The sequence below is a fragment of the Syngnathus scovelli genome, chromosome 19, assembly GCF_024217435.2.
Source record: "Syngnathus scovelli strain Florida chromosome 19, RoL_Ssco_1.2, whole genome shotgun sequence".
NCBI classification, from domain to species: Eukaryota; Metazoa; Chordata; class Actinopteri; order Syngnathiformes; family Syngnathidae; genus Syngnathus; species Syngnathus scovelli.
In genome coordinates, this window is record NC_090865.1 from 7,117,960 (window position 1) to 7,185,547 (window position 67,588).

The window sequence follows — 67,588 nt, forward strand, 5'->3', positions numbered from 1 at the left end:
GCCTTGGGATCTTTCCCTGGTATGGGGTGACATTTTTGGCAGATCACATTGATAATATTACGTATACCCTCCAGGGATTTGCGAATGAGACGATCAAGGGCTTCCGACAGTTGTCACTTACCCAAAAGAGCCATCGGTTAACCCTGCTTAAACATGACATGGCTTTGGATTATATCTTGGCGAGGCAAGGGGGGTTGTACATAGCCCTAAACTTGACAGATGACGCTTGCTACACTTTGATCCCTGATAACACCGACAACATTACCAGTATCATCAACGCGCTTAAAGTCATTCGAGATTCTTTTGGGCCGTCTGAGGGCGCTGGTTGGTCAGCAACCAGCTGGATACAGGATAGACTGGGACCTATAGGGACGATAGTGGCGCAGGTGTTGGGGGCGCTCAGGATATCACTATGTGTGATGCTTTGTTTTTGCACTGTGATAATGACTTGCGCAAAGGCCATGATATTACGGTGGATAGGCGTGGTAATACCAAGGGACCAGACCCAGATGCCGCTGGTCCCGATCGACTGTAAGACTGATCTGACTTACTCTGGTGAAATGATAGTGACTGACAGGTACTCGGATTAAACATAATAAAATGATAAGGGGAGTGCATGGGAGAGGAGAATTAATATCAGAAAAATACAAAAAATAGAGCTATACACGAAAATGAAAACCCAAAGTTAGGGGATGAAGGAGTGGGAACATCGGCGTAGCACCACTTCCTTGGGTTTTCATTTTCCTTTTTGTGTGACGTGTTGCATGATTCCACTGGAATGTGATCCACCGTATGTTGTTGCCCAGCCCGCGACCAGTTTACCATCGTTATTGTGTCAAAGTTGCATGTGTTTTGCGTTGAGTGCCATTGTCATCACACGATACTGGCAGGAGTTCTTATTCGTTCCAGAACCTCTGAATGCTGACCGGGGCCGTGCAAGGAACTCTATGGACAGTGACCTGGGCATAAGGACTTTGTATGGACAGCAGGCCCTGGGCAGTGATACCCAGCACGTTCTATCGCTGAAGATTCGGGGAATGGACTCTGTCTCGGCACGCACTTACACATGAAGAAGGGGGGCGACATTTCGTGGGCTTGTTTTGATAGCATGTTTTGATACCTCATTACTATATACCTCATTGTTTATTCCAATATTTTTACCTCATTTTGTTACCTGCTGGCATGCTGATCATGTGACGGTACAATTTCACTGTTTGGTGTTAGGTGGACATGTCATTCCATTTCCATACTGTTTGGTGAGCTCATACTGTTTTGTGGATTGTAATGTGCCAGGGCTCCTTACACCTGGGTGACACCAGGTGAGGGGAACCACTGGGGTTAGTAGAAGGGGCCTTCCTCTTTTTCCTTGTCATTAGACGGGCGAGGTTTTTTCTAGAGGTAGGGCCGGCAGCTTTTTGGGGCTTCTAACGGGCCACACCAAATTTATTACTTTGCTATTTGTCACCGTTGTAAGGGTATTACCTAAGGGGGGTGGTATCGTCGTTTGAATAATGTGGACTTCAATTTTCTTTGCTTGTGGTTCCTGAGATGCCTCAGATTGTTGTCAAGGAGCAATGGGCTAACTAAACAGGTTGAGCTTTCCTAGTTAAAATAACCTTACGTAGCATGCCTTGAGCGTGATTTAGGCTGAAGATTTTTGGGCCAAATTGTAGACGTGAGCATATATAAAATTTGGTTGGGGGAAGATGTTTGGACCTTTACCGATGTCATCTTTTGTTAGACCGTTTCCGGGACTATTACTTTGTCCCGGAAGGGGGGAATGAAGTGTAATTTGGAATTCCCTCTCTATTCCTGTAGGTGGCCTTAGAATGTCCACCTGGCGTCAGTGACACGGTTCTATTCTATATTTGCTGGTCAGGGAGAATTCAGTTTCAGCAATGTGTGCAATCCTATAATAAGGTAAAGTGGCTGTTGTCGTCCATCACCAACAGCGCTGGTCAAGATCTCCTTTTTAGGACTGAAGTAAACTAGTAGATTGAAAACCGCAGCTGGTGCACAGAGCCATGACATCAGCTCCTTGCCAGGTATAAAAGATACGGGCCTGACAGGGGTTGGGGGGCTTTTTTACATCCATGCCTTGGGCCACTCAACTTTTTGGAAAGACTTCACTCTGACATCGGTTGAATAAAATATTTTCCCAATCAGCCGTGGTTATTGTTAGGGCCCTGAACTCGCTACCCCCTTCTGCGTAGCGTGCGGCACTGTTGCGCTATTTTCGGGAATGTCTGCTGTACGCGCACTTGCTCCTTTTTTTTTCTGCTCCTCTTATTTATTTATTTATTGTTGTGTTATTTATTCATTATTTATTCAGCACACTTTTGTTATACTTGTTTACTTGTTTGTCTGTTGTGAGCCATGTCTTGTCACCGTGGGATAGGGGGGAACGAAATTTCGGTTTCTTTGTGTGTCTTTGGCATGTGGAGAAATTGACAATAAAGCTGACTTTGACTTTTGACTTTGACTTTCCCTGAAGTGCTCATTCGTCGGGAAACAGCCACCGATCACCGAGTGTTTTTTGAAGACCAGCGAAGCAGCAAAAACCATATACCACAACCTGCTGTTCTTTAATATTGCCCTCCGTCTCTCTCTTGCTGAAGTGTGGATCATCTTCTGTGATTTTGTTCACCAAGTCATGTTTCACTTTCGTTTCCCTGTGGTTGCTGTCAAACTGCTGAATCTGAACACCGTCAACATACGCCACCTCCAAGTACTCTGGTAGCTTTGCAACTTGAGAGCTGGTCAGGAAATAATTTAACGTGTGAATGACTGAAAGACAAACACAAAAGTGACACACAATATCTTGCTTTGTTTTTACACTAAGCAATCGTGCAATTCATATTTTCATTGATTCTGTCTGCAGTTGGAACATTGCAGCACTTGACATGTTGGAGTTCATGTTTATCCAAGTGCATTCTTTCGCTCAGTGAATTGACAATTGTTTGTTTTCTGCTGGTTGTCGATAAATATGTTAGATTCCAGCAGGATGCCCCTCATCAGCGATTTAAATCCACTTATGAAAGAAATATAATGACATAACCTTTGCCATTCTCTTTAATTTGCCCCCAAAAACTTTTCCAATAATGTAATTGATCATATATTGTCTTTTCAGGTGGCTATACAGTGTTTTTTTTCTGAAAGATTAGATACAACTTTATTGCCGTTACCGTGAAAAGTTAATCATTAATTGCAAAGACCCTACTGTCGAACATTTCATTACTGTACATTAGCTTTACCATAATTAATCAAATGGATATTCATGCTGGTATGCATTACCTTGATTTGTCTCACTATGAGAAAACGAAAGCTCAGGTGAAAGAATTTTCCGCTCATGAAATGTTGACGCAGCAGACGTGAAGAAAATTTAACCAAAAATAAATAAACAAATGCGTCAGTTCAAAATCAAGAGCGTCAATCTTGAGGATAATGAACCGAGTTGTAAGCAAAGTACAATTTACCAGGCGCCACGCTGTATATTTGCACGGACGCAACAAAGAATACAAGTAAATTCATTGCAAGCATCAAGTTTGTCTGTGATTTTGGTCAAGCGGGTTATTTGGTCAAGTTGCCCCAAGTTACCAATCAGAAAACCGCAGAGGCAGTCTTAAACCAATCAATGTTTGAATAAAAAAAAAAAAATACATTTAAACCAATTGGAGTTCAGTCTGGTGATGACACTGGGTGTCATAAGTGTGTTAATAAAACGTGTCGTGGAACAACGCCGACTCCTGGTAGCGGTGCGTAACTAAGACGTAAACTCGAGTTTGGCGTTTTCTGAAATCACGTGACCCTCATTTACTGTTATCATTGCAAATACGTATGTGTAAACCACGCTTGTTTGCCAAATGTACGATAGCTCGCCGCCATATTGGAATGTGGAATAGCGGAGTGCTGGGTGAATTCTAAATCGTTTAATCTAGGCATGTCCAAAATCCGGCCCGCGGGCCAAATCCGGCCCCCGATCACATTTCATATGGCCCGCAGCTTCGGTCTTATCATGTATTATTTATGGACCGCCTGCACTGTCAAACTGAATATAAAAAATAAAAATAAAAAAATAAAAATGAAACTTGGACCTGTAATTCCTCCTATTACCAAAGGGCAGCAGCACCACCCCTCGCCGCTCATTTCTGCCATGGCGACTGCAAAGAAAACGAGGACAGTTGACATTGAGGGCCGTCGCTTTCAAGTGAAATGGGAATTACAATACTTCTTCGCTGAAAATCAAGGCAATTGTGTATGTCCAATTTCTAAAGAGGATTTCAACCTAAAGAGACACTAGTAGACTAAACATGCTGACACATACGACAAGCTAACAGGGAGTAACCGCGCTGATAAAGTGGAGCAGCTCCAAGCCGAAATGGCATCACAACAGCGATTCTTCACGTGGGGCTTTGAGTTAAAATTCAATAAAAATTAAATATTACTTAATATTAAATATTACGAAGTGGCCATGTTAATACTGTTGATGTTGTAAACCTGTAGACATGACACAAACTATTACTTTCTGAAAGATATTGTAAATGACAAGAGCAAAACTCACTTGTTCTAAGTTTTAATAATAACAGACAAATTTGCATTACTTATAACTCCTGCTGAAAATGTTCATGAGCAAAAATAATTTTAAACTCATGTAAATGTAAGGTATTTCAAACAGTTTGTTCAATTTTATCTGACTCTTGAGATATGAATGAAAGGCAGAATTTGTGTTTTTAGAGTTGTTCACGTCTGCCTGAATGGCTTATATTTGGTTATTTTGTCATTTTGAAAAATAAAGACTATTGTGACAATGCTTATTTGTTTACTAACTGTGTGTATCTGCATGAAATTTTTGTAGTTAAAAAATGTCTGAAAAAACTATTGGCCCCCGGGCCCCTTCACTTTATTAAATCTGGCCCTCCTTGCAAATAGTTTGGACACCCCTGGTTTAATCCTAACAGCAGCCCTAAAACTAAGTCAAATCTTGAGAATAAGCAGCCCTCTCCCATTTTAAAACTTTTGACCTCAATCTCCCTCCATAGATCTGATTCTCTAATTTCATCACTGTTACTATTTCTATTCTCTTTTCTGAATTAGTTTCACTCAAATCGCCCCTTTTTGAAATAAAAACGTAGAGAACACGACCTTATGTAAAAATAAAAACATTTTTATAAATCTAAAATGGAAAATAAAAATAATAAGTTGGTGTCAAATGTTCAATTCATTTAAACTTATCTACAATGTATGTAGTTTTTAATTCATGTAATGTTGTGTTGTGGTTATGCATTTTAAATATTTTGAAGACATATCTAAATTGGAAAATAAAACAATAAATACAAAGTTAGGGGCAAACATTTGCACAGTCCAACAGCAACAATAAAATGACATATTGTTTAGTACCACCAATGTAACATTTTGACATCTGACATTCTTTATAAACTATTTGCTCGGTATTTAGTAGTTTTGGTTAGTGTGTGCATCCTTATGCATCAGCACTTCTATCCATCCATCCATCCATCCATCCATCCATCCATCCATCCATCCATCCATCCATCCATCCATCCATCCATCCATCCATCCATCCATCTTCTTCCGCTTATCCGGCGTCGTGTCGCGGGGGCAGCAGCTTCAGGAGGGACTCCCAGACTTCCCTCTCCCCAGCCACTTCATCCAGCTCATCCCGGGGGACCCCAAGGCGTTCCCAGGCCAGCTGAGAGACATAGTCTCTCCAGCGCGTCCTGGGTCGTCCCCAGGGTCTCCTACCAGTGGGACATGCCTGGAACACCTCCCCAGGGAGGCGTCCAGGAGGCATCCGGATGAGATGCCCGAGCCACCTCATCTGGCTCCTCTCAACGCGGAGGAGTAGCGACTCTACTCCGAGTCTCTCCCGGATGACCGAGCTTCTCACCCTATTTCTAAGGGAGAGCCCGGACATCCTGCGGAGAAAACTCATTTTGGCCGCTTGTATCCGGGATCTCATTCTTTCGGTCACGACCCATAGATCGTGACCATAGGTAAGGGTAGGAGCATAAACCGACCGGTAAATTGAGAGCTTTGCCTTTTGGCTCAGCTCTCTCTTTACCACAACGGACCGGTACAGAGTCCGCATTACTGCCGACGCTGCACCAATCCGCCTGTCGATCTCGCGCTCCATCCTCCCCTCACTTGTGAACAAGACCCCAAGATACTTAAACTCCTCCACTTGGGGCAGGATCTCATCCCCGATCCGGAGAGGGCATTCCACCCTTTTCCGATCGAGGACCATGGACTCGGATTTGGGGGTGCTGACCCTCATCCCGACCGCTTCACACTCGGCTGCGAACCGCTGAGAGCTGGAGATCACGGCCTGAAGAAGCCAACAGCACTACGTCGTCTGCAAAAAACAGAGACGCGATGCTGAGGTCCCCAAACCGGACCCCCTCAACGCTTCGTCTGCGTCTAGAAATTCTGTCCATAAAAGTTATGAACAGAATCGGTGACAAATCGGTGACACGGAGGGGTCAGCACTTCTACTTGTAATTTTAATGCCCACCATCTTTTCTCTTTTGTAGTAGACTTATGGTGACAAACACTCGGAACAATCATAGGCTTCATAGGATTTCCAGAGGTCTGCGTTGCGTCGATACACCGTGAGCTCATCAAAAAAGACCCAATGCTGCTACCTGCTGGCCTTATTTTTTTTTTTTACACAAATACACTTTCCCAGAAAAATGACTGAGCCAAAGTTGGCCACCAAACAAACTCTCTTTTTTTCAGGTTCAACTCAGATTCAAATCTTTTTCTTTTTTTTCCAGGTTCAAATAATTTTTGGGAGTTGCCCAATTTGACCCGACTCTGGCGTGGTACTAGATGAGCGGGGCGCGCGATCACGACTGACAGCTGAATAAGAACGCTGGGAACCACCCCGAGAGACAGCGCCTTAAGGGAGCACAGAAACTAAAACAAATGAAACTCAACACTTACATACGCCATATTCATGACATTGGCAACTTTAGATTTAATGCCCGAGACAAACTTATATTTTAAACGTATTATATTTTAAGTTAAAGTTAAAAGTTAAAGTCCCAGTGATCGTCACACACACATCTGGGTGTGGTGAAATTTGTCCTCTGCATTTAACCCATCCCCATGTGATTTTTGAGCCATCCCCTGGGGGAGAGGGGAGCAGTGAGCAGCAGCGGTGCCGCGCTCGGGAATCATTTGTTGATCTAACGACCCAATTCCAACCCTTAATGCTGAGTGCCAAGCAGGGAGGCAATGAGTCCCATTTTTATAGTCTTTGGTACGACCCGGCCAGGGTTTGAACCCACGACCTTCCAGTCTCAGGGCGGACACTCTCCCACCACTGAGCTGGTAAAGCGTGTGCTTCAAACATTCACCATGAGAGGGCGACAGAGCAATACAAGACATCCGCCCACCATCCATTTACATGGTTACGCAGCCAATTGTATTAGGTGTTTGTGTATTTTTGCCTCGCAGAGAACTCTAGGCTGCCTGATCCCAGAACCCCCTATAATTCGGCCCTGATTGCACAACTTTCCTGAAAAACAAGATTAATTCAACTCTGACAGTTGGTTAAGAGAGTTGTTTCTTCCTGTACATTTCTTCCCCAAACTATGAAGCATAAAGTGGCTCGGGGGGAGAAATGCAGTTTTCCTCCATCGCATAAACTTGAATTAGATTTAATTCGATATGACGCCTACTCAAGGAAAATCCCGCAAAATGCAACGTAAGTTCAAGTAGAGGTGCGCAATAGAAATAAATACGAATAAACTCAGTGTCGTGAAATGACTAGATGAATAATGGACAGGGGCAAGTGAAGTGCGATATGCACGAGATTAAAATTCAATGTGGGGGGGGGCTATTTTTAAAAATCTTTCGCCTGTGTGTGTGTGTGCATGCGTGTGTGTGTGTGCGTGTGTGCGCGCATGGATTCGGCGAACCCGCACGGTTGCTAGGCGACCACGAAATAATTTTCGTGACGTAGTAGATGGTGCGTTTCACACACCTGACCTGGAAGCAGTAGGGGGCGGCTTTATGAAAAGGCGCGCACCCGCCCCTCCAACAATCAAAAGTGCATCACACCCAGCCCCTCCAGGACTTGAACGTGAATTGTGCGCTCGGCAAACCCGACTCGACAAAAGCGGAGGCCGGTCCGCTCCGACTCAGGTGTGTAGCCGCCCCTCTCTAAGAAAAAGCGGAAGAGCTCCACTTCCGCTGCGGGTACCCGCTCGAGCTGCAGGGGGCAATCCTATTCCGCGGAACCCCCACTCCCCCCAATCCTCCCCCTCCTGCCAACCCCCTCCTCCAGCCAGACTCGCGGTTCCAGGCGGCGTCTACATACGGAACATCCTGCCTTCTTAGCGGCGAGGGGGGAGGAGGAGACAGCCAGTGAGTGAGCGAGCTCGAGAGAGAGAAAGAGAGCCGGAGGGAGGCGAGACGAGCCAGTAAATCTATCAGGAGCGAGCAGAGAGGCGGCCTGCAACCCGAGAAGAGGAGGGGGACCTTCTTCTTCTTGGTCTGGCTTTTTTATTTTGCGTGTGGATTTTAAAACACAAGCCGGCGGCGCGCTCTGAAAGTTGGACCCCAGACGATTTGGACGAGCCCCCACCCCCACCCCCCTTGAAGGAGGCAGCGGCGGCTACCACCAACCGGAAGGCTGTGGCCGCGTACCCCTCAAGCGAGCATGAGGCTGCTGCCTGGGTTGCTGCTGCTGGCGCTGGCCGCTGCGCCTCGGGTTCACGTCGCCGCGGTAAGTCCAGCAATCTCCACACCTTCCTTCAATCCCACCTACCTACCTAACGCCACCATGTTGGATCCTTTGCGTGCACGCGCACGTCCCCATCCACTTAAAGACGCGTGTGCGCATGCGTTATTAATGAGAGTGAGTGATGATCTCAAGGAGGAAATCCTGCACTCGAACAACATGTCAGACCTTTTTCGGGCCCCGGTAACACACCCATACCTCCACTTCACGCGCCTTAGTCTTTGTGTCCTGTATGTAAAGCGTAAATTCGCGTGTGCGCGTACGTGCCCGAGTGAGTAATTAGTGGGTCATCTCTAATTGATCTTGATTACCGGCTCTGCGGTTTGTGGCGTCTGTCACCGGCTTCGCAGCTCGGCGTTAATTCGGCAGAAAGGGGGTGGGTAGTTTGGTGGGTGGGGTAGCCGGCACATTTTATTACAAGCGTGGAAGTGGATGGATGATGTCATCGGGACCCCGACATCTCTTCCTCGCCCCCTCCCGGAAAAACGGGACCACCGTCATAACACGCCCACGTCTTCCGTTGCCGATGGAGCCATGTTTATTTGAGGGGTACGTAGGAGGAGAAACACGCGGCGCAAAGACAGAATTGTGCAGAGCAAGGCAGGCAAAGGGTAAAAATAAGCGAAATTTGAATGGAGTTTTGTTTGTGACGTCACGGGCAGCTACAGAAGTGGATATACCTCATTGATGGACTGAAATGAGACCACTCACAAGGATCATCTCCTGGTCCAGGCCACAGCTCTTAAAGGCACGCAAATCCCAACAGTAAAACGGTCCATGAGAACAAATGACAAAGCCAATGATGTCATGACCCTTCCCTGCCAAAAGCCAAAGTAAAAGCATGAATATTTTGACACTTTGTGACTTTTCAATACTGTCATCACAACTTTACAGTGGCAGTTAGGACATGACGTTATTTAAATCTGAGGCAGCAGACAGTGTAATCTCAAGGGATTTTTTTTGTGTCTTTTTTTAAAAGTGCTAAAAGGTTTTGACGCGGCTCTTCAACAGTCACTCATACACCCGTCAGGATTATTTCTGGGTCAGTCGGTTAGCGTAGCAAAGAGCGCAATGGCCTGCACTTGAACTAATCAGCCGACCGGAGACAGGTGCGGATGTCCAAGCGTGTATGTCAGTAGAAGTCGTGCGTGTGCTTATGTGTGTGCATGTGATGTATTTTTGGCTATTTCCTGTTATCGCAACTTGTGCTACGTTGTCCGTGCGGCTGTGTTTTGCAAGATTTTCCCACAGACATCTGTTGTGTCCCAAGGATGCCTGTCCATGCGTGTGCATGCTCACGTCTCCGTTTGTGTGTCCTTCATGAGAGACTCGATTGTCCATCTGTCAGCGTGTGGGCCTTGTGGAAAAAAGTCGGGACTCTCTCGATGCCAACAACTTGTCCTGGCCGGCTCCTCTGAGGCGTCGTGTCCCTCCGTCCGTGGCGATGAAACTGCACGCCCCCGCCTGACCCCCCCCTTCTCCGTGTTAGCAGACAAAGCCCCCCATAGTGCGGGTACGAAAGCAAGAAGGGGCGGCAAAGATCGCAAGCAGCTTGAGCGAGGCGAGATGGAGGCCGGGTGTGGAATGCGGGAGGCAATTTGACGCAGGAAGCCGGGCCGGCGGGCAAGGGTGGGGGGGTCGGCAGAGTACACACACACAGGTAGAAAAGACCCCCGAAGGTGGGGCTCCAAAGGTATTTCAGGTGTGTGTGTGAAGGTGGGTGTGGGGGCGGAGGAAATGAAAGAGATCACAGTTCATATCCGGGCCTCTCGACGGCCTGAGGTCAGCAAGGGTGAAGAAAGACCCCCCCCACACACACACACACACACACACACACACACACACACACACACACACACACACGCGCGCGCGCACACTAACACTCAAGTCATTTTGTCTCGTGAGAATATTTTGTTCAGAGGGAAATTCCCATTCATCATCAAAGCTGACATTAGTCAGTATTCCCATACCGTCTTGGCGGCCATTTTGCTAATGGTTTTCCTTCAGCTTGTTTGTTAGCAGCTCTGGGAGTGTTTGGAATGTTGTTGTTGGCAACCAACCAGTGCGGGCACGCTTGCGCCGACGTTGTCACGCACATCAAAGTCAGTCATTACCTTATTATTTTGTACACATGGCCATATAGCATGCCGTCTTTAATACTCGCCGTGAGTCACACGGGCAGACCGTTGAACTCTGGAGTTGCTGTTTTTTTTACCTTTCATTTAGGCTGCTCAAATCGAGCCGAGAAATGCCGCTTGTGCAGATACTAAACACACACACACGTCTCCCCTGCAGTAATTGGGAAGTGCAACACACACGCACAGACACACACATATTCTCCGGAGAGGGGCTGAGATGAAAATGGAGGCAGCGGAAGGGAGGAGGGGGAGTGGAAAAAGGGAAAGAGTGAGATAATGAGGGGAGTGGAAGGAAGGATGGAATTAAGTCAACGGCAAGCATGGAGACGAGAGGGCGTGCTTCCCCCAAATGCTCCCACGAAAACAAGTAGAGGATGCAAAAATTGGTGGGTGAGGGTGTCGGTGGGGGGGACGAAGCGGCTTCCACCGCTTGTTCCTGGGGGACAAGCGAGGGCGCGAGCCGGCGGTACCTGCTCGCCGTCACTATGGCAACCACCTCTGTCACGGCACTTGCGCTCCAATTCTCTGCGCTCCGGATGGCCCCGCTTTGCCGTTTATTAAAAAAATAATAAAAACTTCACACAACAAATCACCCCAACATAGGCCCCATCGATTAAATGCAACTTTTAGGTGGTTATCTGCGACTTGAGCTACGCATTTGCCACCAAATATCTTTTAAAATTTCCCAATTGCGGAACTCAGAAAGGCTTCTTTTGTGTTGGAGACGTCATGCGTGTGTTGCACCGGGCTCAAGGGAATTTTTCTTGAGATGCTACACTGTTTATTTCGTGTGTGTGTGTGTGTGTGCGTGTGTGTGTGTGTGTGTGCGTGTGCGTGTGCGTGTGCGTGTGCGTGTGTGTGTGTGTGTGTGTGTGCGCGTGTGTGTGTGTGTGTGTGTGTGTGTGTGTGTGTGTGTGTGTGTCTTTTCGGTCACCAGGTTACACAACACACACAGGAATTTGAGTGTGTACTTTCTCAGTGGCGCTTTTATCCAGATGCGTGTGTTTGTTTGCCAGGAAATGCGCACACAGACAAGGCGGCGTGCGTGCGTGTGTGTGTCTGTGTGTGTGTGTGTGTGTGTGTGTGTGTGTGTGTGTGTGTGTGTGTGTGTGTGTGTGTGTGTGTGTGTGTGTGTGTCTGTATGCGCATGACATGTGACAATGTGTGTGTGTGTGTGCGTGTGTGTTTGCGCGCGCATGACATGTGACTGCATGTGCGTTTGAATTATTCAGCAGACGGAGGAGTGAACCAGGTCACAAGCTCATTGCGGAAACGTCTCCCCTGCATCTGTCTTTTTCTTTCCATCTATCTGTCCTTCCGTCCTTCCATCCATCCATCCGTCCGTCCATCCATCCATCCATCCATCCATCCATCCATCCATCCATCCATCCATCCATCCGTCCTCCTTTTGCATCCATGCATTCTTCCTCCCCCCTTTTTCCTAAACAGGAAGTTGGCAACGGCAGGCTTGTTACTCACGTCCTCTCCATTACTGGCCGGCCATGAGCATTGATCCAATTAAACGTAGGCGTTGACGCACGAGCCATCCTCTGTGTGTGTGCGTGTGTGTGTGTCTGTGCGTGCGCGCACGCGTGTGTATGTGTATATGCGTCCGTGACCTTTGACCCCGGACGCTTAAAAAGCCTTTTCAAAGGCATCCGCGGTGTGAACAAGGTAATGAGCTGCCTGAGTTTGCCGATGTTTGTCGATGCTTGCAGCATGTTGTCTTTCCCAACACACACACACACACACACCACCAACACACACACTCACACACAGACCTGCCAGAGCAGCAGGTGATTCATTCCCTAATCTTTCATTCCAACAGTTGTGGCTTAGCTGTAATCTGAAGCCCGCAGAGATGTTGACTGACACTGGGCGAGCATGCTTGTGCTCCTGCATATTGTTCAAGTCGCCGCCGTGTTTGTGTGAGAGCGCGAGTGTGTGTGAGAGCAAAAGTGAGTGTATGTGACTGAGAGCATCAGATTGACAGTTCAGTCAAGAGGCGAGCATGACGGCCGCTGTCAGGAGGAAGCGTGGCAACGGCGGCGTTCGCTACCGTCAATGACACGCCGGCAGGGGTGTGTGTGTGTGTGTGTGTGTGTGTGGGGGGGGGGGGGGGGGGGGGGGATCGTTGATTTCAAAATCGGCACAAATTAATGAGCGTCATTAACAAATGGCAATTGTCGGGGACGATTATTTGCATGGCTTGTCTTCATGATTGCGTTGTCACAGCTGCTTGGAGAAGCCAAATGACTCCTTTTGTTGTGGTTTAGCCACGTTAGCTTTGCTGGCACAGTCCGGATTTGCTCAGTTTCTCTTCTGGCCGTCAAAGCAGGTTCGCCGATGGAATCGGTCGGCCGGGTTTCCCGCGGAAGCGATTAGCCATCACGGCGGCTGCTCAAGGTGCGAGCCGTGCGATTAGATCCACGGCCGAGATGGATGAAAGAGTATTGAGGTCAGACGCAATCGTGGAGCCGAGCCGCGTGATAGGAGGACGAGCTTGCGGCGTGAGATGGAAAGATTTGTACACCCGCCGGCGAAGATGACAAACTTTGGCTTTGTCCTTGTCAGCTCGCTTTGTTTGTCTTTGTCCTCGTCTCGGTCTTCCTCGGCTTCTCATCTTCTGTTGTCTTCTTCTCTACCTTTGTCTTGTGTGTTGCGACAAGCTGACGCATTTTCTCTGCGTGTCGAAAGAAAAGGTAGCCTGGCGCCACGCAATTTGTTTTAGCCAATTGAAGAAAGTCAAAGCTGGAAAAGGCACAAACGTGTCTCACAAGGAACATGCTGAAAGTCGGTGTCGGCCTGTGGGCCCTGGTTGCTCCTTTTTCCCCCCCAGCCTCTTTCTTGTCTTCTTCTTCATCCTGCTTCATCCTCTCCCCGCAAAGGCGCATGACAGTCATGAGCCTAATTACACAATCTGTAATTACACCAGCGCTAGCACTTGGCGAGCACGAGCGCGCGCGCAGGCCGCCTTGTGACTCACACGCCGACTCAACGCCATTCAGCTTCCTCCTTCACATTTTCGATTGGGAGAATGCATCGATTAACCTGCCCCGGACTGCCTCAGGCACCTCCCTCTCCCTCTCCCCAGCAACACAAAGGCACGAAGGCTTTGTAGGGGGAGCAGACACATTTTTGAGCCCCCTTTGAAAAGTTCCTTAGAAACGGGAGAAAAGTTGCGGCCACAGGCGCCACGCCCTCCCGCTGCTCCTGGCAGCAAGCACACCATTCAGCCAACACGCACACGCACACACACGTACAGGCATAAATCTGCCTTGGGCTTTGCCAATGACCCACAAGCTGGCTAGCAGCAACGCTAACTGCAGCAATCCCACCTTTATACACACACACAAAGTGGCACTGCTAAGCACAAAACGGCACATGATGCAGTGCGCGAGCGCCGACCGTGTGGGAATCTCAAAGCGGCTGCACAAACACACAAACAAGCACGCTAACTCAATTCCAGCTAAGGAATGCCGAAGCTTCCGTTGAGTGTCTCATGCGCTTGTCTGCGCTCGAGTTGCATGTTTCATAAGGCCATCCATAATGGAAGATGAGGCCGTGCTGGGTGTGCCGCTGTCTCCAGATGAGGACAAGCCAGTTGGGGAGATTTTTATTTTTTTTACCGTTTTATTGTAAGGCCCTAGGTCATGTAAAAACATGCCGATACACCCGCACCCGATATTCTTAACTCTACTATTCCAGCCTCCGTGAACGTACGCTTGTGCACGTTATGACAGTGTGTGTGTGTGTGTGTGTGTGCGTGTGCGTGTGCGTGTGTGTGTGTGTGTGTGTGTGCGTGTGTGTGCGCGTGTGTGTGCGCGTGTGTGTGCGCGTGTGTGTGCGCGTGTGTGCGTGCGTGCGTGCGTGCGTGCGTGCGTGCGTGCGCTTAATCCCGTTGGATTGTCAGATTAGTGTAACAGCTGGCTGCTACGAGCATCTGCACGACCCCCAACAATCACAACTTCATGTCGGACCAGAGCACACCAGTGTGTCTATGAATGCGTGTGGTGTCCTCGCAGCTCGTCTCCGTTACGCGCTTCCCAGCCAGCTGACGTGCCTCTCGCCAGTCACGTGCCCCCCCCCCCAGATCCCCTCACTCCTCCCCTCGCCCCACCCAACCTAGTCTGCATGCGGCTTCATTATGCAGCTGCTTGCTCAAACATGCTATGAGCTAACACGCTAACATCCTTTAGGGCTGAACAGCGGATTGCGTTTTGGACCGTGAACATGTTCAAGGTGCCATGTTTGTGTAGTGTGTTACGGTTGGAGTTTATGCCAGCAGTATGGCTTTTTTGAAATGCAGATCAAAGCTGACGGCACGTTTTTTTTTTTTCAATTTGAACATTTGGGAGTGAAACAAGTCGCTCCTTGAAGTTAGTGTCAGCGTAACGGGCCTTTTCATTAACGGATGGAAGATAAGCCGTGTCAGGAAAGTTGACGCTTGTTTGATGACGTCATTTTCAAGGTGACTGCGTGCAGCTTCTCCCGCTCCCCGTTTCCAGATAATTTTGCAAGTCGTCTGAGCGGAACTTGGTTCTGCCGACTTTGATTGACAGGAAACGTGTTGCGTTCATTTTCTGGCTCACGCACATGAGCTTGTTTACAAACACTCAAGCGTGGAAAGCTGAAAACAAACACACAATGTATTAGTCTCCATCATGAATGCCGTGTCATGCCAGATAGATATATGGCCATATAGCCTCATTCCAGTCAGGTTCTCCAAAGGCATTTCTTAAAGCGCTAATGAGTGTAAAACTGCACAGCGGGTTCTCTCTTCCGATCTCACACTCACGAACCCCCCCCGCCGCCGCCGCTTCCACCGCCGGCTTCTAGCTCGCTCGCGTTTCCTTCACAGCTCGGAGTTTGGACAGCGAATCTAAATTTGCGAGCTGCAGTGAAAGTGCAAGTCTTCCACATGTGCACTTTAATGGGCTCCCACTCGCCACACAAAGTCGTCAGCAACGGAACAGAACCAAGATGGAGTTGCTGTCTCCATTTGGGGAGCTGTAGGTGTCCTTTACGTTAGCGGTGTGTTAGCGGCGCCATGTGTGCTAATCTCTGCTCAAGATGTTAACAAGGCCGTCACCCGCTAACCTACTCGTGCACTCGCAAGCGCTCTCGGGCCCGCCGCCGTCCAGTTAGCAAGCGGTGAGACACAGCGTGGAGATGGAGGCAGAGTGGAGGTCACCGCTGATTGGATCAGGGATTTACTGCAGGGGGGAAAAAAACGCAAGATGGGAGCTCTAGCGACAATTAACAGGCGGCGTTTTCTCGGGAGGCTCCGCCGGCCCTTCACAACGCGGGCGCTCGCGCGTTTTGTGAAGAAGAGCCGACGCAGCAGCCGACGTGAATCAGCAAGCTCTTTACGAGGCGTGGGTGGGCAGTCGTATTAGAAATGCGCCGTCTCAACTCCATGTGAACTTTTGATTAGTCGCTCGTTTCAGGGTCATCATAATTTTGTTCTCGGACCCCCCAAAAATGACACGTCGAGAGCTTTCCCAGACCGCCAAAAGGTTATGGGTTGTCAAAGCTGAGAACGTTATTTATTCTTGTTGCTCATGTGACAGTGTCATTAAGATGTGTGCTTTGACGCTTGCAGCATCTTTGAATGACAATCGAGCCTTTCACCTTGATTTTCATCACGTGTCCACGAGGGATGTGTTTGGAGACGCACACGAGGTGTCTCAGTTCCAAGAAAAATGCTCGTCAAATTCGACGCTATACAACACTTCTTGCGTAACACAAACAAACTGGCAATTGTCAGGCAGGCAGCTTTGCTTTGCTTGAGCGTTTTGGCTTTTTTTCCCGCTCAGAAGGTGAATCAAATGAGTCACGAGTGGGATGGCTGCCTTTTCGCCAAATGCCGTCGCCGCCGAGGTGTAAAATGTTTGTGTAAAAAGAGTGGTGGAGGTCGTGGCGCTCCAGATGGCTTTACCGACGCCTCGGCAGACGCACCTGTGCTTTGCCTGCTGCGCAAGCTGGGCCAGCCCAGGCTTCAACAAAAGCTTGCTCATTGCGTGTCAATAATGTCAAGTCATGCATCGTCATGCAGAAGTCATTTTGATGTGCCTAATAAAGTGTTTGTTTTTTTTTTTTTGTTTCAATTGACCTTGGGGAAAAAGTGCCTTTCAGATGGCAAGGCTTTCACGCAGGCTGGCCAGGCTGAAATCTTTTTTTTTGCGAGGGGTGGCGTCGGTAGCAAAATCGAGGGCAGCGCAGATGACGGCAACCCCCTGCCCCCCTCCCCCCACTGGGTTTTATCGGTGCGGTGTGAGAGAGCCAGTGGCGTCTCGTAGCGGTCGGTTAGCTATGCGGTGTGGGGCTGTTTATAGCTCGCCAAAATGCAGCGCTGCTTGGTCCCACTCAGCTCGATCACGTTGAGGAAAAAAAAGCCACACATATAGCCTCGCTGCACACACACACACACACACCCCACAATGAAAAGCTGTCATTAGAGCCAGTGTAACACTGTAATTAGATGCAGTGACGCATTGCTTTGTGGCACACTGTGAATTTACACCACAATATCAACTCATAAATTGAACATGCTGGGACACAGTGTGATGACATCGTGCTTTTAAGCGGGTGTGTGTAAGGGGGCGGATGGGGCGTGGGGGCATGCTCACGTTTAAACACAGTCTGGATCCAACTCTGAAAATAGACTGGAGAGACTCTCAGCCGCCATATGGCCTGGATTTAGATGTGTGTGTGTGTTAAATGTGTATTAAAAAAGGGGGCCCCAGGGGGGTGACTTCTGGACCTGCCTGGAAGGGGGAGGGGGGGTGCTCGCTCGGGTTAATTTTAGTGTGTATTTTTAAAGCCACGCTGAGTCCAGATGAAAGGAAAGTGGGGCAAGTATGGGGGATGCACTGTGTCTTGGGGGGGGGGGGGGGGCGGTAGCGTCAAGCAGATTCTGAGCTTGTTTTGATGTTATGCAACACCTTTTGCCTTGTGTGTGCAAGGGGGTTGTCTTTGTGTATGTGTGTGGTTTCCCCAGCATCTCACCCTCAAAAATGACGGGATTCTCTGTGGAAGGCAAAGGTTGCCCATAGCAACGGCTCTCATTGTCAAATCTTTGGATGGCACACACACACGAGGTAAAGGGGGGGGGGGGGGGATTAGGCAGGGCACCGGGTTAAAAATATAAAATCAGAAGTCTCTCACAGACTCACACCCACATGCACAAAGCGAGCGCACCTCTTCCGAAAAGGTGCACCAGGCCCAGACATGCTGGAGGGGAGGGCGGGGGCGCTCGAGTTTCCAGCGTCCATTATAGCTTTATTGGCTTTTAAAGGCATCGGGTTTCCTGTGTCCTGAACCGTTTTCATCTTTGCACAATTAGCATTACACAAGCTAGCCTCCACCCCCCTCCTCCAACCACCAGCAGCAGCAATCCCGCCCTCTACCCCAGGAAGAGATTTAGATTTGCTGGGAAGATAAAAAAAATGCGCTTTGGTCACATTCGATTGAGTTTTCTAGCACCTCCGGCTAAACGCAGCAGCGCCTCTTCTGTTTTTTTGCCACTTTTTCAGCTCATTAGCAGATAAATGATCAGGAAGGTTTGTGTGTAAAGAGGCCAATTCAAGTGACAACACTGCACAGCATCATCACCCCGCCTTGCTGTCAAGGCAGGTTGCGCAGTGATGTCGGGTTGCGTTGATGCTCTGCCGTCACCAAGCGGCAGCCATATTGCGACCGCCATCTTGCCTCCAATCACATTCTCTGCTTTTCTCTCACGCAGGGACAGACGTGGTCGTTGGTCGATGATGAAGGCTCGACGGCGGACGACTTTTTTGATGACGAGGACCTCTACTCGGGATCCGGCTCTGGATGTGAGTGTGTGTGTGCGTGTGTGTGTGTGTGTGTGTGTGTGTGTGTGTGTGTGTGTGTGTGTGTGTGTGTGTACATGTATGTACGTGTGTGTTTGTATGTTTTTGTGTGTGTTCGTGTGTGTGTGTCACTCTGCTGACCCACCACGCACCCACATTCACGCAAAGTTGACCTCTTCCCCGAGATCTTGTTTGCGCTAATCAGATTAAAGTCCACACAGATGAGGGCGTCACGCACCGACCTGGCCCGGACCAGCCCGGTGCGTGTTGTCTGGCGTGCTTCACAGTTAGCCGCTTAGTCCAAAGCGCATTGCTGTAATTGGGCCTGATGTTCTGGTCAGCACAAACGAGCAGACCACGCTGGCCGCCAACCAACCGAAATTTAAATTTGGATCTGATCCAGATTGCATTTGGAAACAATGTAAACAACAGCCGTGTGAAAATTACTTCATGCATGCACTCTGTTTTGTGTTTTTAAGTCCCTGCTGGAAGTTTGCACTCTTGTTCTTTTTCTAGCGTTCCGTCATCTTTGAAATTTGACTTTGCACAATGATGACAAAAAAGCTTGACGGGCATAATCGGCTTAGCCGTTTTGTGGCGTCTTGTTGGAGCACCAACCAACGGAAACACACTCGACTCGATGCAGGTAATGAGAGCCCAAACCGCTGGCTGGAAAATTGCTGGAAGTCCACCGACGTTGATACGGATCAGTCGGCGGCGGCGGCGGCTCGTCTCGCTTTTGGACAGGGGCTCCATTGTGGGACGCCGTTTTGTAATATCCTCTCCTGCCCACATGTCTTTGAGAGCCCACATTCAATTTGCTCCTCTTTCAAGCGCTGTTCAAACGCAATGAAAGCTACGCCGGGAAAATGAATCTCCTCTCCGCACTTGTTTCATCGTCACACTTGTGCTTCACGCTGCAGTCATCGTGGGAAACTGCCAGAGTGGATTAGAACAAAGCTGCGGACAGTTTAGTTTCTCCTCACAACTGGGGTTGGAAATGAGCAAAACGCTGGCCTCGACAAAAAGTTGCATTCAAATCTTCCGCTCTCTGTTTGTTCCAGTTCCCGACATCAGCGTGAGGCCGACGTCCGTGTTGCTATCTTCCACCACGGAGGATCCTGTTCCCCAGTCCACCACTCAGGCCACAAGCCCTGCCCCCTCAGCCGCACCCGCGGCTGAGCCCAGCGCCGACCCCACCGTCACCGCTACGACTGGCGTCCCTACGACCGGCGCTCCCACCACCATCATCGCCACTTCTTCCGCCGCCTCCACCGTCCTGCCGACCGAAGCGGACGGTGAGAGCGGCGCCTTCTGGGAACTGGAGTTGGAGAAGGAGAAGCAGCTGGAGAGGGAGCGCGAGCGGGAACGGGAGCGCGAGCGGGTTCGAGAGATGGAGCGCCAGCGGGAGCGGGAGAGAGAGCGAGAGCGTGAACGGGAACGAGAGCGCCAGCGGGAGCGGGAGAGAGAGCTGGAACGCATACGGGCCGCCGCTGCCGCCCAGACCACCGCCGCCCCTAAATCCTCAGCTCCCGTCGCCACGGTGACAACGCCCAAAGAAGAAGAAGAGGAGGACGTGTACCTGTCGCCGGAACCCACGTCAGACGTGGATGTCACCACAAAGGAGAACGTGCTGACCACGGAGGAGCCCACCGCCGCCGCCACCACCACCACCACCACCACCACTGCTGCCCCGCCCAGCAGCACCCTCAAGACCCGGTTCTCCTTCAGGCCCAAGGTCCCCGCGGCGACCACCACGCTGAGAACGCCCACCACGGTGAGAACGCCCACGGAGAGAAGCACGCGCCCACCGCAGCCGACAGCCAGCACACAGGTAAGACATTTCAAATAATTACCTCCAGAAAATTCTGGGTTGCGTGTTTTTTATTTTATGTGCAAGTTACAAGCAAGTTTTTTTCCATCCCCTCAGGATTCAGTTATTTTTGGTTCATTTATATAAATATAAAAATAATTTTTAGTGAGAATATTTCATGTCGTCCAAAATCATCCAGATGCAAAAATGTTTCTATTTATGGACAAAAAAAGAAACGTCACCCAAAAGCAAAAATAAAAATAAAAATTCCTTTGGGCGTCCGAGGAAGTTGAGCACATTCGGGCCTGGGCAGCTCCCGGAACACCTCAAATTTCTACTTGTATGTATTTCAGGATAGAGTTTCATGTCGACGCGCCTCTGTCATTACACAAATCCGCCAGCTGTGCGCGGTCGGCCTCCTGACCCAAAAGCGAGCATGCACACACACACACACACGCACACACACACGTGCGCACACACGCACACATAGTGGCACCTCAACAGCAGCAGCAGCCACGTTTCAAAAGTGACTTTGGTGGTTGCGATGGCATTCTCAACGCCACAACGGCTCTTCCTGCCCGAGATAACCACATGTGGTCACACGGGCAGCTGTGATGGAAAACGAAAGGCGTTTAGTCCGATCTGGAAAGGCGACAACATTCAAGCTGCCAGCAGCCCTCATCTTTTTCCCGGCCAATGCTCAATTGTGACCAGCGACTTTATTTCGGCAGGGCAACAACGAGCTGGCGGCCGTGGGGCCCAGCGGCGACTTTGAGATGAGCGAGGACCAGCGCAACGACCTGGGCCGCGGCTTGGTGCCAGAAGAACCCGATCTGGCGGGCAACACGGTGGACAGCGGCAGCTCGGCCGCGCAGCTCCCACAGAAGAACATCCTGGAAAGAAAGGAAGTCTTGATAGGTTGGTATCGGCGCGCTTTGAGCTCCTCGGCCACTTAGCAAATCGTGAGGAGAGCAGCAAAATGTCAGCCGTTTTGTGCCATTGAAATATTCACCAATAATCTTAAAATGGAATTGGATTGAACACATTTTTTATAAAGGATGCGTAATCAAATCCAATCTCAAGGACAATCCTCCCCGTTGTTGTTCACCGTGCGACCTGAAGTGAAACGTGGCTTACTAGCTCCCAGTTGCCACCTGGCTCGGTCCGCTTCCACCCCCCTGCCCTCCTCAATCCAAGTCCCCAAGAGGTTTTGTCGCCAGTCTGACCTCTCTGTCTCTTGCAGCCATTCTGATTGGTGGACTGCTGGCTGTGGTTTTTGCAGATTTCCTGGTCACTGGTAAAGAGCAGGAGGCAACAGACTTGACACTAGACTAGACTAGACTAGACTAGACTAGACTAGACTAGACTAGACTAGACTAGACTAGATTGTACAAGTGTCTTCTTGGCTTTGCTAGCAATACAAAGCATAGCAGTCCTCCCCTCTTGTGCTTGCAACATGATGAACCCAACATGTTGACAAACCTTCAAAACAAAAGAAGCTAAGGGCACAGTCTAAGGCAGGTATGGGCAAACTACGGCCCGCGGGGCACATCCGGCCCACGGGACCGTTTAATCCGGCCCGCCAACCCTAAATAAATTGTATTATTAAACTTTTTTTTTTTTTCGGTAATTTTGCCTGCATTGACTGCGTTTCCCCAGTAGATGAGGAACCACTCGCCTGCGCATTTACTACAGGAAGCCGTGTCAGAAAGCTCGGTGCACACTCACAAGTGCGTGTACGTACTCAGTAGTACGGAAATGGCGCACTCGCGCTCTATTTGTATCAGTGCCGAATTTAGAGCGTGGGCTGTGACGACAGCATTCTTGTAATTTGCGCGCCGAGCTTTCGGATACAGTTTTACGCTAAAGCCACCCACAAACCTTCCCCTGGAATCCTTCCATTAAAATGAGTCGCCCAAGGAAAAGCAAGGTGGACACTGAGTGCCGAGTGTTTAAAAAGAGTGGCCAATTTGGCTCGACGTACGCGACGTGACGTTCAGCCACATGAACATCAACATCAACCCGTCACAGATCTAGGTAAACGGACCAACACCTCGGATCTCTCCTAAGAATTGCCACAACAAATTTTACTCCAGACTATGACACACTAGCAAAAAAAGGGAGACAAACAACACTGTTCCCACTGAAAATGAAGGGGAGGCTTTCAAGTTTGTTGTAAAAAAATGCATTTTGAATATGATCTGTACAAATAGCAGGGATTGAAACTAGCGACCATTCTCATTTTCAAACAATGCAGGATGCTCAAGGACATTGATGCACCACCTGTTTGTGACTAATCTTAACCTGTAAAGTTCTTAAGGCTTACTTTAAGGAAGTGTTTCCCGTTTCCTCACCTCTGTTACCAGGTGTTTGTGAGTTAAAACTCTGCTCTGATTTTCAGATACCCCTCACCGTGTTGCCGTTTTGATTACTTTATTTAGATGTATGCTTTCACCGATTCTTCAAGATGATATATTTGGTCAGAATGTTTGCCGTTTGATGTGATCTCATAAGATAAACATCTTTCATTAATCTGACCTGCAGGCACTGAAGTGTTGGAGACTGTTATTCATAATAACAGTGTCGTATTTTATGAGAATCACTGATAGCAGATTTTTAGGGATTTTTTTTTTTTTAATGCTGTTAATAAATGCATTTGTTTTCAAAAAACATTTTTTGAATATCCACGCTTTACTACCTACTAAAGGCCAAAACCTTTTATGCTATGACCTTTACATGTCATTTATATTACTTCACACAAACACTACATCCATCTGCTCCTGGTTCGGACCCCCGGTCAAAATTTAGAACCCAATTCGGCCCGCAAGTCAAAAAGTTTGCCCACCCCTGGTCTAAGGGCTGGTGCACTGCATCGTGGCGGCCATCTTGGAACAAACGCTACCTACATGCTAAGCGGAGGCAAAAGCTTGCACACAACCTTTTTGGTTTCGCTGGCGCGGGTGAGGCGATCACATGCCATCAAGCGGAAGTGGTTGCCTCACTTTTGACCTAAAGATGTGAAGGCTAATTGTCCCAATACATTTGTCCATCCTCACTTCCTGTAGGTGTGACAGCCTTGTCTCCCAATACTTTTGTTTACTTTTACGCCCTGTCCAAATATTGATCAAATACACTCCCTCTGTGTGTGTGGCCAGCGGTCATCGTGGGCGGCGTGGTGGGCGCCCTGTTTGCCGCTTTCCTGGTCATGCTGCTGGTGTACCGCATGAAGAAGAAGGACGAGGGCAGCTACACGCTGGAGGAGCCCAAGCAGGCCACCGTCACCTACCAGAAACCCGACAAGCAGGAGGAGTTTTACGCGTAACGCAAACACGCCGCCGCCATGAGCACCACCGCGACGCCAAACCTCCTCCCCCTTCGAAACGCCCCACCCCCACCCCACCCGTCTCTCTCTCTCTCTCTCTCTCTCTTCCTTTCTTCTGCCAACCACGAGAGCGCCTTTTTTGCGGACTTGGAACTTTCTTTTCAATGAAAGTATGGAAAAAGAATGGGACTGGAAAAAAAAAACAAGAAAGCAAAAATATTCTTTAAAAAAAAAAAAAAAAGACAACCACGGTTTTTTTCAATGTTGTTCTTAATATTCTCTTGTTCTGTATGTGACGATGCGGATTATTTTGTAAGAAAAACATCAAAACTAAACACGTTTGTGTGTGACGGCGTCTAAAAACAAAATGGTACTCTTGAAGCCAAATGTGCGAGGAGATGAGAGAGGAGGAAGCTGGCTCCGAGACATCCCGTCCGGTCAAAAAGCAACCAGAATCTCGTCGTGTACAAAGACTCGCAACAGATGATAAGAATATGATGAGAATCGTTTGACCCGGATGCTTCAATTATGATCATGACAATAATAATAACAAAGCTGTATTGATAATATTACTGAAACAAGACCGTGTGTATTTAGCTGTTTCCAAAAAAGTTTATATGTAAATATCAGCGTTTTACTTTGATGCCATCACTAATCATCTGCATGATTTTTAATTTTTTTTTTTATTTATCTGTCATCACTTCAGATGAGCTGTGCTCTGGTCACACACACACACAAACACACACACACACACGGGGCTTCCATTTTTTTGTCAGCTTCTGGTCCAAATATTTGTGTTTATGTTAATTTACTAGCCCAATATTTGACTTGATTTCCAAATGTTTCATTTATCTCCTCATATTTTGTGTGCCAATTCTTTTGTCCATTGCAACTTCTTTTCCCAACCGTATGGTGACCTTGTCCAATTTTTGTGTCCCAATACTTGTGTTAATTTCCTACTTCCTGCCCCGACACACACACACGCACAAACACACACGCGCGTGTAATGCAATACTGTGGATGAATCACACTGTCGCGGCTCTCCATCGGCCCGTTTCTTCTCTTGGTTTTAGCCATCAGTTGCTTTTGCACCCGTGCCAACCTTTGCATGATTTTTATTTACCTGCAGAGGAGGAGGAGGAGCTGGGTCAGCTTTGGGTTTGGAAGGCGTGTCGGGGGTGGGTGCTTCTATCTAAGAGATTGTAACCACGCCAGTGTAGCTTCTTATACTCAGTACTGTAGATAAACAAAACATGCATGGGAGTCCAAACAATATTAGTGTTTGTGTATGAGAGGTGTTTGTTAACCTCATCCAGCTGTTCTCACGCTCTTCCACAGACAGGTGACACTTTGTTCACTGTCGTGCGTGCGCGCGCGCGAACAGTTCGTCTTCAAATGCGACGTGTGCGTGTGTGTGTGTGTCAGAAATTGTGACGAGAGTGATATGTGTGAAGCAGATTTTGTGTGACACTTGCATGTGCGTGAGAAAGCACCTCATTTGAAGCCACCACTTGCAAGCGTGTGTGCGCGCGCCTTGTGTGTTTGCTCGCTCCCAACCGAATGTCTCTAACACACGCGCACGCATATGCCGAGCGCGTCCGTCCACACGGCCAGGCAGCAATGACGTGAACACGTGTTGTTTTTTCTAAAGTGACTCTGTCTCCAAGCGTGCGCGCGTTTGTAGCCAAGTATGCGTGCGAGTGCGCGCGCGTAAGTGGAGGCGACTTGTATGTTTGCTCTTCTCATTCCTGGTTTTTATACATTTGCATTTTTTTAAGGCTGAGTTCTTCGAGTCATTGGCTGCGTGAGTGTGCGGGTGGGGGGGGAGCACTCCAGCCCACCCCACCGCGTCACTGTCGCCCTGTCACTAATCTGCCTCTGTTCCAAATAAAAGACCTGATTGGCTAAAATAAAAAAAAAAACTATACTTGTCTTTCTTTACACACAAACGTCTATTTTGTCATTTCCCCAAATTTATAGGTATGAGGTATATTATTGGTCACCATGTGCATGGACTTTAAGTTCAACTCCAGCTACATTTGACAAATACAAGTGCACATTTTGTCAGATAAGTGACTTCACGACAAATATGCATCAGCACATTGCTGATTTTGGAGTGATGTTGATTCCTCCCCATAGAAAAACACGGGAGCATTTATCGTAACCACGCCGCCTGATGGCCGACTGTGGTAGTGCATATAAGTGTTTAATCGGCTCATTGTGAGTGCAACAAATTAACATGCCGCATGTTTTTGTGCCAAATTTGTGGCTTATTTGACAGAACTCTAAACAAGGTTCTGCAAATTACATGTGTTGCTTCGCCTTCGCTGATTGGCTGCCGCGCCGCTCTTCCCCCTCCCTACATTACCAATCAAGTAGCCAATTAATCACGTTTGCTTGCGACTCGCCTCATTAAATAACAGCGGCCCTTAAGTTCCTCGGTGAAGACATGGATGAAGACTTAAGTCAACCTTTTGGTAAAACCGATTTTAATTGCACATATCTGCTTATGTATCTGCCTTTTCAGCTAGCTTCAGTGCTCGTGAATTGACAAGCTTGCCGTTTCTTTTTTCGAAGAGTCTTTTCATTTGACCATTTATGACTTGCAACACCTCTTAAATACAAAACAATACAATGGAAATTGATTTAGAAGGCATTTTACAACAGCTGCAGCTCATAAATAGCAAATGAACACTTGAGCTGTGCTCAACGGAAAAACTTCTTCAAACTACAATTGGCTTCGAATTCCCAAATTGCTGCACTCCTTCTGCTGATGTGACGTTAAAAGCGAGTTGTCTCAGAGTTTCAACCAAAAGTTGTGTAGTTCTGCATCTGCTCAGAAGAAGCCTCCATCCAGCATGCCGCCCAGACACCCGCAGTTTTTCAGAGGAAGTCTAAAAAACAAAGGAAAACCATGTGTGTGCGTGAAAAAGTAAAGAGTGTTCAATTTCATTTAGCGATTAGAAAGTCAAAATCCAGCAAAGTTAAAGTTTACGATTGCTATCATGAGCAGGCTCGAGTCCAGGGCCCCGGGATAGACGCCTTGAAGATGCCAAAAGTGTCTAATTAACCTCAGCGACCTCGTATTTCGAGTCGAAGGGTAGCACACTGTGCTAGTTAGCCGGCCGAGCTAATAATTAACAGTGGGCTGGACACCTGGGACACTCAATGAACTCAATGACTAATGAAGTCCCTCCCGTTACTTGAATTGCTTTCCGTCTGATATATTTAGAATCATTTAATCAACTTTTTGTCAACATAAAGTTCATGAAAAGTTCTCGTTACTTAATTCAACTGCTTTGCTCCACTGTTAATTAGGCCGAAAGAAACGTCAAGTGTGACATACAGTAATCCCTCGTTTATCGTGGATAATTGGTTCCAAGACCACTCGCGATATGTGAAAAACCGTGGTCACCCTCTCATTTTTAACATGCATACATTTTTTGTGTATTAAGAAATGTATATTAAACCGTATATTTGCATATGTTATCATTAGAACATTAATAGTTTCAAACATGTAAATACTATATTAATGTATGAATGACATACAGAAATTAATTATAAATATAAATATAATTGTGTGTGTGGGGGGTGTATGTCATGTAAATGTAGCTAAAGTGTACATACTGTAAATGTTTTTAGAACTTTTATTAACTTTTTTATAACAAGGTACAATTGTACATACTGTAAATCTGTTTTTAGAACTCTTTTATTACAACCTTTTTTTATAACAAGATACAATACTGTAAATATGTTTTTAGAACTTTTTTTCTAAGGCAAGGCAAGTTTATTTGTATAGCACTTTTCAGCAACAAGGCAATCCAAAGTGCTTCACATAAAACATGAAAGGCATTAAAAAAAGAGTTAAAAGCATCAAGGCACAGTTAAAAAAAAAAACATTGAAGATCAGTTAAAATCAGTAAAAATCCAAATTATACAGAGTTACAGTGCAGTGTAAATTAAAGTAAAATCAGCAATAGGCAGCAGCTAACAGCAAGGTACCAATAACAAGGTACAAGTGTAGATACTGCAATTGTGTGGGCACTCCCTGCCTTCTGCTGAAGGCATGAAACATGAAAGGCATTTAAAAAAAGAGTTAAAGCATCAAGGCACAGTTAAAAAAAATACATTGAAGATCAGTTAAAATCAGTAAAAATCCAAATTATACAGAGTTACAGTGCAGTGTAAATTAAAGTAAAATCAGCAATAGGCAGCAGCTAACAGCAAGGTACCAATAACAAGGTACAAGTGTAGATACTGCAATTGTGTGGGCACTCCCTGCCTTCTGCTGGTGTACGGGCAACTTTTGTGCCATAAATCCTCAATTTATAACTTTTATTTTTAATTCATTAGTTTCTGATTTTTATTAATTCTTGGGTGAGAAAAAATCCACAATGTAATGAAGCTGGCATAAATGAACCGTGGTATAGCGAGGGATTACTGTATATTTTGAGAACTCAAGCAAGATTTTTGATGGTGATGATGCTCGGTGGGCTGGAGGTGCTTCCCGCCTCACATGTTTCTTCCAGGCTGTCAGACTCTCCCCTGCAAGGAGATACAAACTAAAGGTTGTCAGGAGAGGACAAAAACAAGCCAGGAAAGAGAAGAAAAAGCAAGGGATGAACAAGATGGGGAGGAGAAAGAGGAAGCTAGTCAAGGAGCGCCGCAGGAAGACCAGGATGGCAAAAAAGTCACTCAGGCAGACCACGAGAGTCCCGAGCACAAGACCACTTCCACCCCAATGAAGAATGGAAAAGGACAGGAGGGCGCGGTGGAGGACAAAGCCCAAGCAGGGAACTCGACTCTGTCGGAGCCCCCCGTTGGACTCGGGCCAACCTGTGACCTGACCAAGCCTCTCTACCTCGGCTGCGGCGGGTCAGCTCTGTACGAAGCCGGACCAGTGGTGCAGTTGTCTAAGAATCAAGTCCTCGTCCGACCCACCTCAACTAAGAGGCCACCTGCCCCCTCTTTACCACAAACTGCGGCCCAGCACGGCCTGGAGCCACTTGAGGTGAGCCGCTGTTAAGACGTGTTCCAATTTAGCCCAGCTCAAAGTACAGGAGTCCAAAAATCCAGATTGACTCAGTAACATGAAATTTGATAGGCACGCTTGTCAAGGGTAGACCCACTCAAAATCTCAAGAGGAATCGGGCGGAACATTTCGATTCCCTTGTCTGTCTTTTTGTATCAGATCACGCAGGTGTGCGCCACCCGACGCTCCTTCCGCTACGCCGCCCGGGTTCGAGGCCGGGCCCCCTACTTCCCAGAGCTTCGCGGGATGGAGAGCGTGGAAGGCTGCCCGGTTCCACCGCCGCCACCACCACCACCACCGCCTAAGAAGAAGACAAGGACGCTTTACAGCAGCAGTGAGAGCCATGTTGTTCCTTCCTGAGTGGCCATTGGTGGGTGTCGTCTGATGCGCGTGTGTGCAGGTCAGTTGAAGCACTTGGAGGCCTTCTTCCAGGAGGACCACTACCCCGACGCGGAAAAGAGGAACGGTATCGCCGCATCGGTCGGCGTCACACCTCAGAGGATTATGGTGTGCCTGCTCGCCCCTCCCTCGCTGTGTTCCAAGCGTCCGTAGAATCATTGCGAGCCCCATAGGGATAGAGCAATTGCTTCTTGTCTCATCTGATCGCGTCCAGTCCAAGTCTTTTCCATTCCTCTCTTGCCTGCCACTCTTGTCCTTCTAGTCGTGCACATGTCTCTATTGATCAAGTCTGGGCCTGTCCTGTCTGATTCCGACTTTTTCCGTCCTTTTCACGTCCAGTCCCGTAAATCTTCTCGTGACAAGTAAAAAGAAATAAAATTTCATTTTCTGTATGTTGGTTGTCTCCCATGCTTTTGTGTCAGGTTTGGTTCCAGAACCGCCGAGCCAAATGGCGCAAAGCAGAACGCTTGCTGTCCAATCAAGTGGAAGGGCAACACGGCAAGGCCAGTTGGAGCCCTGCCCTCCTCCCCGCCATGCCCAACATGGCCACCACCGCCAGCAGGTGAGCAGGCCCGGGCTGACCTTTTCCTCGACTGAGACCACGCTCAGACAGATGATCCCTCGCCCGCTTTTCAGCGAGGTGCCGTCTGCGCCTGTGTTCTCCGTCAGTGCCACGATGCCAATGCTGGAGACGGCGGCGCAGGCTTTCTCCACACACAGCGGGCCCTCCTTCAGCCAGCTGCTGGCGACCAGTCCAGGTAGATTAACCCAAGCCACTCCCAGTTTTGCTTTGGGGCTGTCCACTAATGTTTGCTGCCACTGATGCATATAAATGATGGCGGAGGTGTGCTAACCAGCCGCCTACGGCTTTCCTGGCTCTGTTGTTTCATCTCCAAGGTCAGTCCAAAATGAGAGAGCAGCTCGACTTGCGCCCCTGCTCCATGCACAGCCCTCCCCCCCTGAGGCGAGCTAGCCTCCCCCTCCCCCACCTCGCCGCCGCAGCCAACTTCAACCTGGAAACCCCCCCACCGCCACGGCCGCCTCTCTTTGTGGACGACGGAGCCGCCTTGGGCCACCCACTGCAGACAGACAGCAGGTCAGCGCGATGCACACACACACACACACACACACAGGCATGCACCCACCTGCACGCACTGGACACCTTACTAAGCTCATAGGTAGAACATTAGAATTTGCTGTGCGTTGTTTTCAGTTGTGTGTTGAACTTGGCCGACTATCTTGCGCCGAGCCATCAAAGTAGCGCTCAGCTGCCCTTCCAGCTGCAGACCTCGTACCCGCCCGGACATACGACCTCTGCGTCCCTGCCCACCCAAATGGCCTTCCTCACCCCTTCCCCCTACCTCACCCCCAACACGGACACCATGGCCACTTCCTACTTCACATTTGGCAGCGCGGCAAGCGCCAACTACGTGCAGTCGCAGGGCGGTGGACCGATCCTGCTCCAGCCCACTGGCCACTGTGAGTTTCATTTGGTTTATCCTCAATGCTGTTCGCCTAGGCACAAGTTCCTTGTCTTGTTTTTAGGAACTCTGAAAAGTGCAGTTTTGTGCACGCTAGATGGGTGCTGTTGCTGCTTTATGATCATCTGAAGCGCTTTGTCATCATCTTGTGGCATCGCTGTGTAACTGCAAAACTCTTTTGTGGATGTTCATTATTCACAGATTTCTGAACGCAGGGATAAAAGGAACAGAATTTTGGGGGACAAAAGTCAACCTCAGCATTTTCCGTGTTTGCATGCAGGTGGCATGACGTCCTACCAGTCGTACCCTTGGGCTAATATGTACGCCCAGCCTAGCGTTCGCCAGATCGCTCCCAATTATGCGTCCGGATTTGCTGCCGCTCGGGACCTCCAGATGCCGCTGTCGTCCTCCTCCGGCAGCGTGCCGCCATGCTTCTCGCGTCCGTACACGCGCGGCGGCACCACTGCCCTGCCGCCCGTGTCCACCCTGCAGCCGTCCCGCCTCAGGGCCGAGGGCGCGATGGTGACGAGGGGGGCGGCGGCGGTGGCACCTCTGCTCCCCTCGCAGGCCAGCCCCGGCTCCCTTCACAGCCCTCTGGCGCCTTCTTCCTTCAAGATTGAGTACGACAGCCTGCGAGTAATTCACAGCCACTTCCAGCAAGAGTTGTCCCCCGTTCACATTTGAGCCTGTTTGTGTGATAATATATTTGTGTTTGTTTGAGCTGCAAGCTCGCGAGCTTGCAATAAATGTGTGTTTCTTGTTCTCCTGAGAGTTGTTTCGATTGAGTCCTGGTTTGATGGGCCAGGCCCAGCGGGAGTTTCCTCAGAAGCATCATTTGTCTCCGCTAGAGAGCGCTGTTTCTTTCCGCTGTCAATTGTGCTTGACCGGTACAACTGTCTGGCAAACCATGGTCGACATTTGCTTTTTAAAGCCATTAGAAAGTAAAAATAACACAGTATTGTAATCATGCTCTATTATTTGGAGTCATAATTAATGTCATCATTGCAGCCTATAAATTCTAGAAATAATACTGCGATGATTACAACGAATAACTGTTGGGAATATTAAAGGTTAAAGCTCGGTGGGCCGGATTAACAAACAAATGGGGCCTTATGTGATAGGTGGGCCATACTTTGCCTACTGCTGCTTGTTGAAGTCATGTGATGTTTAGGACGCTCACAAAGCCTCCCCAATACTCGATCCACGGAGCCTCGGCCAGGAGGCAGGCCCTCCTCCTTTTCCCTCTGTACTTCCTCTGCTGTGAACAGAGAGAGTATAGAATACAGGTAGAGGGCTTCAGTAAAATATGTGTGTGCGTGTGCACGGGATGCTGGATTCTACCCCAATCCTGCTAAATCAACATTGACAGAGATTTGAAAGAAAGGCAAACTTGTTTCAATGGTTCTGTTTGTGGCCAGATCTTTGCAGCATCACCACGCACGCACGCGCATACAAACACACACACAGCAGTTGTCCAGCATGGAACAAAGCTGGCAGTTCCTACGGTTTGCGTTCCAAAGATACAACAACTAGACGCAGTGGCGGAAGGTGGCAAATGAAGCCAGAACAGATGCCCATCTATGCAAGGAAACACAGAGTGCAGATTACAGCGGGTATTTTTGAAAAAAATAATAATTCTGTGAGCCAGTAATACAGTTTGCTTTCTGGTTGCTGGCAGCGCACCGTTTATGTTTGATGTTCTCTGTCAAAATGTACAGCCATAAAATGGTGACTTACAGGAATATTATCTAATAATATTTTGGGGTTTTCCTCTTTTCAGTAAGTGGGTTCAAAGCTAGACCCCATCCGTGTTAAAAAGACTTTTGAAATCAGCACTTCTTACTTTGATAAATAAAGAAAACTTTTTTTTAACAATAGATGATAGCCACTGCAATTGACAGACAACTTTAGCAATTACTCCAACAAAACAAACTTGCAATCAGTAATCCTTGGTTTTTGAAAGATTCACTGAAAATGATGCAAAAGGGAAATCAAAAATTTCAAGTAAATCCTTTTCCAAATTTCCCTAAGTGGTCTCTCAAGGTACGGTTAATCCAAAATTTGATTCATTTCAAGACTCATTGAATGGATCCTCGTGTGTGTGTGCGTGCGTGTGTGTGCGCGCACGCGTGTGTGCATGCGCGTGTTACATCACCGCCGCGCTGGATGTGTGTGAATATGTGTATTGATGTATACATTGGTAGGCAAACATATGTGTTGTGTCTCCCTGAGATGACACGTTTTCCAGGAACCGAGCTCAAGGGCCATTGCATCCTGGTCTCGCACGCACACACACACACACACACACACACACATTCATAAACACACTCACGCAAATCTATATGCATGTACCCTTTTGTTTATTTTGTCGTATGTTCACTTGAATAGGAAAAATGTTGGACCACTTACTCTTGAGTCTACCTCCTCCGTTTTGCATCCTCAATTGCGGCTTCTACGTGTGTGCGTGTACGTGCACGCTTTTGCGAATGCGTAAAGGGAGGCTCGAGGAATGCGTGTTCGGCCGGCAGGGTGGGGTGGGACGTTGGTGGTAAAAAGAGGGCCTTCTGTTTCATGTGTATGTGGCCCCCCATTGATGTGTGTGTATACGTACTGTATATGTGAATGTATTGATGAAAGTATGTTTTTTTTTTCTTGTGTTTACGTCTTCGGGGTTCCCGGCGGAGGCCACCCGGCCGCCACCGCAGCGCTGGGACGACGTCGCAACTTTGCTCTAAACACGTTTTAGGAAGTTAGTACGTACTTGCAGATTTTTTTCCTCTGTGTGTTTTTGCCAGCACAAGACTTCCTAAACACGCTTAGTGGAATTGACTTAAGTTTATGAGGTACAAAACAATTTTTGCTGCTGCTAATGTGCTCCTAAGTGTCAATATTGTATAATTTCATCGATGAAACAACCCATGTTGTGCTTACCTTTAAGATGCTAGTTTGAGTAACATCGCATTTGCTAACATTAGCTGATTTTCCCACAATCCCTTTGGCGCAATTCTTAAAAGTCACAAAATTACGATTCAAAACAATATATAACAAAGGTCACGATGTAAGAGAATAATTCAGCATGGAGCATAATGTCCAATTAAGCCTACATACAGTAGGCACAATAGCATGAGAAAAAAAAGTCGGAATGCTACAAAACTATTCTGTTTTTTTTCATGCGTTGTATGAAGAAAATGTCATTATTATCCAAATGGAATTTCATTTTTTTTTTTTTTTCATGCGTTGTATGAAGAAAATGTCATTATTATCCAAATGGAATTTCATTTGCCCCTCCGCGAGTCGTCACCTTATCGTGGTGGAGGGGTTTGCGTGCTCCTATGATCCTAGGAGCCATGTTGTCGGGGGCTTCATGCCCCTGGTAGGGTCACCCATGGCAAACGGGTCCTAGGTGAGGGGTCAGACAAAGCACGGCTCACCCAAGCCCCTTATGATGAAAAACATAAATGGACTTTGTTTTCCCTCGCCCGGACGCGGGTCACCGGGGCCTCCCTCTGGAGCCAGGCCTGGAGGCGGGGCTCGAAGGCGAGCGTCTGGTGGCCGGGCCTTCGCCCATGGGGCCCGGCCGGGCATAGCCCGAAATGGAAACGTGGGTCCCCCTTCCCATGGGCTCATCACCTGTGGGAGGGGCCGAAGGGGTCGGGTGCAATGTGAGCTGGGCGGCAGCCAAAGGCAGGGACCTTGGCGGTCTGATCCCCGGCTGCAGAAGCTGGCTCTTGGGACATGGAATGTCACCTCTCTGGCTGGAAAGGAGCCCGAGCTGGTGTGCGAGGCAGAAAGATTCCGACTAGATATAGTCGGACTAGCCTCCACGCACAGTTAGGGTTCTGGTACAAGCCCTCTCGAGAGGGGCTGGACTCTCTTCCACTCTGGAGTTGCCCACGGTGAGAGGCGTCGAGCAGGTGTGGGTATACTTATTGCCCCCCGGCTGGGCGCCTGCACATTGGGGTTCACCCCGGTGAACGAGAGGGTAGCCTCCCTCCGCCTTCGGGTGGGGGGACGGGTCCTGACTGTTGTTTGTGTCTATGCACCAAACGGCAGCTCAGAGTACCCACCCTTCTTGGGGTCCCTGGAGGAAGTGCTGGAGAGCGCTCCTTCTGGGGACTCTATCGTTCTACTGGGTGACTTCAATGCTCACGTGGGCAATGACAGTGAGACCTGGAAGGGCGTGATTGGGAGGAACGGCCCCCCTGATCTGAACCCGAGCGGTGTTCTATTGTTGGACTTCTGTGCTCGACACGGATTTTCAATAATGAACACCATGTTCAAACATAAGGGTGTCCATGTGTGCACTTGGCACCAGGACACCCTAGGCCGCAGTTCGATGATCGACTTTGTAGTCGTGTCATTGGATTTGCGGCCGCATGTTTTGGACACTCGGGTGAAGAGAGGGGCGGAGCTGTCAACTGATCACCACCTGGTGGTGGGTTGGCTCCGATGGTGGGGGAAGATGCCGGTCCGACCTGGCAGACCCAAACGCTCTGTGAGGGTCTGCTGGGAACGTCTGGCAGAATCTCCTGTCAGGAAGAGCTTCAACTCCCACCTCCGGCAGAGCTTTTCCTACGTCCCGGGGGAGGCGGGGGACATTGAGTCTGAGTGGACCATGTTCCGCGCCTCCATTGTTGAGGCGGCCGACCGGAGCTGTGGCCGTAAGGTCGTTGGTGCCTGTCGTGGCGGCAATCCCCGAACCCGCTGGTGGACACCGGCGGTAAGGGATGCCGTCAAGCTGAAGAAGGAGTCCTATCGGGCCGTTTTGGCCTGCGGGACTCCGGAGGCAGCTGACAGGTACCGGATGGCCAAGCGGAACGCGGCTTCAGCGGTTGCTGAGGCAAAAACCCTGGCGTTTGAGGAGTTCGGTGAGGCCATGGAGAATGACTTTCGGACGGCTTCGAGGACATTCTGGTCCACCATCCGGCGTCTCAGGAAGGGGAAGCAGTGCAACGTCAACACTGTTTACAGTGGGGATGGCATGCTGCTGACCTCGACTCGGGACGTCGTGAGTCGGTGGGGAGAATACTTCGAAGACCTCCTCAATTCCACCTACACGCCTTCCATTGAGGAAGCAGGGCCTGGAGACTCTGAGGCGGATTCTCCAATCTCTGGGGTCGAAGTCACTGAGGTAGTTAAAAAACTCCTCGGTGGCAAGGCCCCGGGGGTGGATGAGATCCGCCCGGAGTTCTTAAAGGCGCTGGATGTTGTGGGGCTGTCATGGCTGACACGCCTCTACAACGTTGCGTGGACATCGGGGACAGTGCCTCTGGATTGGCAGACTGGGGTGGTGGTTCCCCTCTTTAAGAAGGGGGACCGGAGGGTGTGTTCTAATTACAGGGGAATCACACTCCTCAGCCTCCCTGGTAAGGTCTATTCAGGGGTGCTGGAGAGGAGGGTCCGTCGGGAGGTCGAACCTCGGATTCAGGAGGAGCAGTGTGGCTTTCGTCCTGGCCGTGGAACAGTGGACCAGCTCTACACCCTCGGCAGGATCCTCGAGGGTGCATGGGAGTTCGCCCAACCAGTCCACATGTGTTTTGTGGACTTGGAGAAGGCGTTCGACCATGCCCCTCGGGAGCTTCTGTGGAGGGTGCTTCGGGAGTACGGGGTGCCGAGCCAACTGATAAGGGCGGTTCGGTCCCTGTATCACCGATGCCAGAGTCTGGTCCGCATTTCCGGCAGTAAGTCGGATTCGTTCCCAGTGAGGGTTGGACTCCGCCAAGGCTGCCCTTTGTCACCGATTCTGTTCATAATTTTTATGGACAGAATTTCTAGGCGCAGCCGAGGCGTTGAGGGGGTCCGGTTTGGGGACCTCAGCATCGCGTCTCTGCTTTTTGCAGATGACGTGGTGCTGTTGGCTTCTTCAGGCCGTGATCTCCAGCTCTCGCTGGAACGGTTCGCAGCCGAGTGTGAAGCGGTTGGGAATGAGGGTCAGCACCTCCAAATCCGAGTCCATGGTCCTCGATCGGAAAAGGGTGGAATGCCCTCTCCGGATCGGGGATGAGATCCTGCCCCAAGTGGAGGAGTTCAAGTATCTTGGAGTCTTGTTCACGAGTGAGGGGAGGATGGAGCGTGAGATCGACAGGCGGATCGGTGCAGCATCGGCAGTAATGCGGACCCTGTACCGGTCCGTTGTGGTGAAGAGAGAGCTGAGCCAAAAGGCAAAGCTCTCAATTTACCGGTCGATTTACGCTCCTACCCTCACCTATGGTCACGAGCTATGGGTCGTGACCGAAAGAACGAGATCTCGGATACAAGCGGCCGAAATGAGTTTTCTCCGCAGGATGTCCGGGCTCTCCCTTAGAGATAGGGTGAGAAGCTCGGTCATCCGGGAGAGACTCGGAGTAGAGTCGCTACTCCTCCACGTTGAGAGGAGCCAGATGAGGTGGCTCGGGCATCTTATCAGGATGCCTCCTGGACGCCTCCCTGGGGAGGTGTTCCGGGCATGTCCCACCGGTAGGAGACCCCGGGGACGACCCAGGACGCGCTGGAGAGACTATGTCTCTCAGCTGGCCTGGGAACGCCTTGGGATCCCCCGGGATGAGCTGGATGAAGTGGCTGGGGAGAGGGAAGTCTGAGAGTCCCTCCTAAAGCTGCTGCCCCCGCGACCCGACCCCGGATAAGCGGAAGAAAATGGATGGATGGATGGATGGATGGATGAATTTCATTTGTAAGTCAATAATGAAAGAAAACAGTCACGTTACAATAATGAAGTCCAATTTTTGTAATGAATGTTAATATTATTAATAAACATTGGTGTCTTTTTTCTTTGCTTTTTGTAGTAAAAAGTGAAAAACAAGTGGGCAAAGGAAAGACCCCTGGGGGATGCCATGCCTCGTAAAAGTTCTTTTAAGACTTTTGAAATCAAACTTAATTTGCAAGTGTTCACAGAACAATTTCAATTTCTAAGTCAAAGCACCACTGGAACCTTTTAAACACAAACACGCATGCTCGCACACGTGCACAGTGAGTGCTCTGTGTATGCGTCGATCCCCCGCCACTTCCTTTGAATATGTTTTGGGAGAAAAGAGGAATTCATGTTGGTGTTTATCTGGCTCCATCCGAGCACCCTTACTCCAGCTGCCCCTGTATCCCCTGACACACACACCATACCTGTCCATCCTAGGTGTGTTTGCCTTTCCCTGACCACCATTTTAGGTCCTCCCAGGGCAGGTATTTCCCTCTGTCAGGCGCAAACATGGCTAACTAAAAGAGGGCATGTGTGTGTGTAATGTGTGTGTGTTTTGTGTGTGTGCGTGTGTGTGCGCAGGGGCGGGAGGCTGAGTACGCGTGAAGCACTTGCATTGATAACCTGCAGCTCTGAGTCCCTGAGTCTCACTCTGACTGTGGCGAAGAACTCCCCGAGTACGTCCGTCCGTCCGTCCGTCTGTCTTGACTCAAACGTCCTGTTGCCTTCGCTTGCCGCCATGACGCTGCTGTCGCCGCCGCTGCTCCTGGCGCTCATGCTGGCGCTGACGGGCACACAGGCCACCGTGGACCTTCGCACGGCTGCCGCCATGGGTGAGTAATGTTAGCTGTGATGGATGGAGCTCATTTTGTGTCAAGATAAGAGGACAAATTGTGAGTTGTCCAAAACAGTTTTTTTTAAATTTCATATTGACAAGAAAATAAATCTTTGTTTCTTGAGTTGAAATGGGTGCATGTTCGTGCCGCATGCATGCGATGGAGTGCGAGTCTTGAATCTACAACTCCTCCGGTCTTGTGCAACTGTGTGGCTTAAGGTCGCGTTTGTGGCCTCCACATTGGAGGAAGGGAAGGAGAAAGGGAGGGACAGAGGTGAAGGGCCAGAAGGGAGATCGGTGGTTCAACCGAGGATTCGCTTGCCTGTCAAATCGATTGACATTACCGTTTAGCATTTGGTTCTTATTTTCGCATTTATTTAATTTCAATTTTTATTGTTGCCACATTTTTCCCCCCAAAAAAATATGTAATTTGATTCATATTATAATTTGGAATTATTTGTTTTAATTTGCGTTTACATTATTGTAGTTATTGCTTTTTTAAAATTTATTATTTGTTTTTATTTAACCTTTATTTACCAAGGCAAACAATTAAGAACAAGTTCTTACTGACAACTGCGGCCTGACACTGCCGACCTTGTTTTTTATGACCTCTGTCCAGCCATTACAGTTATTATTATTTATTCTTTTTTACGCCCAACCTTTTTGCATTCATGATGTACTTTTCCTGATGTCTTACAGCGGTGGGGCTTTGCAAGACGCGCCCCACCGACCTGGTGTTCATCGTGGACAGCAGCCGCAGCGTGCGACCCTCCGAGTTCGAGCAGGTCAAAGTCTTCCTAGCCAAGGTCATCGAGGGCCTGGACGTGGGGCCCAACGCTACCCGAGTGGGCGTGGTCAACTACGCCAGCCGTGTCAAGAACGAGGCACGTAGCCGCGCTACACCTTCAGGGTTCATTTTGAAAAATAAATCTCTAACATGGCCCGTATGTGCTTCAGGTGTCACTGAAGACGCACCGCACCAAGGCGGCGCTGATCAAAGCGGTGACCAAAGTGGAGCCACTGTCCACGGGCACCATGACGGGCCTGGCCATCCAGTTTGCCCTCAATGTGGCCTTCAGTGAGAACGAGGGTGCTCGCGCCAAGTCCCCTGACATCAGCAAGGTTGCGCACACGCAAACACCTTGTCGCCTCCAGTGTGGCCGTTTCCCTAAATGACCTCAGTGGCCGTTCCCGCAGGTGGCCATCATCGTGACGGACGGCCGCCCCCAGGACAACGTGAAAGACGTGGCTCAGCGCGCACGCGACGCCGGCATCGAGATCTTCGCCATCGGCGTGGGCCGCGTGGATATGAGCACGCTGAAGCAGATGGCCAGTGAGCCGCTGGACGAGCACGTGGACTACGTGGAGAGCTACAGCGTCATCGAGAAGCTCACCAAGAAGTTCCAGGAGGCTTTCTGTGGTAAGAAGAAACACAAGCAGGTCGGTATCCACAAAGGAAGGAAGCTTAGCTACCAGGTAGGTACAGTCGGTAGTAGGGCTGAAAGGTTTGGAAAAAATCATGCACTTGCTTTTTCTCCTCCAATATAGCTCCATAGAATCATTGCGATTATTTATTGGCCCTGCTACCGACATAGTTCTACACTTAGCTGCTTCATACGTTATCTTTCCCCTTCCTTCATGAGCCCCACCCCCACTCCATGTTGCTGTATGTCAAAAGGATAGTGTAGTTGTTGACTTCCTTTCCCGTTTTAAGGATTCACTGCATGCAAACAAAGCTCACAGTGGATCATTAAAAGCCCAGCGACTGACATAGACGTTATTTTTCTCTCCTAACATCCCCTTCTGTGCGCTTGGGTGTGTGCGTACCAACGGCACACGCAAACACACACAGTGTCGGACCTGTGCGCCACCGGGGACCACGACTGCCACCAGGTATGCGTCAGCTCGCCCGGCTCCTACAAGTGCGCCTGCAAAGAAGGTTTTACCCTGATGGACGATGGCCGCAGCTGCAGTGGTGAGCGCATTTGGAAAACAACGTCCCCCCCCCCCCCCTCCTTTACGCTGGAACTTCTCCAAAGTAAATGCTTCCCGCACGAGACTGACGCGGGCACGCATGTGTGGCAGCGTGCAGCAACTCGGCGACGGACGTGGTCTTCCTGATCGACGGCTCCAAGAGCGTGCGTCCCGAGAACTTTGAACTGGTCAAGAAGTGGATCAACCAGATTGTGGACAAGCTGGACGTGTCAGACAGCAAAGCGCACGTCGGCCTGGTGCAGTACTCCAGCCTGGTCCGGCAGGTAAAAACTCCCGCGGATTCATCCATCCATCCATTTTCTGAACCGCTTCGTCCCCACGGGGGTCGCGGGTGTGCTGGAGCCTATCCCAGCCGTCAACGGGCAGTCGGCCGGGGACACCCTGAACCAGTTGCCAGCCAATCGCAGGGCACACAGAGACAAACAACCATTTGCACTCGCACTCACACCTAGGGACAATTTGGAGGGCTCAATCGGCCTACCAAGCATGTTTTGGGGATGTGGGAGGAAACCGGAGTGCCCGGAGAAAGCCCAGGCGGGCCCGGGGAGAACATGCAAACTCCACACAGGGAGGGCCGGAGGTGGAATCGAACCGGCACCCTCCTAACTGTGAGGCAGACGTGCTACCCAGTGATCCACCGAGCCACCCTCCCGCGGATTCACGTTGGATTTTTTTTTTTCCATTGTAATAAAAAAAAAAAATGCCATTGTCACTCTGCCGCCCTCAGGAGTTCCCGCTTGGGCGCCACAACAACAAGAAAGACCTGAAGGAGGCGGTGAAAAAGATGGCCTACATGGAGAGGGGAACCATGACCGGCCAGGCCTTGCGTTACCTGACGGACAAGAGCTTCAGCGTGGGCCACGGCGCCCGGCCCGGCATCTCCAAGGTGGGTATCGTCTTCACTGATGGACGCAGCCAGGACTACATCGGCGACGCCGCCAAGAAGGCCAAGGAGATGGGTAAGCCCTTCCTCCAAAATGGATTCCCAGGCAGTCAACACATTGATTCTTTTCCCCAAAATGGTGCTTCAAGTCGAGATTGAGTGTATTTCAACGTTGATGTTTGTCCGTGCGGCAGGCTTCAAGATGTACGCGGTGGGCGTGGGCAACGCGGTGGAGGACGAGCTGAAGGAGATCGCCTCAGAGCCCAAGGGCGAGCACTACTTCTACACGGCTGACTTCAAGGCCATGACGCAGATCGCCAAGAAGCTGCAGATTAACATCTGTCAAGGTTGGAAGATCGGCATTGCATCGCATAAAGTCATTGCAACTCGTTTTTCAATTCCCTGTCCCGACAGAGGAGGACCCGTGCGAGTGTGACTCCCTGGTGAAATTCCAGAAGAAAGTAGAAGAAGCCCTCCAGGCACTAACAAAGAAAAATATCCTTTATCGTAAGAGTTGAGTCACAATGTCAGCCATTTTGCTACCCAGTGGCCATTTTAGGCCCTTCAGTGCTACCAAATTAGAATCTGGACAGATCACTAAATTGCCAAACAATTTACTTTTCATCAATGTGTGGCGGCCAAAGTCAACTAACTCCAAAAGGTCAGATCTTGTCAAAACTTGTGTGTGATAAAGGTCCCACATTAAAAAAGTAGTCTTCATTATTATGTGACTGCTGCTGTTGTTGAGCTTAACGAGTGTCTCACTAGAGAATATGTCCAAGAGGATCGCTCTGCTGGAGAACAAAATCGTCTGAGGACTCACATCACGCTATCCTTCAAAAACCCGCAGACCACCTCTCACTCCTCTACCACCACCCTCAGCCTCCTGGGACACAAAAAGCATCGGTTGCCATGGAGACTGTGCCTTTGTTAATACAAGTCTTCCCTCATAGGGAAACACTGAGAGTACCCCCCTAAAAAGTGTCGCCTTCAATCGTTTGTCATTTTTTGTCTGTCCTATTCCTCACCCCTTCTCTTCTTGTATATAAAATACAAGAAAATGAATATAAAGATTTGTACAATAATAAGGGTACAACCATGGTGTTTATTTTCCTAAATAAAGGTGATGCAGGAAGTACATCTAAAGTTTTATCACCATTATTTACACTGATCACACACGATACACTCGATTTCACACCACGTGGTCTACCAGGACCTCAGGGACCCTCAGGGCAGAAGTTTATTTATTGTAGTCATTTTAATCCTTTCATCGATTTTCCATATTTTTTCACTACGATTTATTAACACATTTGGAAGTATATACTTAAAGAAATGTTGAATACATTGGGTTTTTTAATAGCTCGTTTCTTGTGACTTTTAAAAACATAAAAACTATTTAGCAGGTACGCTGTATAATTACCGGAAAGTTCCGCTTACGTCATGATGACGCTACCGGCGAGGGCTAGAAATCGACAGCTGAGTGAAAGCGTCGAAACTATCAAAAGCTCTCCTCCGGCTCGTTTTTGTTTTTTATTCATCGTCGCTCCGTCTTCAAACCACAAAGCCAGCCGGACTGCCACCTCGTTTCACTTGGGAGCGTTTTGTCGCCGTGTCTCGTTTATATAAACTACTTTTTAGACTGTAGCATCTTTGCCTTCGTTAGCCTAGCTTAGCTTAGCCGAGCTGGACTGTCTTCAATTTTGCGCCGGGGATGCGCGGAGGAATATCGGTCTCACAGGAACGTTGTCCACTGCCACCACATCAGCGTTAATCATTAACAGAACCGGGGGTTGCGCAGTACGCTCACTAAGCCCGGGGCGTCGGACAACCTCCGGCACCGACTTTTCGAGATAAACGACGTAACGGTTAGCGCGGAGCTAACGGCGGCTAGTCTGCCGATCAGCTCATTCGACTGCAAGCAGGCAGCCCAAATGGCCAGCGACTCCGAAACCGGCTTCGCCAGCCGTGCCATCGGAAACTGCGCACCGGGCCCAGGTTCCGACCCCGAAAACGGAGGCGGGCCCACCACGAAGACCCTGGCACGGTTGTGCAGCAGGGACGAGGAGGAGCGGGCGGCGGCGCTGGAGGAACTCAGCCAAGGAGTTCTGGTGTGTTTGGGTCTGGACCGTCCCGGTTCGACGCGGCTGGGCAAGGAGACGCTTCTGCATCTGCTGCGGCTGGCCCGGTCCTGTCCGTTGCGGGAGGTGCGTGTCAGGGCTATCGAGCTGCTGAGGGCCGCCCAGGTAAGTCTACCTGCCTGGGCTAAAAGTGGACCACTCTGATCCTTATGTATCATTTTATTCTCATCTGACAATATAAACAGTTTTCGGATTAGACTGAGGAAAAAAATGCATCTGATGGAACAGTGCACACACACTGTTCAAATGTCAACTTTATGGGACATGCTGCATCCTTGCTTACCTCGAACCCCATGACCTCAAACTACAGCTCGCATCTTAGTTTGCTTCAGCGCTGGCCTCAACATTAGGTTGCAACTTCAATTTTGGACCAGCAGTGAAATCTTCTAATTCAAGCTGAGTTACAGAAAGAGCATAACATTTGCATGCCGTGAAATTACAGAAAGAGCACAACATTTGTATGCTGTGGAGTGAAAGCGGATCATTTTGACATCCCCTTTTAACAATAAATGAACAGGCCAAACCGCAGATGAAAACACTGAAGCCGTGGAAGTTTAGATTTGGATCATTTGTTGACAAGACTCCAGTTGCAGTAAGTTTAGCACATTGATCAATGAAGTCTGATAAATAGTTTCAACAGACATGCCCACAGGAGGTGATGCAAGACTCCTCTGAGGTGAGAACCAAACAAACAGCCCGAGCCTTGCCCCCTTTTGGTCATGGCGTGCTTACTTCCTGGTTTAGCCACACCTCCTTTTGGTCACGGCTTGCCCTCTTGCAGCTCCCTTTTCTCGCACATTCACACCCCCACCGACCTACTTGATTCATAACAAACAAGGAGCAGTTTTTCCTCAAAATGCTCCGAGCAAAATCAGCAAAGAAGTTTACAGGACATGCCAGTGAGTTTAGTTTTTATTCATGTTTCCTTTAGACAATGTTTGAGACCAAAGAAAACAACCTTAGTTTAGTCCAAAGTGTCTGTTTTTGAATGGGAAATACTTTGGATTGAAATGTACAGTTTGATTGTGTTCTCTTATTGTCTGTTGTCATTTGAGTTGGTGATCCATTTATTTCTTTTTTGGGAGCAAATGAAGTCAATATTATGAGTCTGATGAAACAACAAGCCCCTTGGTGGAGATAAGCATCAGTTTAGGCCACGTTTGTCTGACAAAAGCACTTTTCCACAGACAAACAAGTCAATAGAGCCGTACAGACTCCAGCGCACGTCGTTTAAATTGGAGACTTTTGCCTGACTCATTTTGAAGTGTTGACAGTTTTGCAATGATGTGTCACCTTGATCTCGTCATGTCAGCTGTTTCCCATTTTTCAACTCGCAACTTTTTGTACTCTTCCTTGCCAGGAGCAAGGAGTGAAAGTTCCTCGCGCCCTGGCCTCGGGTCCCAGCACCTTTATTCCTGCCAAACAGGCGAGTGGTCTCCATTCTTAATCGCACGCAATCGATCGGATTGAGCTCCAGCCCAAAACGCAGCTGCGTTTTTTTAGTTTATTTTTTTAGATTTGTGATTCAAACAGCAGAACTATAAGTGAATTTGACTTCCTGTTTTGAATTGATGTGATGGCGAGCGACGCCAGAAAAGGCATCATTGGCTCGGTACCTAAAAACACATCATGGTTTCAAGCAAATGTATTTTCCTTAAGTAAATGACACTCGGGTAGTGATTCTTTAGTGAGCCACTAGAGCAGGGGTGTCAAACTAATTTTTTTCGCGGGCCGCATTGTAGTCATAGCTTCTTTCGGAGGGCCATTATGAGTGTCAACCCAAATAAATGTATCATCACCATCATATTATAAACAGTAAAAGCTACAAAACAAACTGACAAATAACTCTTTTTCAAATCAGACGAGTAAGAACTGGTCAAATATTAAAAAAAAAATTAAAAAAAAGAAGATATTAAAAGTGAAGACAATTTGCAATTCTAGTAATGACATACGAATTTGATGCACAATTTGTCTTTGCGGGCCACATAAAATTATGTGGCGGGCCATATCTGGCCCCCGGGCCTTGAGTTTGACACCTGTCCACTAGAGAAAGCCTGCAGACTGGTCTTCAACATTTAACCACTGCTTTTAGATCTTGAAAGATGGTCCGGACCAGGACATCCTGATCGAGTCGTTCCTGTCTCTGGGCCGCGTGGACCACGTCACCATGGTGATGGCGCTACACCCTGCCTACCTCAGCTGCTTCCTGAGGACCCAGCACGCCTTGCTGGAGATGGATGGACCCCTGCCTCGCCACTGGAGACACTACATCGCCATCATGGTGAGACGTGCTAAAAGGTAGGAATACCGAGCTGGCCTAAATCCACCTTTTTATGGTGCTGCCCAGGCCGCCGCCCGCCACCACTGCTCCTACGTGGTGCAGCAGCACAGCGCCAGCTTCCTGGAGGCCGGCGGAGATGAGAGCTGGCTGAGCGGACTGGAGCGTGCCCCCGCCAAATTGAGAGGCCTGAACGCCCTCAACAAGCTGCTTGCTCACAGACCCTGGCTCATCACGCAGCTGCACATCCAGGTCTGCCTTGGATTTTTGTTGTTGTTTTTTTGAATGATTCTTTTGCAAATGCGTCCATCCACAGGAGCTGGTTTATCCCGGTGCCGAGCTGCGCTGGTCTCTTGCCGAGCTCATCCATGCCGTCATCCTGATGGCACACACCCACGCGCTCTGCTCCTTCGTGTGGGGCTGCGGCCTCAATCCCGAGCCGGAGCATACAGGCGGCCACACCTTCCGGCCGCCGTCGCCCGGGCACCCCACCCGCAGCCCCGCAAACGAGGACGGACGGCAGGAGGTAAGAACCGACCTGTTGTCGTACCATAGCAGAACTGAATTGGAACACGGTTGTCGGCGCGTAGCTGGCGGACGGTGCCGTGGAAGTGGAGGTCCTGATGAAGAGGATGGTGGAGCTGCAGGAGCAGCAGGAGGAAGAGTGCACGCAGGAGGAGATGGTTACACGCTTTGAGAGGGAGCGGAGCGAGAGTATCCCTACCGGTGCGTCCTTAGATGAAACCAAGAAGTGGGTCGAGCATGAGACTCCGTATGGAACATTGCTCGTATTAAACTTGTGATTTCATCGTAGCTTTAGTGCGAGAGGCTCCGCCCGAGAGTCTCCTTCACCTCATGGAGGACCCAGATTTCAGATACGAGGACTTTGCGCCCAGAGGGGAGCAGGCTCCGCCCACCATGAGAGCCCAGGTCGTGGCCTCCTCGATTCTTGATGACCTCACCTGTCCTTTGTCACTTGATGTTGCCTTTTGGGTGAATGCAGGACTACTCGTGGGAGGACCACGGCTACTCGCTGGTCAACAGGCTGCTGCCGGACATGGGGCAGCTGCTGGATGAGAAGTTCCAGGTAGCACTCCCCAATTTTCCGCAGGCACCTTGTAGTCTAAACTGCTAGGAACAAAATTCGTCATACGCTTCAGGGTTTAGTTTTTGTGATGGAGTTGTTTTTCTTTTGAGGTGGTGAGCAACCTTACCTACCACAGGATGGCCATGCATGAGGGCGTGGACACGCACACGCTTCGCAAAGCTCTGTGGAACTACATCCACTGTCTCTACGGGATACGGTCAGCGCAGCTTCTTGTTCTTCATCGCTCGCCGGCCGGCCACATACATCCATGAACGAACCGCTGTGTCCGTGTCTGGCAGCTACGACGACTACGACTACGGCAGCGTCAACGTGCTGCTGGAGCGCTCCTTGAAGGTGTTTGTCAAGACCATGGCCTGCCACCCCGAGCAGACCACCGCGCACATCTACTACGCCTTCTGGAGGCACTTCCGCCACTCGGAGAAGGTACAACACGCATCGTCGTGTTGTGTTATGAGTTGAAACGTTCTGTTGCTATCATCTGTCATTTTGTGTTTGCCAGGTGCATGCCAACCTGATTGTTTTGGAGGCTCGCATGCAGGCGGCGCTGCTGTACACGCTGCGAGCCATCACTCACTACATGAGATAACCACCACCACAACCTTTGCGAAAGCTGAGCCAGCTGTACGGTTTTTTTTTTGTTTCTTCTCCTTAAACCCAAAGGTTCCAGTGTTAAGCATGTTGAAGCGGCATGTGCCCATTCAGAATTCACACGTTTCTTTTGCACCTAAAGTATCGACATCGCTACGTTCATGTTGCTGATCTTTTTTTTTTTAAATGGCGGCACGATGACTACTTCACACTCACTCCTCCGCTCGTGTCCTTAAGTGTACTCTGAGAGCTGAGCATAAGAAAATGACCAAAAAGCTTGTATTTTTCTATTCAATAAAGTAACTTGACACCAACCAAAGCGGTTGCTGTGGCTTTTCAATTTATTCATTCCCACATTGAAAGTGCGTTGTCTGATGATAGATGCGATGCACTCAACCACCACAAGGGAGAGACAAAGTCCAAAGGAAGGTTTGTCGCGCCTCACGCGGGTGTCACGTTCCCCTTTCTCAAGTTTGCAACTCAGAATCCACTCCCAAGCATGCTGTTGTTGTGAATTCACCAGCCCCCGTAGCCCACTGTTGCTTTGTAGTCCACAATGTGTGCGTGCTCAGAGAGGCGCCACCCCCACCCCAACGGGGTGGGCCGGACTGGTGATGTACTGTTGGTCTTCCGGTCCAGGCCGCGCGCACGCACATTCACGACGAGAAGTTGCGCAGCAGCCAGGCAAGTGGACGCCGGGCTTCACAGACAACATCCACTGGTCTGTAAGTTATTCTTTTTCATTTTCATCATTATGGACTCAATGTCCAGATTTTGTTTGACCTAAACTTCCCACTAAGCATTTAGGAATCTCTTGCATAACACTACAAAATGGAAATTTGGTGTGTTTCCTGTGTTTCTATGGGGGTTGTTATTGTTGGTTGTTTTTAGGACCAAAGTCAAGTTGATTTGTCCTTCTCATCTTTCATGGGTGCCTCATGTTTTGTTGTGTTGTATTAGGATAGAAGTAAGATATTGCGTTGACACGGAGTTGCCAAAAGTTCACCTGATGTTCCAAGTTGACTCCTAGCCGAAATAAAACTAATGTCTTCTCCCTTCGACCCCCACTGATGGAAAAAAACGCGTGAGGCGTGACCATCCGTTAAGTTGCCCATACCTGTCGTGGACTGCAACTGTGTATGTGTGTGCGTTTTTGCTGACTCTGGCTTTTGTCTTAACTTTTATTTAGGGTAGGAGTCAGATATGAAGCACCCAAACAAGCCCCGATGTTCTCAGATGTTTTCAGTATGTTTGTGTGTGTGTGAAAGAGATATCCCTGAGTCACTTTGCAATGCTGACGGACTGACAAGTAGAAAAAAAAAGGAAGTTGAATGAGTGAGAATGTCCACGCTGAATCCGTATTAAATAGCAAAGTTCAACGGTAAAGCTGGTATGGATCACTTCATGCGGAATTCACAAATTCACCCGAGAAAATTCCCTAGGTGGAAGCCTTCCGAGACGGCGTTCCCATCCCGCTCATCCCCGCTTGTCAATATCTTAGGCGGGGTAGCCCGCTTGGAATTTTTCCACAGGAGGAACGAACAAGGCGCGGGCGGGTGGGCTCTTTGGCTTGTCATAAATCCCGCTAACGCTTCCTCGGAAGTCAGGTGGACGTCATACCTGCGCACCCCGTCGGCCTGGCGGTTGCCACAGCAACCAGCCCCCCGGAATGCTCCGGAATGTCAGATTGAGGGAGGATATGACGACATGGTGCGGGAACAGCGCTTTTCCTTTTCACCCCCTCTCCTTTGAGTGTGTACCTTCTATGTGTGTGTGTGTGTGCGTGTGTGTGTGTGTGTGTGCGTGTGTGTGTGTGTGTGTGTGTGTGTGTGTGTGTGTGTGTGTGTGTGTGTGTGCGTGTGTGTGTGTGTGTGTGTGTGACTTCCCATTGTCCTATCATCCTGCACCCTTGCACTCCGCATCCTGTCAGGCCTTCCTGGGAATGTGCGAGTGTGGTGAGGCAAGACAAAGAAAGGTTAGCAAAAGAGGAACAACAGAGCAGAAGAAGAACTTGCACTGTGAAAGTACAAAACTCTGTACTGTACATAGCAATTGTGTGTGTGTGTGTTTGCAGAATTCCCCAGCGCGAGCAGCTTATCTGCACAGTTATCCGTGCAGGAAAAGGGTGTGTCACTTAGATTTATTTTTTTGTGTGGACATGATTCATGTGAGCACGCAGCACAAGCCTGTTAGTTTTATGGCCTTTATATGTATTTTTGCACTTATATGACAGAGAATGGCATGCGCGTGTATGTTTGTGTGTGCGTACGTGTATGTGTGTGTGTGTGTGTGTGGCATATAAGATTGTGTGAACAGTAGGGTGAATTTCCAGGAAAAGGGGGGAGCCATCAGAGGGGTGGACAGGAAGCATGAACATGGCTAACTTCCTGTTTCTCCCCTGATGTTGAACCCGATAGCCAGCTTGGTGCGTGGGTACTGCAAAATTGCACAATTGGGGGAGGCTGGCTGGTGGTACGCAACTCGGGCTGCATTCAGAAGCTCGTCACAAATCCGATAACAACTTGGAGGCGTGCCTAATCAAGCGTCCGGATGCTCTATTATGTTGTGGTCGCTTTTTGAGAACCCGTTGCCATGACGCAACAGCCTTGGTGTAACTTTTCACATACTCGCCAACATATTAGTATAGGCGCAGGTTATTGCACCACACACACACCATGCTCAACTATTGACAACCAAGGGTGACACATGCGTCCCTTTTCGAAACAGTGACAGGCCGAAAAGAGGATGTGGCTTACCTCACATCTGTCTTCCTTCTCTCCTGTTCTCCGCGTTGATAACTTGTACTTCTTTGTTTGCCTCCCTGCAGCGGCAGCAGCGATGCTGATTGACAGATGATCTGACATTGGAAGAAAACATCAGGTGAGGGGAAAAAGTCACTCCTTTTCTTCTTCATGTCCACCTCGAACACAAAATGGATGCTGTGTGACTTGATCACATAATGGGTCAAAGTTGAGATAGCAGTAATAGTAAGTGTAGCTTCAGTCCTATCTTAGCAACAAAGATTAAAATTTATTTTGTAGGGTTGTATGAATGCTCCTTTACAAGCTATGAAATGAATTACGGTGTCCCCCAAGGTTCCATTTTAGGTCCCCTCGTACTGTTCTCGTCGTAATGTGTGTTCCTAATGAAATGTGTCGTGTCCAGACGCTGTCCCTGTCCATCCGCGCCGACTATGGGTTGTGCTTGTTGCAAGCAGAAGAAGTCGGCCAAATTGGAAGCGGCCGCCTTAACTGGCGCCTCCGGTGGCGCCAATGCTTCGGTCCAGTCTCCTAGCAACGGCGACGGCACCTCATCGGTGGGCCCAGTGCAGGGGCGTTACTGTCCAGACCCCACGCAGGTCATACCGGACTTCAACAAGGGATTCTCCAGCGGCACCATCTTCCCCAACTCCAACACACAGCACTGGTCCACCGGAGTCACAAGTAGGGACATTTTCAGTTAGCGAGAGCTTGCAGAATGGTAAAAAAACACAAACGGACAAAAGGATACAAAAGCCCGGCTTCCTTTTTAAAAAGTCACAGCGATTGTCTCCAAAGAATCTGTGGTGAGCACCTTCTTTTGTCTACAATCTAGGCGGCGGGGTCACGCTCTTCATCGCGCTCTACGACTATGACGCTCGCACAGAGGATGACCTCACCTTCCAGAAGGGGGAGAAGTTTCAGATCATCAACAATACGTACGTGCAAACATATGCCACTGCCTTGACTCAAGGGCTTCATTTGTTCCGTGAGCGTGCTTATAACTCAAGTTTCACAAAATATCCGCCCGGTGACGATTTAACGCTCGGTCGGTTTTGATGGCAGAGAGGGTGACTGGTGGGAGGCTCGTTCTTTGGACACGGGCAACGGCGGCTACATCCCGTCCAACTACGTAGCTCCGGTCGACTCCATACAGGCCGAGGAGTGAGTACGGACGCGCGCCCGGCAGAGGTCAGGTTTGGCACGCGTGACTGGATGTCGCTATGACGACAGGTGGTATTTTGGAAAGATGGGGAGGAAGGATGCGGAGAGACAATTGCTGGGACACGGCAACCAGAGGGGGACTTTTCTCATCCGCGAGAGCGAGACCACCAAAGGTTGCACTTTTTTTTATTTTATTTTTTTTATTTTGTTTTCATAATATGTATCCTTCGCGTCCTCTTCTCCCCGGGGCGTCACAGGCGCTTACTCGCTGTCCATCCGCGACTGGGATGACAACAAAGGGGACCATGTGAAGCACTATAAGATCCGCAAGCTGGACAATGGCGGCTACTACATCACCACCAGGTCTCAGTTTGACACCGTGCAGGAGCTAGTGGCGCACTACACAGGTAACATTTGTGACACTTTAGAATTGTTTACTTAGCCTTTTAGTTTGCGTTCGTTTGATTATAGCTCTCTTTGTTCCTCCTGAAGTCAAATATTGACTTTTAGTGACGCTTGCTTGTGCAGAGGTGATTTTTTTTTTTTTTTTTATGGCTTCCTTTTTCCTCCATGTGTTTTTTTCCTTTTACTTCCCGTGTGTTTATCCCACCCTCTGCCCGGCTCAGAGCGAGCGGCGGGGCTGTGCTGCCGCCTGATCGGCAGCTGCAAGCGCGGCATGCCCAAGCTGGCCGACTTATCGGTGAAGACCAAGGACATGTGGGAGATTCCCCGCGAATCTCTGCAGCTGATTAAAAAGCTGGGCAACGGCCAATTTGGAGAAGTGTGGATGGGTAGGACGCATGGGGAGGCGTTACGCCAGGCGGGGAAAGGGAGGGGGTGGGCCGTGTTGACGCCGGACCGTTTTCTTCCCTCGCTGTGGCATGTGCATGTTCCATTTTTCCTCTCGTTCACTCTTCCTCTCCATCATTCCATCGCTCCATCCCAAGACACTAACGATGGGCTGTGCTACTACCTGACCAAGGCCTGTCCCAACTGCACGCCACTCACCATGGGCCTGGGCCGGGACGCCTGGGAGGTGCCCCGGTCCACGTTGTCCCTGCAGAGGAAGCTGGGACACGGCTGCTTTGGGGACGTGTGGATGGGTAAGACCCCGTCCAAAAAAAAAAAAAAGCCAAAAAAGCAATTTGTTCGTTGTTTTAGGCCAACACTTATTTTGTTCATTTAATTTCCTATTTCCGGAACAGACAAATTATAATACTAGTAGTGGTACATTGATACTTTGCGAGATGATTAATTGTTTTTTGAGTTGCAAGCAAAAATAGATTTGCTTTAAAACTAGACATAAAGCCAATTAGAATACATATTTAATGACATATACATTTGGCTGAAAGACAGCTATCTTAATGCGAATACTGAATGTAAAATGCTATCAATGGGCTAACCAAATTAGCATTGCTATTGGAGTTAGATGAGGAACCTTGAAGCAACAAATGTAGACAAATGCTTGGTTATATTTTCGTTATCCTCTGCAAAATGTATCATACGGTAACATACTGTATCATGTCACACTCCAATAGTACTGCCCCCTGGTGGCCAAGGCATACACAACAAACAAAACAATGCCCATTGATTTATTTTTTTACGATAAATGACATAATATTTCATTATTTTTTCTTGAATAAATCCATTTTCGCGTTGACTTTGTTTGTCTAGTTTGTCCCTAAAAGCCAGCTGAATGCTGTCCATGTAGCTCAGGTACTGCTTTCCATGCATCACAACATTTGCATGTGCATGCTCATTCAATGCGTGTGTTTTCTTTCACACGCCGTGCATGCGTGTTCATGTCTCCTAATACGCCTAGTACATCTGTGCTCTCCACGTGTGCTTTGACGTGGGTTGTGTGTTCGTGTCAGGCATGTGGAATGGCACCACCAAGGTTGCGGTGAAGACACTGAAGCCCGGCACCATGTCCCCCGAGGCCTTCCTGGAGGAGGCTCAGATCATGAAGAGGCTGCGCCACGACAAGCTGGTGCAGCTCTACGCCGTGGTGTCCGAGGAGCCCATCTACATCATCACTGAGTTCATGAGCCAAGGTACACGCTGGAAAAGAGCAGTTGTGTTTCCAGCAGTGCCCCAAGTTAAGAGTCACCGCTTGGTGTGTCACGCTCTCCTTTCAGGAAGCTTGCTGGACTTCTTAAAAGACGGCGAGGGGCAAAACCTGAAACTACCCCAGCTCGTTGACATGGCGGCGCAGGTCATTAACAAATGAATAAATCAAATCATGAAAAAAAAATGTCCTGGCAATGACATCAAGAATGCGGCGTTTCAGATCGCGGCAGGGATGGCTTACATCGAGAGGATGAACTACATCCACAGAGACTTGCGCGCCGCTAATATCCTCGTCGGGGACAACCTGGTGTGCAAAATTGCCGACTTTGGCCTGGCCAGGCTCATCGAGGACAACGAGTACACCGCCAGACAAGGTAAGTCGTGTTTATGTGTGTGTGTGTGTGTGTGTGTGTGTGTGTGTGTGTGTGTGTGTGTGTGTGTGTGTGTGTGTGTGTGTGTGTGTGTGTGTGTGTGTGTGTGTGTGTGTGTGTGTGTGTGTGTGCGTGTGTGCGTGTGTGCGTGTGTGTGTACAGATATAGAGACTGTGCATGTATTTATACAATATATGATTGTAGGGGCCAAGTTCCCCATCAAATGGACGGCGCCTGAAGCCGCGCTATACGGACGCTTCACCATCAAGTCGGACGTGTGGAGCTTCGGCATCCTGCTCACCGAGCTCATCACGAAGGGACGCGTGCCCTATCCAGGTGATACATTTTGAACTTTTAAAATGATTTGTTATGATATGACGCAATATGGGGAGGAGTGACACAATGCGGTTATTATCCTTACGATGCAGTGGTAATTATGACATAGTACCCAATGTACGCTCAGTATGCGATGCACATGGCTTCATCATTTGCCCTCCTCCATCCCTGGAAGGCATGAACAACCGCGAGGTGCTGGAGCAGGTAGAGCGAGGCTACCGGATGGCCTGCGCCCCAGGCTGCCCCGCCTCGCTGCACGAGCTCATGCTGCAGTGCTGGCGGCGTGAGGCCGACGAGAGGCACACCTTTGAATACCTGCAGTCCTTCCTGGAGGATTACTTTACCGCCACTGAGCCGCAGTACCAACCCGGCGAGAACCTGTGACCGCATACAAATACGACAACAATAAAAACACGCACACAACAGCAAAACACAAAACATAACACCGACGCAGTCTTTTCTCGCAACCTTTCTGGACGGACGAGGAAGGCGCCTGGACCTCGGCTGAGCGGGCCCTGCAGTGATGTTGCTTTACTCGGTAACCATGACAACAAGGAAGGAGATGTCGATGGTTGGAAAGGAGGGATTTGACTTGGCACATGATCCTCGCTTCTTTCTCTGCCACCATATAATGTTTGTTCCACCCATTCCAGCCTGTTTGCCATTCAAATAGCTTGACCGTCTTGTTTTGATAGAGCAAACATTGTAAAGCCCTCTTATGCGTTCTGTGTGTGTGTGTGTGTGCGTGCGTGTGTGCGTGTGTGTGTGTGTGTGTGTGTGTGTGCGTGTGTGTGTGCGTGCGTGCGTGCGTATGTGTGTGAATAGATTCAAACAGTAAATCTCAAACGGGTCTCTAGATATAAATTAAATAAATTATTATGTCGTGCCAATGAAACAAATATATAAAAAACTTAGTTCTTCTTGTATCCCTAAGTAGGTATTGTATCAGACATCCTGGCATAAAATCTGGTATCAGTTATTCTAAAACCATGTCAAATATTGCCCGCCCACACACACACACCCTTTGTTCTAAAAATATACGTACATATATATTTTTTACCTTCAATCGTGTGAATAAGTCAGGGGACGGTGAGGAATGTGTTTCATGTTTTGTATGAGCTGTCTCTTTTAGTAGTTTTTAATTTAACGCATCACAAAGACGTCTATAGCAACGTCTGCATTTATTCATTCATTCATTCATTCATTGAGAGGGGGTAGGTTGAATGAAAGCATAAAAATGAAAATGTCATATTTCAGACTTTTTTTTGTTGCTGTAGCCTTTCTTATGTGGACTTTTACTCTGTCATGTTTCCTGTAATAAAGGTCAGATATTGTCCACATATTTATGTACAATATTTTTTTAATGTATTTATTTACCTGACGTTCAACATTTCTTGCATATGTGACCTTACCTGGTAGCAAGTGTAAATTTATCTCATACTATTTTAAACTTTATTAATTGGAATAATTGCACAAATTTTATGGATTTATTTATTTATGTTCGTGTATTATTTTCTATTCAATTTTATCTTATTACATGTACTGTTATTCATTCAAGGTATGGTGGATTGCATAAAGTTAATTAAAATATTGGAATTAATTTAAAAACGATATTTAAAAGTATTTAGTAGAAAATAATCGTGATTTTTTTTTCGGTCGTGACCAATTTGGGACCTCGAGGAAGTAAAGAAATTACGTGTTTCATCGCGGTACTTAGAAAGACGCGTCTAAATAACATAAATCTTGTTTCTAATTAATATCTATCTGTTTATCTATTTGTCTGTCCGTCCGTCCGTCCGTCTGTCTGTCTGATCATCTTGCTCTAGTTTGTAGGCTAGCTAACTTGTTCATAGCTCGCTATTTTTGCCAAATTGCAAAAAAAATATTTTATCCGTTTAATGGGACAAAAGCAATTCTCGATTTTGCAGTTGAATTACCTATCTTAAAATCTGTTGTGTGTTTTTTTTTAAGTGAAATAGTTCACGCTACTATTTTAGATCGGCGTCGAGTTTTTATGTTGGAAAACTACAACAACCCATAATTCCACAAGTAAAACGCAAAGCTACGGGTCCCCGGATGCCTTTTTACTGTAGGCTCAGTACAGGCGCATTGGAGAGAAACACTCAGCGGCTGGAGCAGCGTGTGTTCTTTCGCTCGTCTTTCCCCCTTACTCCTTCTTTCGCCCTGTCATTAAACTAGGAACAAGAGGACTGTCAAAGCCGGACATTATTTAGTCACCGGTTCCATCCCCCTCCTCTCTTTGATGCCGACGCGAGTCGCTCGTGGCGCGAATAATCTGCCCGTGACATGCCGCGCAGCCAGCCCAGCAACGGCGCCTCTAGCCGGGCGAGGAGCGGAGCATCGATCCGCCGCTGAGCACCGCAATCCGGTGGTGAGTAACCGCTACTACATGCACAACTAGATCGCGCCTAGTTTCTATATCAGCGTATATTTACCGAATACTAATGCATGAATGACGAATTTGGTGTATTTTGAGTGCCACCTGACCATGTGGGCATGCTTACTCCACAGTTCACTTAGGCTTAAACAGACTTTGGGGACTCTTGCATACATGCATGCATGAACCCCGGGGTAGTTTTTTGACACACAAGATTCTAGACACTCATTATAATCATCATTATTGGTTTTCATCCCCCTCCCCCCTCCCTCCAGCTGTTAGAACAGCAGCAGCAGCAGCAGCAGCAGCACATCTTGCAGAGGCAACAGGGCTGCTTCTGCTGCAAGAGAGGAGAGAGACGCTCATCGTTGGTGATTATCAGCTCTTGTCTGCACTTTGGCGGGGGTGGGGGGGGGGTGGAGGGGGTAATGACATGAGGAGGTGGGCGTTTGTGGGGGGAAGGAACGAAAAAGAAGTCAATGTCAGTGTCTGGCCAGTGACAGTTTGTTATTTAAGGGCCCCTCGGAGACGTGTGCTGGCTGTGCTGCGGCTTCCCTTAGTATGCAGACGGACGCTCAGTCTGTCTCTGAGTGTGTTTGTCTGTCTATCTGTCTGTCTTTGAATGTGACTGTCTGTCTATGAGTGTGTCTCACAATGCCTCACCATCATTCTTGCTCCCGATTGGCACATTCCACTTGAGCATGATGAATAATTCCAAGAGTGGGAATGAAAAGGAAATGGCCTCAGCTTGGAACACGGCTGCCGTCTTGTCAGTCTTGAGTCAATGTCCTTGTGTGTGTGTGTCTACGTGCGTGTTTGTTAGACTGTGCATCTGTGTGTGTCTGAAGGAGCAGCATTGTGCTCGCTACCTGTGCGAACGAGACTAGTTGTCATGGCAACGGCCTTGTAGCGCCGTCGACGTCGCTTCTGTCCTCATTGGCGAGGTCAGCACACCTAACACGCGGCAAGCGTGTGTGTGCGTGTGGTGGAAGTGGCTGTTGTTTGAGCCCTGCTGCAGTTTGCATCCGTGTGGGTTGATGCCACCGCACACGCATGTGCGGCTGCTGCCGCCAATCTCCGAGAAGTTAAAAAAGTCACTATGATGTGAAGAATCCAGATGATTATGCAGAACAATGTAGCCAAAACGGATAACAAAACGTCACTTAGACAATTTATTTTTGAGTGGATCATGTTATATTTCACTTTGGGATTGGCTCTTCTCGGAAGGTGTTAGTTTTGTCAACTCTGATGGAAAGGCATGCAAACAAACTTGTTTATGCAGTTGAAGTTGACCAACTTTGCTGTTTAACTCTGCGCACACACTTCTCGTATAGCACCTCGGCCTCGCTTTGAGCCGGGAAAATCCCTGTTCACGCTGAATCTCGATGCTTTGGTGACACTCGACTGCCGCTGACATCCACCCAGATTCATTCAGTATCTCGTCCACCCACATTCAACCATCCATCCCCACTTCACAGGGCCGGTTGCAGCCGGTTTGCATCTGACGGTGGGGAGGGAAACTTCAACCTCTCACCTTTCCGAGGGTGGCGGGAGGCGCGGAAGGGGAGGGATGATGGAGGGCAGAGGAAGAGGAGGGGATGCAGAGGTCAAAGAACAGGAGAGCCAGAGGAAGGGTGAGGATGAGTGAAAGAGAGAGCTGGTGGGCGGGCGAGCGAGTGTGAAGCCGCTGTGTACCTCCCTAACAAGCTGGATAGAATCAGCTCAATTATTAAAGAGGAGTGAGAGACGGGGAGGAACACGCGCACTCAACACGCTGTCTGTGTGCGTCTTGAATTTTGTGAGCTTACACACGTCTGCGTGTGTGCACCCGCGCGCGCACGTTTAAAAACAGTCACGGTGAGGAAGCGGGGAGGGAGGGGCCGAGGCTCGTTAGGGATTCTTCTCAACTCTCCTTCGCACGCACGCACCAAGTACGCACACACTGCAAGATCCAGCTTCCCTGTCATCACATCGCTATAAAGAGATAATCAGAGCAGCGAGGGCTCTGCTGATGGGCTTTTTTTTCTACCTTTCCCCTCCCCCATTTCATCTCTCGCACGCGCACATACTTCGAGAAAGTGTGTGCACCCGAGGGACGAAAGAATCCGTCCAGGAGATACGTTTGCATGCAGTGTGTCCGTGTGAGTGCGTGTGCTGTGTATGTGTTTGTGAGAACGCACGTTTTCTGAAAGAGGGCGAGCGAGCGATGACGGGAGAGAGAAAGTGGAAGCAGGAGGTTGTCAGTGGAGGAGGGGGCACTGGGGGAGATAAGAGAGGGAGAGTTGTCAGGGAGAAAGCGGCAAGAAGGATGAATGCACTGCGTGTGCGTGTGAGGTACACGGAAGTCGTCACGCGCGCGCGCCGTGGCCGTGACAAGCTGTCGGCACCTGCATCTGGAAGGCTCACGGGGCGGCCATTGTTGCCCGCACAGCCAGCGGCCGTCGCCTCGGCAACGGGCGCTGCGGCAGCGTCTCCCGCGGCAACGGGCGGAGGAGGACGAGTCAGGAAGTCAGGGTCGCAGAGGCGACGAGGCTCCTTGAACGCGCAGAAGCACGCCGGCCCCTCCATTTTTGTACGTCCGTTTTAGGTGCATGGCTTGTGCGAGTACAAGTGCCATTTTGCATGCTCTGAGAATGCTCTCTGTCATTCCCAGCTGGCCGATCATGTGACACAAACATTACCCTACCCCCCCCCACAACCATCGCAATCAGGAAGCTGCCTGCTGGAGAGTGGCATGAAACTGTCAGACTGAGTTGAAGTTGAAGGGGGGGTGAGTAACAGTGAGGATAAAGAGTGAGGAAGCGGTGATACAGTCCTCTGTGTCTTAAAATAACTGCTTTGTAGGTTCTCATAAACTGGGGGGAGGTGGGCCTCCCCTCCCGCCAGTGTGTGCGTCCTTGGCTGAATTTTTAGTTTACGTTTACATCTTCTTGCCACCTGTCTCGTCTTTTGTATGCTTGATGTGCTCGACCCCCAATTGGCGCGCTAGCTTATTTGCTGTGCGCTCATCATTAGGAACTTCCTGAGGATAAGTACGGCCCAGGACACGGGAAAGTAGGACTGAGTTGCGCAAAAGTTGGGCTCATTCAACTTCACATTTCTTTGTGGTCGATGCAAATGTCATAAAAGTCAAATAATCAAATAAAATAGTGAAATAATCGATGATGTCATTGATCTTTTTCAGTGCTTGTCTTGCTGTCTCCAACCTTCCGCTCTTCGGCCCCGACTCGCTTCAGACAAACAGGCAAGTGTACCTAATAGTTTGTCCTTATCCATGTTAAGTCATTTGCAGGCTGTCAGGCGCACTCCAGAACAACAGGTGGCACTCTAACTTTTAAGCACCATGCCTATTCCGGCCGCAAGTTCTGCGTGGGTGTGGCTTTCTTGCTCGCGTTATTGTCTCTTTTTCGGCAACAGGTCCACGCCACTCCGTCCAATGTCACTTGAGTTTCCGCGCACTCGTCTGACCCACGTCTTTGCCTCCCTCTGTTTCCCCATTGACCTCAAGTCCACCCCCCCCCCCCCCCCGCCGTCTCCTTATCCTCTCTTCTTTTGCTCTCTCCCTTGACTCCCCCAACTCACCCTCCCTTACACCTCCCCATGCTGTTTCCATGCTGCTGCCTGTCTCTTAGCAACAACTGCACACCCGCCAGAGCTCTGAGTGCTTTCACAAACACACCCAGGAAGACGTGCACATTCGCACACACTCGCGCACGCGCACACGCAACGCTGGGTCCTTACCAAGCACTGCTGGCAGGCGTGTACGTCTGAGACAGATGAGAGGGAGTGCACATGTGCAGCACAGTGCTTGTTTCCGTGGGGGGCAACGGGCCAAGAACTTGTGCGCGGTTTTACGCACTCGCACACAAAAATGCGCGAGTGCGCAGGCTGTTGTGTAGTTGCCGTGGTCACACACAACTTACTGTGCACGATTTTTTTTTTATCGCATTGGTGGCCGATTAATGTCAAAAGTGTTTGGTAAAAACAATGGATCATAGCACACACAAACACGCGCGCGCGCGCGCATGCATTTGCAGGTGCGTCTTTGTGTGTTTGTCTTCATGTGCAAATGGGGACGCGCGTGCCGCGTGTGGGTGGATGGAGCTCTTGCGGCATATTTGCATGTGTGTGTATGCGCGCGTGCGCGTGTTCGCCGGCTGTCACTCACAGCGTGCAACGAGTGCGTGTGCCTTTAATTCAAGCATGTGTTTGTGTCTGCGTCTCGCGCACACACACACGTGCTGGTCAGAAGGATGATTAATTAACAAAAGCCGTTAATTAGAGGAGGGCGGAAGAAAGTGTCGAGAGTCGAGGATTGATAGCGCTGAGGTTGGAGGAGAGGAGTCGAGACGGAGTGATACGGATTTTTTTATAGGCTGATGCCGGTATTTGGCCGACTAAAATTGTATATTAATTGGCAATTCATTTGACTGAAAGTGTTTTTCAAATGTACCTCCCGATTTGTTTCAACTCCGTCGCATCTTTTTCCACATTTTGCCTCGTACTTTCTCCCACATGCAAGACAGTCGTCCTCTCTCCTCCGTTCCTTCGCTCCCTTCTTTCCCTCCCCCTCGCACGCTGCCGCCTCACTAATCACGGCCATATGTTGGCCAGGAACACGCAGAGGTGTTGCGCCGTGGACGCCATTGTGTGTTTGAACGTGTGCATATGTGACCTGCACACACAGACACACACGCACACACTGTCACCTCGATGTCTTTATCCGCTTTGCACTTCCCTCCTCATCACCCCTTTGGTTCCCCCTGGTGGCTGCTATTGTTTTCACACAACACAACAACAACAACAAAGCAAAAACAACAACATAGTTTTCATTTATTACCACAGCCAAAATATTAGGACATATTCTAAATAAAATTAATCTAAATCCACGCTACAGTGACTCCTTTCTGCTAATTAAAATTTGTCATGCAAAATGTCCACTTTGCCATTGCAATTGCAAAGCGATTACACGGGCATGTCACACTCCCACACTCCCAGTCTCTTATATTTCTCCTCTGCCCTTCTTCACCTTCAGCCCAGCCGCCTCAGCGCCCGTCTTGTCTCCCGCTCTCTGCTACCATGGGCCACGTGAGGCGCAGAAGGGATGCGGTTGGGCAGAGCCAAAGTGCGCGAGTTGCTGCTGCTGCCGCTGCCCACTGCAGTATTGATGACCCAATGATCCCCTGCAGAACTCCGCCAGCCGGGCAGACAGAGTGAGGTGAGCCTCGGAATCCGAATCAGCCGGCGAGCCGACGGCGCCGACCGCTCGAGTGGGACGGGAATGGTGAGTGCGGCACTAATTGTCGTGTTGCCACGTGGGCAGCAGGCTTCATAAATTGAAATATATGATGTGGCGTCATGTTTAAAAATACTGCAAAAAAGTATTTACAGCAGGTTTGCTGTTTTCGAGACTCACCTGACATCAATTTTGTGCATTTTTGGGGGGACTGAAACTTCTGTTACAATTCATTTGAAGTGAGAAAGTGAAATTGAAAGTAAATGGATTGATCAACATCAAGATGGAGCAACCAATTAATCACAACAGTGCAAGCTGACCAAATGTCTCTTTTAGTTCATCTGTGGGTTGTGATATGCTCGATACTGCTGTTTTGGTTAGCAACAGCAGTTGACGAACTGTCCTTCAACTCACTTGCTACCGTTTGTTTGCTTAGTTAACAAAACGCCTGCCAACTAAAATAATGGACGGCCGCTATTTGAGGAAAGGGCGTGACTGATAACATGTTTGCATCTTCAGGTCTTTGAATCTTCCGTAGAGGACAACCGAGTCGAGGCCCACCCGAGTATGTCCACTGGATGAGCGATCTCTCAGCATATTTACGCACCGGACAAACTGGCCGTCTTGTGTGCGGCGCCGCTGAGAAAAAAGACTGCATCGTCCAAGGCCCTGAGCTCTGGGCCGCAGGGCTTCTGGCTCATGATGACCTGCCGCCAGTGACTGGCCAGCCCTCCTCTGTAGCCCCAGCGCTGGCCAACGGCGTCCACCCGCAGCGCAGGGGCGGGCACCGCACCTACCCACCCAATCGGGCGGTGACCGGCGTGGAGCCACCGGCAAGGATGCAAACGCATATGGACACACAGATGCTTTCTCATGCTAGCTCGGACTCTTGCGGCTCTCCGGAGGCCCAACAGTCCAAAAGTCGGAGCACGACATCACCTCAGCCTTTGATTTTAGCGCTTGGCAATCATCCGACCTCTGCCAATCAGTCGGCGGGGCGGACTCTCGCTTCAGAAATGAACACACCCGCAAACGTTTGTCGCGGCACTGGCTCGTCGCCTCTCGTCGTGGAGGCCGAGAGGAAGTATGCGCTGCGCAGCTCCGGACGGTCCCGTTTCCCGTGTAATGTGCGCAAATCCTCCCGCCTCCGCCGAATCCCGGAGGACCCCGAAAGGAGAGCAGAGAAGGAGAGAGAAGATGAGGAGGCGCTAGACGCTTCTGAGGAGCAGTTCTGGAGGCTTAAAGAGGAGCAGGTGGAGGAAGCAGTCACAACAAAGGAGCAGCTGACCACAGAGGCCGTCACCCCCGCGGCATCCTCCCCTGTAGCTGCTCCTCTTGCGCTAACCGTGCCCAAAGCCGTCCCTAAAGCGCCCCCAAAACCTGGGCCCAGACTCGGGCACAGACCTGGACCTAAATCTCGCTCGAGGCCCGCTCCCAAGTCAGTTCAGAAACCGGGTCCTAAAAGTGTCATGAGACGCCGCCTGGCAGCACAAGCCGCCTTGCGGTGCGGTGCCATGCATCTGCCGCCGCCCGTTGTGCCGGCGCCAATCGTGAAAAAGGAGCTGGAGATTTTCTCTCCCACTGGCCGGAGGTGTGGACGTTTTGTTGGAGTGAGTTATTTTACTTTAGTGGTGCCAATTTTGCATGTATGGAACTAGTGTCGAGGCAACTTTTCTTGACCTGTGTTTGATACTTTTTCCCGTGCTGCACAGATGAGGAAGATCGTGGTCAAGGTGGCTCGTATTCCCTTCAGCCTCGGACGGCGACAGAAAAGCTACAAGATCTCCAGTGTGGAGACCATCACGACACCAGAGAAGGGTCATATTGGCACCGCGGCGGGCCCGGAGGTGGTTCGGGAGCCCACGGCGCTCCTCCGCATAAAGAACAACGGCAAGAGCGTCATGGTCATGTTCCCGCCCGGAGAGCTGCCGCTTATTGTTAAACGCAGGCGAGGTCGACCGCCCAAACAACCGGCGCTCATGATACCGGGGGAGAGCCCTGCTCCCTGTGGCGACGGAGAGCAGGTCAAGAAGCCCCGGAGAAGGCGGCGGACGAAACTCCCCTGCCCCTATCCGTCCTATGTCGGGGACACGGATGACGTGAAGACCGAGTATGGGGATGTCCTATCCAAACTGGCCTTTTTGAACCGCCAGCCACCCGCCACTGGCCGATGCTCCCCCCCTCACTGCTGGGCACCCGGTGAGCCGGAAAGGTTCCATACCCCCTCGGAAAACCCGGCAATCTCCACCCTGCTGCACCGGCTTACCGGGTCCAGGCGGCCACGGGGCAGCAGAGGAGGGGGCGCTGGGAGGGGTGCAGCTGGCGGCAGCGAGCACAACAAGAGCACCTTCTCTGAATTCTTTGAGTCCATCGGCAAGAAGCGCAAACCGGGCCCCCTCGCAGAGGACGGATTACCCAGAAAACGGGGGAAGGGTGTCGGCAGAGGAGGGGGTGTGGTCGGAACCGAGCCCGGGGCTGAGAAAACGGTCAGAAAGAGACGCATGAGGAAAAATGGCACATTGAAAGAGGAAGGAGATTTCGTGGGACAGGAATGGCCCAACGGTTCCGGGGGCTGGGGTGACGAGGACACTGAAAAACGCTACTGCGGATCCACAAGGGGGGGCTTTTCCTCCTGCGAGGTCAGCAGAAGAGGCGCTTACGGCCGCGGAAGCAGAGGCGCCCGGCAAACCGGGGACGATTCGCAAAGTTTGTTTGCGGGATATTTTCGATCTTTGCTGGACTCTGATGATTCGTCCGAACTTCTGGACATCTCGCAATCAAACGCACGCAAAGCTTCATCCGCTCACGGTTACGAAGCATCCGGCCCGCCAACCCCTCAGCGGTGGTCCATATCAAAGTGGGGGGCCAACGGGGCAAGTTCTGCGGTGGAGGGTTCCATGCAGGCGCACTGTGCCTCTGCCGGGCCTCCTTACAACTACACCAGCCAGACTCAAACGTCCCCCACCCCTTCCAACTATCCAAAATCCAATCCGCCGTCCCTCTCGCAGTCCCCCGGTTCCCCCCACCCTTCGGGCTACGGCCACTACTCTCCCGCCTATGCCTCCTCCTCTTGCGCAGGGCCCCAGAGACCCTCAGACTGCAGTTTCTCTTGCAAGACTGGAGTTCACGAGCGTGGCCAGCCGGGCTACTACCAGGCGGGGGCCAGGAAGGGCTTCGGTGGAAGTCCCGCCACAGGGCCCACGTCACCAGGTGCCGGCTACATGGCGGTGGCCAAAGGCAACCCCTTTAGCTCCTCGTCTTCACCAGAGTGTTACAAACAGTACAACAGTAACCAGTGGAGCTTCAGGTACGTCGCTTAGAGAAAGCATGCGACAAGAAAATGTCCTGTTTTCTAATGTCAATGCCTTGTGATTATCTTTTGTAGACAAGGTTATGGCGGATGGTCGGCAGACAATTTTGGGCCTCACGCTTACGGCGACTACGGCTCCAATGAATCAAAGGACATCTTGGACATCTCCAACTACACCCCGCAGAAGGCCAAGAGACCCCCTTTCCCCGAGAGTCTATCGGAGTCCTCCTCCGACTCCTCGCATCCCGGCTCAGGAGGGGCCGGATGCGGACCTCCTCCCTCCATGGGGCCAGTCTTCAAGCAAAGTGAAACGGCCAGCGGGGAAGGGGCTCAGTCCAGCCTGTCCAGCCTGGAAAAACTGATGATCGACTGGCACGAGAGCGCTTCGACGCCGTCCTACAACTGGAGCCAGAGCGTCCTCTTCCAGGGCGCCGGGACCAGCAAACCCGGCCGGGGGCGCAGGAAACGCTCTGAACAGTCGGAAAAAGAAGGCGGTTCCGTTTTACACTCGGATTCCCCATCCAGTCCTTCGCCGACGCTTAGTCCCAAGCGGGGCGGGGGACGCGGCCGAGGTTCTCGAGGAGGCAGAGGGGGGATGTCGACGTGCTCAAGAGAGCGCCTTTCGGGATCCAAAGGCAGAGGGAAACCTGCTGCAGCTTCTTCGGCTCTGGAGGCTTCTGGTTTATTCCAGGAGGGTTTGGACTATTACAGCGGGGACAGTAGCAGCCTCTCTCCCTTGGCTACTCCCAATTCGGCACCCGCTCCCAGTTACCTCCAGGATCCCTGCGAGTACCCCTCCCCTTATTCCGCCCACCCCTCCACACCATCCTCTGAGGAGCCATATCCAGCCTTATACCCCGGCGAGTCCTCGTCCTCCCTTTCACCCGGGGTTTCCTCCCCCCCTTACCCTTCCAAACCGCAATCCTACCACCTCGCCCCCTGCAGAAACTTCTCGCCATCCTGCTCCCCTTTGCCGCGGGTCCCACCCCACTGCAGCTCGGCAATAAGCCCCTCATACCGGCCCCCTCCCAAAGAAGTGCCGTTCTCTCAGTATGACTCCCCCAGTTACTGCGGCTCCCCCTACTGGTACGGACAAACGTCACACAGTGGCACCCCCAGCCCCAGTACGCACCCGCACACCAGCCCGCACGCCAACACTCACGGGACCCTGCTGGCAAGCCCCAACGCGCACATGAACCCGCCGCCGCCTCACGACCCGCAGCATCACCTGAGCTCCCACGCCAAAGCCTACGCCGCCCAGGCGCACGCCAACAATCAGCCCCATCACCCGGCGCAGGCCGCCGCACACTCGGCACCCTCACTCTACGACGAGTGCAGCGCCGCGGTCGCCCACAAGCAAGAGCTGATGGCGCGTCAGGGCCTCCTCACGCCGTTCGCCAAGAGCACCCTAGAGGACGACCCCGGCGCTTACTCACTGTCCCAGCTTTCCTGCCAAGCCATGGGGCACCGCTACCCGTCGCAGCAGGGAGGCGGCGTGCTGTGCCAGCTTCTGGACCAGGGCCACGATGATGGCTTTAGCGTGACCAGCCTGTAACAGGAGGTGAGTCATTCACGTACGTTTTTGAGAGCTGCCCACATGTCTCCAAACAAACGGATGCTGATTGACATAATCCCACACTCACATTGGTTGTCTACACTCGTAACTTGGTCGCTAGCTCAGGGAAGAGCCTCCGTTTTCATTTTGCGTTCCGGCCCTTATTCCCCAAGGTCTCATGTCACTTTCTCTTTCTCCCTCTTTGTCTTTCTTCCTCTTCTTCTTGCAGGTGCGTTCAATCTGCGCCTTTTGAAGCATTCGTTTTCTTTCCCTCGCTTTTGTACGCTTGACTTCTTTGTGGAAGGCTGAAAGGGTGAACATTTTTAGCTGCCAGCTTTTTTGGGGACAGCAGAGCTTTAATTCTCCGGCATTGACAATCAAGATCAACCTACGAACACACACAGAGACAGACGCATGTGCACAAAAGAATCATGCAAGTTGGACTCCAAACAGTTCCGCTTTTTTTTCTCCCCCCCTCCAAACCGTCGTTTTCTTTCTCTCTGCCGCCCCCTTGTCCTTCCTCACCGTCCCCGCCTCTTGCCGCTGTGCACGCTTTGAACACGCCCGACGTCCCCTCCTTGCGTGGACCACTCCCCCGCTTTTCTTCAAACACCAGCATCTGTACATACTCTCTTACATGCTCTGTCTTTTGCTGTTTTCACTCCACTCAAAGGACCCCAAAGACTGTGTGTGTGTGTGTGTGTGTGTGTGTGTGTGTGTGCGTGCGTGCGTGCGTGCGTGCGTGCGTGCGTGCGTGCGTGCGTGCGTGGGTGTGGGTGTTTGTGTGTGCGTGTGCGCACGCGTGTGTGTGTGTGTGTGCGTGTGCGCATTTGCGTGACTGCAGTCATGCATGCGTGTGTGTGCCTATGGGGTTCTACCGAGTGGGCTTCTTTCACTCTCTTCTGTTCCGTGGTCTCGTTGTTGTTGTTTAGTGGTTTTTTTGTGGCGCGACCCCCCCCCCTAAAAAAAAAAAAAACAGTTGTATATCTGTTCGTTACAAATGTATGTATGTATGTACCCGAGGTGCAAAAATATTTAAATACACATTCTGTTCTTGCCATTGGTAACAGCGTGTGTCTTGTTTCTAATACC

The 67,588-nt window shown here is 49.8% G+C and overlaps 6 protein-coding genes and 1 long non-coding RNA gene across 16 annotated transcripts in view; 6 read left to right on the forward strand and 1 right to left on the reverse strand.

The window, feature by feature from the left end:
• Positions 1 to 8,072: 8,072 nt before the first annotated feature.
• Positions 8,073 to 24,782, forward strand: sdc3 (syndecan 3). Its single transcript, XM_049751840.2, has 5 exons — positions 8,073 to 8,749; positions 18,650 to 18,740; positions 19,802 to 20,571; positions 21,282 to 21,468; positions 23,706 to 24,782. Exons 1-5 carry the CDS (start codon positions 8,684 to 8,686, stop codon positions 23,870 to 23,872), a joined length of 1,281 nt encoding a protein of 426 aa, XP_049607797.1. The 5' UTR covers positions 8,073 to 8,683; the 3' UTR covers positions 23,873 to 24,782.
• Positions 24,783 to 25,625: 843 nt separating this feature from the next.
• Positions 25,626 to 27,408, reverse strand: LOC125987488 (uncharacterized). Its single transcript, XR_007488019.2, has 2 exons — positions 26,868 to 27,408; positions 25,626 to 26,766 (listed from the first exon to the last, which is right to left on the reverse strand). It is a non-coding gene; the product is annotated as an uncharacterized lncRNA (long non-coding RNA).
• nobox (NOBOX oogenesis homeobox) lies at positions 26,212 to 31,553 on the forward strand. 2 transcript variants are annotated; one of them, XM_049751787.2, is made up of 9 exons: positions 26,212 to 26,349; positions 28,402 to 28,883; positions 29,064 to 29,238; positions 29,305 to 29,411; positions 29,726 to 29,865; positions 29,940 to 30,061; positions 30,201 to 30,399; positions 30,517 to 30,782; positions 31,065 to 31,553. In XM_049751787.2, the coding sequence occupies exons 1-9, from the start codon at positions 26,322 to 26,324 to the stop codon at positions 31,466 to 31,468; spliced, it is 1,923 nt and encodes a 640-aa protein (XP_049607744.1). In that variant the 5' UTR covers positions 26,212 to 26,321; the 3' UTR covers positions 31,469 to 31,553. The 2 variants fall into 2 exon arrangements, with proteins under 2 accessions (XP_049607744.1, XP_049607745.1); XM_049751788.2 differs by having other exon boundaries at positions 26,228 to 26,349; positions 28,373 to 28,883.
• Positions 31,554 to 38,077: 6,524 nt separating this feature from the next.
• On the forward strand, positions 38,078 to 42,325 carry matn1 (matrilin 1). 2 transcript variants are annotated; one of them, XM_049751822.2, is made up of 10 exons: positions 38,083 to 38,305; positions 39,007 to 39,191; positions 39,265 to 39,429; positions 39,505 to 39,727; positions 40,160 to 40,282; positions 40,393 to 40,565; positions 41,030 to 41,261; positions 41,380 to 41,532; positions 41,600 to 41,680; positions 41,951 to 42,325. In XM_049751822.2, the coding sequence occupies exons 1-10, from the start codon at positions 38,212 to 38,214 to the stop codon at positions 41,998 to 42,000; spliced, it is 1,479 nt and encodes a 492-aa protein (XP_049607779.1). In that variant the 5' UTR covers positions 38,083 to 38,211; the 3' UTR covers positions 42,001 to 42,325. The 2 variants fall into 2 exon arrangements, with proteins under 2 accessions (XP_049607780.1, XP_049607779.1); XM_049751823.2 differs by lacking the exon at positions 40,160 to 40,282 and having other exon boundaries at positions 38,078 to 38,305.
• Positions 42,326 to 42,610: 285 nt separating this feature from the next.
• On the forward strand, positions 42,611 to 47,616 carry sesn2 (sestrin 2). Its single transcript, XM_049751806.2, has 11 exons — positions 42,611 to 43,428; positions 44,684 to 44,749; positions 45,416 to 45,604; positions 45,671 to 45,853; positions 45,918 to 46,127; positions 46,192 to 46,327; positions 46,416 to 46,531; positions 46,605 to 46,688; positions 46,799 to 46,905; positions 46,988 to 47,132; positions 47,209 to 47,616. Exons 1-11 carry the CDS (start codon positions 43,117 to 43,119, stop codon positions 47,293 to 47,295), a joined length of 1,635 nt encoding a protein of 544 aa, XP_049607763.1. The 5' UTR covers positions 42,611 to 43,116; the 3' UTR covers positions 47,296 to 47,616.
• Positions 47,617 to 47,869: 253 nt separating this feature from the next.
• Positions 47,870 to 55,339, forward strand: yrk (Yes-related kinase). 3 transcript variants are annotated; one of them, XM_068649016.1, is made up of 14 exons: positions 47,870 to 48,022; positions 50,125 to 50,177; positions 50,463 to 50,740; positions 50,892 to 50,994; positions 51,122 to 51,220; positions 51,290 to 51,393; positions 51,478 to 51,627; positions 51,847 to 52,011; positions 52,168 to 52,323; positions 53,095 to 53,274; positions 53,359 to 53,435; positions 53,511 to 53,664; positions 53,866 to 53,997; positions 54,173 to 55,339. In XM_068649016.1, exons 3-14 carry the CDS (start codon positions 50,491 to 50,493, stop codon positions 54,379 to 54,381), a joined length of 1,779 nt encoding a protein of 592 aa, XP_068505117.1. In that variant the 5' UTR covers positions 47,870 to 48,022; positions 50,125 to 50,177; positions 50,463 to 50,490; the 3' UTR covers positions 54,382 to 55,339. The 3 variants fall into 3 exon arrangements, with proteins under 3 accessions (XP_068505117.1, XP_049607766.1, XP_049607767.1); XM_049751809.2 differs by lacking the exon at positions 52,168 to 52,323 and having other exon boundaries at positions 47,871 to 48,022; XM_049751810.2 differs by lacking the exon at positions 51,847 to 52,011 and having other exon boundaries at positions 47,871 to 48,022.
• Positions 55,340 to 56,050: 711 nt separating this feature from the next.
• The window catches only part of ahdc1 (AT hook, DNA binding motif, containing 1), a 14,950-nt gene continuing 3,412 nt past the window's right edge, over positions 56,051 to 67,588 (forward strand). For 2 of the 6 annotated variants that reach the window (XR_007488003.2, XR_007488002.2), the window contains exons 1-6: positions 56,051 to 56,389; positions 59,580 to 59,639; positions 61,431 to 61,679; positions 62,151 to 63,241; positions 63,344 to 64,938; positions 65,017 to 66,502. Coding sequence is in view for 4 of the 6 variants with exons in the window: in XM_049751722.2 (XP_049607679.1) it covers positions 62,210 to 63,241; positions 63,344 to 64,938; positions 65,017 to 66,496 (4,107 nt within the window). In the remaining 2 variants the exon portion in view is untranslated. Of the gene's footprint in view, positions 56,390 to 56,670; positions 56,767 to 59,579; positions 59,640 to 61,430; positions 61,680 to 62,150; positions 63,242 to 63,343; positions 64,939 to 65,016; positions 66,503 to 66,725; positions 67,564 to 67,588 lie in introns of those variants that run through there. The other 4 variants (XM_068649012.1, XM_049751723.2, XM_049751722.2 and 1 more) reach the window with 4 other exon arrangements.

Excerpts from the sequence above, each read along its gene's own strand:
- sdc3 (XM_049751840.2), top strand. The coding sequence starts at position 8,684 with ATGAGGCTGCTGCCTGGGTTGCTGCTGCTGGCGCTGGCCGCTGCGCCT. Across the intron at positions 8,750-18,649 it reads CTCGGGTTCACGTCGCCGCG|GGACAGACGTGGTCGTTGGT; the intron begins GTAAGTCCAGCA and ends TCTCTCACGCAG. Across the intron at positions 20,572-21,281 it reads AGCCGACAGCCAGCACACAG|GGCAACAACGAGCTGGCGGC; the intron begins GTAAGACATTTC and ends TTATTTCGGCAG.
- nobox (XM_049751787.2), top strand. The coding sequence starts at position 26,322 with ATGGATGAAGACTTAAGTCAACCTTTTG. Across the intron at positions 30,062-30,200 it reads GCTGCTGGCGACCAGTCCAG|GTCAGTCCAAAATGAGAGAG; the intron begins GTAGATTAACCC and ends TTCATCTCCAAG. Across the intron at positions 30,783-31,064 it reads GCTCCAGCCCACTGGCCACT|GTGGCATGACGTCCTACCAG; the intron begins GTGAGTTTCATT and ends GTTTGCATGCAG.
- matn1 (XM_049751822.2), top strand. The coding sequence starts at position 38,212 with ATGACGCTGCTGTCGCCGCCGCTGCTCCTGGCGCTCATGCTGGCGCTG. Across the intron at positions 39,430-39,504 it reads AGTCCCCTGACATCAGCAAG|GTGGCCATCATCGTGACGGA; the intron begins GTTGCGCACACG and ends CCGTTCCCGCAG. Across the intron at positions 41,533-41,599 it reads GCAGATTAACATCTGTCAAG|AGGAGGACCCGTGCGAGTGT; the intron begins GTTGGAAGATCG and ends CTGTCCCGACAG.
- sesn2 (XM_049751806.2), top strand. The coding sequence starts at position 43,117 with ATGGCCAGCGACTCCGAAACCGGCTTCGCCAGCCGTGCCATCGGAAAC. Across the intron at positions 45,854-45,917 it reads TCACGCAGCTGCACATCCAG|GAGCTGGTTTATCCCGGTGC; the intron begins GTCTGCCTTGGA and ends GTCCATCCACAG. Across the intron at positions 46,906-46,987 it reads CACTGTCTCTACGGGATACG|CTACGACGACTACGACTACG; the intron begins GTCAGCGCAGCT and ends CGTGTCTGGCAG.
- yrk (XM_068649016.1), top strand. The coding sequence starts at position 50,491 with ATGGGTTGTGCTTGTTGCAAGCAGAAGAAGTCGGCCAAATTGGAAGCG. Across the intron at positions 52,012-52,167 it reads ATTTGGAGAAGTGTGGATGG|ACACTAACGATGGGCTGTGC; the intron begins GTAGGACGCATG and ends CTCCATCCCAAG. Across the intron at positions 53,436-53,510 it reads TCGTTGACATGGCGGCGCAG|ATCGCGGCAGGGATGGCTTA; the intron begins GTCATTAACAAA and ends GCGGCGTTTCAG.